This window comes from Alexandromys fortis, unplaced genomic scaffold, assembly GCF_014885135.2.
Source record: "Alexandromys fortis isolate MF-2015 unplaced genomic scaffold, M_Fortis_MF-2015_v1.1 scaffold_40, whole genome shotgun sequence".
NCBI classification, from domain to species: Eukaryota; Metazoa; Chordata; class Mammalia; order Rodentia; family Cricetidae; genus Alexandromys; species Alexandromys fortis.
This window is the reverse complement of record NW_026067966.1, coordinates 13093160-13165248: the sequence shown is the minus strand read 5'-3', so window position 1 is coordinate 13165248 and position 72089 is coordinate 13093160. Positions and strand designations below refer to the sequence as shown.

The following is a 72089-nucleotide window of genomic DNA, read 5'->3' as shown; positions in this document are numbered from 1 at the left end:
GAGAGACAGATTGGTGTGGGTTGCTACATCACCTCGGAATCTCTTTCTAATACAGAGGATAGTTTCAGGGTGAGTTGGAAATTCAGTGAATGAACAGTTTAATTCATTCAAGTTTTAAGTTAGCCAGACTTTGAATCCCCAGTCTGATAAAACCACAATGACCAGGAACACTTTGGGTTTCTCCTGGCATCCTTCTTATACCAAGCTCCTCAGCTGTCTTGTCATTATTATTTTTCTCTTTATGACAATGAAGCGGAAAGTGTACCTTGTTCTGTGTCACTTGCAGTGCCTTCCACACTGCACAGAGGATAGCAGGCAGTTGAACCATTCAAGGTTTTATATACTTTTTAGTTCATGCAAGTCAGATTATATTTCACTAATGGATTAGAATTTCTTGGGGATGGCACATTAATTTTTCTAAATTTATGTGCAAGTCTTTCCCATCTAGAATGACTAAAATTTACAACATGGAGAAATTATACTACCAAGATTTCAAGGGGAACAATGGACAGATGTATAGATGGATGGAAGAGTAGATGGATGGGTGGGTGGTTGTGTAGATAGATAGATAGATAGATAGATAGATAGATAGATAGATAGATAGATGGACAGAGAGACATATAGACATACAGATAGATACATTCTGAGTTTCGACCCCAGCACCACCAAAACAATTTTTTTCAGACTTGCTGACAACTGGCATCTTTGTTTTCTTTCTTTCCTTCTTTATTTTCTTTCTTTTTAAATATTTTTATTGATTTTATTGAGCTATACATTTTTCTCTGCTCTCATCCCTTCCTCTCCCCTCTCTTCCTCTCCCCTCCCCTTATAACCTCTCCCATGGTCCCCAGGCTTTCAATTTACTCAGGAGAGCTTGTCTTTTTCTACTTCCCATGTAGATTAGATCTATATATGTCTCTTAGAGTCGTTTTAGTTGTCTAGGTTCTCTGGGATTGTGGATTGTAGGCTGGTTTTTCTTTGCTTTATATCTAAAAGCCACATATGAGTAGTACATATAATAATTGTTTTTCTGGGTCTGGGTTACCACTCTCAATATGATGTTTTCTAACTCCATCCATTTGCCTACAAATTTCAAGATGTCATTATTCTTTTCTGCTGTGTAGTACTCCATTGTGTAAACGTGCCACATTTTTCTTATACATTCTTCAGTAGAGGGGCATTTAGTTTGATTCCAGGTTCTGGCTATGACAAACAATGCTGCTATGAACATAGTTGAACACATGTCCTTGTGGTAGGATTGAGCATCTTTGGGGATATACCCAAAAGTGGTATTGCTGGGTCTTGAGGTAGGGTGTTTCCTAATTTTTTGAGAAATTGCCATGATGATATCCAAAATGGCTGTACCAGTTTGTATCCCACCAGCAATTCAGGAGTATCCCTTTTACCCCACAACCTTTTCAGCATAAGTTGTCAACAGTGTTTTTGATCTTGACCATTCTTACAGGTATAAGATGGAATCTCAGAGTTGTTTTGATTTGTATTTCTCTGATGACTAAGGATGTTGAGCATTTCCTCAAGTGTCTTTCAACCATTTTAGATTCCTCTGTTGAGAGTTTTCTATTTAGGTCTGTACCCCATGATTTTTATTACTAGATCATTTCTTTTGATTATCAATTTCTTGAGCTCTTTGTATATTTTAGGGATCAGCCTTCTGTCTGATATGCAGTTGGTGAAGATCTCTTCCCATTCTGTAGGCTGTCATTTTGTCTTGTTGACCAAATCTTTTGCTTTACAGAAGCTTCTCAGTTTTAGGAGGTGCATGTATTAATTGTTTCTCTCAGTGTCTGTGCTACTGGGGTTATATTTAGGAAGTGGCTTCCTGTGCCAATGTGTTCAAGTGTACTTCCAACGTTTTCTTCTATGAGGTTCAATGTGGTTGGTTTTATGCTGAGGTCTTTGATCCATTTGGGACTTGAGTTTTGTGGATGGTGACAGATATGGGTCTATTTTCATTCTTCTACATGTTGATATCCAGTTATGTCAGCACCATTTGTAGAATATGCTTTCTTTCTTCCATTTTATATTTTTTGCTTCTTTGTTGGTGTGTGGATTGATATCTGCGTCTTGGTTCAGTTTCATTGATCCTCCTGGCCAATACCAGGCTATTTTCAGTACTGTTGCTCTATAGTAGAGTTTGAAGTCAGAGATTGGGGTGCCTCTAGAAGTTCCTTTATTGAACAGGATTGTTTTGGCTATCCTTCTTTTCTTTATGCTTTTCCATATGAAGTTGAGTATTGTTCTTTCGAGGTCTGTGGAGAATTTTGCTTGGATTTTGATGGGCATTGCATTTAATCTGTAGATTGCTGTTGGTAAGATTGCCATTTTTACTATGTTAATTCTACCTACCCAAGAGAATGGGGAGATCTTTCCATTTTCAGGTGTCTTTTTCAATTTCATTCTGAGTCATTTCCACAGTGTCTGTACATACATTTCTTTTTTAGTCTCTCTCTCTCTCTCTCTCTCTCTCTCTCTCTCTCTCTCTCTCTCTCTCTCCTTCCCTCTCTTTCTCCTTCCCTACCCCCCACACCATGGCCTATCTCATGGCCAAGAATCTATAAACACCATTTTCTTTAATTTCTAGGCTATGGAAGCAGACTTTTTACATATTCTTCTCAAATTCTCAAAACAAGATCAAAGTTTTCAGGAAGTTGAAAGCTGTAATAGTTCCCAGGCTTCCTAAATGGATCGAAGAGCCTTTAGATACATTCACTGATATCAGAACCACTTTCTGCTGTAGTCAGAGCTCTAGGGAATCAGAACCTATAGAGAGACTATATCCTGAGAACTTGCTAGATGGACTTCTACGATACAGTTGGAGTAATCCAACAATGGCTGCTTCATACTGAGAGAGGCTAAAAGCCCAGTATTTGCTGAATCTACTGTATTGACTGAAGGAGTCAGAAGCTCTGAACTGGTACTGAAGTCCATGTTGGAAGCCCACAGAAGGGAGCTGGTCTTCAGTCCATGTTGGAAACCCACAGAAGGGAGTTGGTCTTCAGTCCATGTTGGAAGCCCACAGAAGGGAGTTGGTCTTCAGTCCATGTTGGAAGCCCACAGAAGGGAGTTGGTCTTCAGGCCATGTTGGAAGCCCACATAAGGAGCCTATAGTATTTACAGTTTGATAAAACAGGTAATTCACAACGTAATCTCTGTCTTCTGCAGACAAATCTCTTGGGAATTCAATTGTAAGAAAATTTACCATGACCGAGTTCTGCCAAAAGAATTCAAATTTCTAGGCATGGGGCCCTCAGCAGTCTGAATTTTTAACAGTTTCTTTAGCAACCCACCATGCTGATGAATATTTTTTTAATTAATTAATTTATTTATTAAAGATTTCTGTCTCTTCCCCACCGCCGCCTCCCATATCCCTCCCCCCTCCCCCAATCAAGTCCCCCTCCCTCGTCAGCCCAAAGAGCAATCAGGGTTCCCTGCACTGTGGGAAGTCCAAGGACCACCCACCTCCATCCAGGTCTAGTAATCTGAGCATCCAAACTGCCTAGGTTCCCACAAAGCCAGTACGTGCAGTAGGATCAAAACCCATTGCCATTGTTCTTGAGGTCTCAGTAGTCCTCATTGTCCGCTATGTTCAGCAAGTCCGGTTTTATCCCGGGCTTTTTCAGACCCAGGCCAGCTGGCCTTGGTGAGTTCCCGATAGAACATCCCCATTGTCTCAGTGTGTGGGTGCACCCCTCGAGGTCCCGAGTTCCTTGCTCGCGCTCTCTCTCCTTCTGCTCCTGATTTGGACCTTGAGATTTCAGTCCGGTGCTCCAATGTGGGTCTCTGTCTCTGTCTCCTTTCATTGCCTGACAAGGACTTCTTGAAGTTTGCGGGCAAATGGATGGAAATAGAAAACACTATCCTGAGTGAGGTAAGCCAGACCCAAAAAGAGGAACATGGGATGTACTCACTCATATTTGGTTTCTAGACATAAATAAAGGGCATTGAGCCTATAACTCGTGATCTTAGAGAAGCTAAATAAGAAGGAGAACCCAAAGAAAAGCATATAGGCATCCTGCTGATGAACATTTGAGATATTTCTGCTAACATCCGAGGAAAAGGAAGGGCAAATGGATAGGTAATAGACCTGGTGGAGGACAAACATTGAGGAAAAGGCTCCAACCAAGGGATTCAGACAGAAAAAAATGGGTACATAAATTATGACACACCTATGACATAGAATAGAGCAACCAAGTACTGTAGAAAGAATATATACATGTAATATATGGATATGTATATAGCCTTTGATCTAAGTGAAGATGAAAAGTAATGTGTATGAAACGATTTCATTTTATATGTATATGTGCATAGAAATATCTAGAATTCATTCTTCCAAAGTTTATTTATTGGCTTAGTGGTAAACAAGATTGCTTAACAGTCTGATATTCACACACACACACACACACACACACACACACACACACATATCACATATCATTCATTATGTCAGCATTTAATGAATATAGGAATTCTCTCACATGAATTATATTAAGTGAATCTTTCTACAGGTAAGCATAAAAGTTTTACAACGAAATAATAAAATGACTACAGATGCTTTTTATTTACATTTGATTTTGTGAATCATTATCCTTACAGGAATATAACTTTATAACAGGCTGCATCTCTCCCTTCATCTGCCTTTACCCTGGTTTCTTATCTACAGTCACATCACCAGTCTTATGTCAACATCTTTCTATGAAGAGAATTAAGTTTATTGAATTAATTTCCTTTACCTCATGTCTGAGCCTACAAATATCTGTTTTCACTAACTCTGCACTCAAATCTCGTCTCCGATGTCTCATTTAAGCATTGGGTAATGTCTTCCATTACGGTGCTCCTCCACCCCCAGCCCAGACTGCATAGTACACACATGAATAATAATTTCTTATAAGAAATACTCAGAAGTAAGAATACCTCTCAGTGTCTCTGGCTAGGTCTACACTGTGTGAATACTCAGTGTGTAGTCTGTGTTTTTTTGTGAGCCCCTATCTGGTGATTCTTCTAAAGGTGGATAGGGACTAAAGAATCAGGGCTATCTCATGAAAAACCTGTGTTGAGCTCAGGTGTGTCTGCAGAAGAGACATGGTAGAGTCAGAGGAGAGAATGGAGTATTGCTGGCCAGTCTCTTTCTCTTTTCCCCAGATTATGCTTGGCTTTTAGGGTCCCTTCTATCAAATAGATGTATTCTAGTAACCCAGAAAACTTTATAAGCTGAAGGAAGAATATGCAGGTGCAACTTTTTAATTTTATTTTTAAATTCAACTTTATTAGAGCCAAGGCCCTAGAAAGCCTATTTGGACAAACCTACAGTTGCTCCGGATGATGCAAATCCAGAAATAAGAAACATGTTTTTTCCTTTACCTGCCTTCTTTCTGGCTTCGTAAAGCCACAGAAACTTCAACTTATTGCGTTTAAACATGTTTTCAACTTATTTTTGGTTCATAAATGTTTTGATTGGTTTTCTCCCAGCAGAATGAATTCCTCATGCTTTTCTATTGTGAAGTAATGACTCACCTTCTAGAGCATGGTTGCCCTCAGGCTTCTGCAGATAGCAGCATGGAAGGCTGGAACTTCTTTCACACATGTCATACTTTGTTAAGCTACCAGTGTTCTGGGAATGAGAGAGACTGTTGCTGGACATTGGTTGAGTGTGACCAGTATTATAAGAGAGTGTTTCTCAGAGTTACAACTTCATTTCAGGGTTATTCTCACCTAGTATGTGCGGTTGATAGGCAGATCGCAAGAATCCCTCCCATTCTACTGTTGTTCAATTCCTTCCTAAACAATTAAAAGTTTCTTTCTGTAGACATGTGAAGGCTGTGTAAGACTTTGCCTGTAAAATGGAGGGTCAGCAGTACATTGAATTGTAGTGCAGCCAGGTCTTCGCTATGTCCACAGAACAGCTGTGAATCTTCACATTCTCTCTAGCTTCCTCATGAAAGTAAGGCTGAGCTGAGAAGGAAATGGAAAGTTTGAATTTGACTTCTAAATGTTTTCTTTTTTATTGATTTTTATTGAGCTCTACATTTTTCTCTGCTCCCCTCCCTGCTTCTCCCTCAACTTCAACCCTCCCCCAAGGTCCCCATGCTCCCAATTTACTCAGGAGAGCTTGTCTTTTTCTACTTCCTATCTAGATTAGATCTATGCAAGTCTCTCTTGGTGTCCTCATTGTTGTCTAAGTTCTCTGGGATTGTGGTTTGTAGGCTGGTTTTCTTTCATTTATGTTTAAAAACCACCTATGAGTGAGGACATGTGATAATTGTCTTTCTGTGTCTGGGTTATCTCACTCAAAATAATGTTTTCTAGCTCCATCCATTTCCCTGCAAAATTCAAGCTATCATTATTTTTTCTGCTGTATAGTACCTCATTGTGTAAGTGTGCCACATTTTCCTTATCCATTCTCCAGTCAAGGGGCATTTTGATTGTTTCCAGGTTCTGGATATGACTTCTAAATGTTTTTCAACGTAGCATTCCACATCTGGACTCATAAAACATCTAGGTGCACAATTATTACAATTATCATTTTTTCTTAAAGATGGGGTCTCACTATGTAGCCCACTTGACCATTCTTTAAAGTGTCATTGACTGTTTTCCAGATATCAGAACTGTTGTTGCTTATAGTAAAACAGTCCCACATGAGCTCAGAATGGAGTATAATAAAGGTTTATTTATTATTTAGGGGTAGACTCACAGAAAAGGTGGTGATTAGCAGTCCTCTGTATGGGTGGGGAACTGTGACTGAATCCAGCAGCCAAAAGAGGGGCTACACAAGCTTTTTCATCTGCATATATATAGTACATGTGACCATGCACAAAATGGGCCAGTATCTTGAAGGCTATTGGCTGAAGGAGTTCTCACAGCATCCACCTCTTCTGTCTAAATAAAAGATTTTAAGCCTACTACAAAACTATATACAATAAGAACAATATCAAGTATGAAAACTAAAATTACAACCAGTATGAACAACATCAAGTAAGAAACATGTGCTAAATGTTTTAATAGTTATCCTATCCTAAGGTGTCTAAGTCTTACATTAGAAATGGCTTGGCTAAGTCATGAGAGGAAAGTAACTAAGACTATCTAGTCTTTAACCCCACCAAAGACCTGAGAAGAAAAATAATATTACTTGAGTAAACAGGAAGTGCAATCAAGCAACTTTCAAAAGGTGCAAGAAATGACAGAGACAATGGGCTACTTGGGCAGTTACCCAAAGTCTCATTTGTAACATTGGGGCAACCAACTTTGGCTAAGACCTAGAGTAACTGACAGACCATTTTCAGAGGCAGGAAAATTTTCAAAACTGTCTTACTCTGTCTTGGCAAAGTTTGACAATCTTTTTGTTTGTATCCTGCTTGTCCAATCTGGACACCATGTCTTTTGTCAGTGGCCAAGGGAAGAACAGTTCTTTGTCCAAAGACCAGTTTTGCAACGAAGAAAACAAGCTCCAAGTGGAGTGTCTTCAATGCCCAACATTCTGTTGGAAATACATCAGTGCTGCCAAGAGCAATAGTGTCTCACATCAACAGAATCTTAAGTTATTTAAGTGCCGTATCCTACAGTTTTTTGAAGTGGTTGAGAATTACCTCTCTATGTGGAATACAATCCCTATGCATCTAAAGAACCTAATTAGTTTAACTAAGTATGCCAAACATGGATGACTATTGACCTATAACTTTTAATACCTATGTAGCTTAAAGACTAAAGCTATATATTAAAATATTAAACAATCTTTAAACAACTGTGCAGCAAATGAGGACAATGATCTCCAAATATAAACAATGTATAAGTATCTTGATCAGAGGTAGAACTATATAGTGCAATATTATACTAAAATATCAATGAACCTCTTGTTTTTGTTGCTCTTCAATCAGTTAATGCTCTGTTTTATAACCAAAACTTTATAGATGAAAGTTGGGTAAAATAATGAGAAACTTTCATAATTATGAATTTAGCAGGTATTAAGTAGAACAGAACAAAACACAAGTATGTCAGCAAAGTTTCAGAATTATACACTACTGATAGAAGTGTAATTGATGCATTTTATCTTGTACTATATATATCTATATGCTCAAAACCATAATATTCTTTGAATTACAGTACTGCTTCTGAAAATTAATCTTAAAAACTAAAATGAATATAGACAAAACCTGAGACTAAGGTTCTTGCATAAATTTAAGTATCAGTCATGACTGTTCTAACTACTTATGTTACAGGGATTAGAAAACTTATGAGTGAGTGCATGGGGTCTGATTTAGAATTAACTGTATGAGTATTTAACCCAAACCAAGACCTTATAAGGACATTTCCACACCCAAAGGTCCTGAGTTGCTGATAGTGACCAAATCTGGAGCCCATAAACTCATAGTAAAATGTTATTTCACCTTTTGGGACTTCTAAATCCAAGAAGTGCTGACCAAGCCAGCAGGTACACACCCTGAGCCCTTCACCATGTGTGTATTGAAGTTACAACATCCACACTTAAATGTGCTATGACTCCCACTCACTAATTAATATAGGTAGGGGTACAGAGAAGCATCCTTCTGGGAGATTCCTTTGGCATGAAAATTCCCCGAAGGCATGAATCTTCCTAAGACTATACGGTCAATGGGATGCTTCCCCGAGATCTTTCTTCCCAGTCTCTTTCATTCGGGGTTAGACTTCCAAAATGGTCTGGGGGCTCCTTGAGCCTTCTCCAGCTCTTGCCTTCTTTTTGCCTTCCAGACATTTTCCTTAACAAGATCCTTTCATATTTTACCCCATTTTTGTCATTGTTTTCATTTTGGACTAGCTTTCCCACCAACCCGTATGTGAGAGGCACACATCCTTGGCTCCTGGATGGATACAAATTGCCTCTGCTATAACCCAGAGGCTCAGGTGCTTGACAGAGGTAGCCTGGAAAAGCATCAGGGTTAAGAGGAATTCTGACTACGGTATAATTACCCAAGTTATTAAAAACTATGGGCTGAATAATTGGCATACAGAGGTGTGGAATTGCCTGAGTATTTCTGAGTTGTAGTAACACCTTGAAGATGAATATTGAAAATAGAAGTGTTAGAAAACACACTGCCTTAGACAGGGTTACTACTGTTGTGATGAAACGCCATGACCAAAATTGATCTGTGGAGGAAAGGGTTCATTTGTACACTTTCACATCACTGTCTATTATTAATGGAAGTCAGGTCAGGAGCTCAAAGAGGGCTGGAACCTGGAGGCAGGATCTGATGCAGAGGCCATGGAGCAGTGCTGCTTACTGGCTTGCTTCTTATGGCTTGCTCAGTCTACTTTCTTATAGAACCCAGGACCACCAGCCCCAGTGGTAGCACCACTCACAATGTACTTGGCTATTCCCCATCAATCACTAGCTAAGAAAATGCCCCACAGGTTTGCCTACACCTGAATATTAAGGATGCATTTTCTCAACTGATGCTTTCTCCTCTGATGACTCTAACTTGTGTCAAGTTGACATAAATCCAGCCAGTACACACACCTTAGTCTGATATGGATGCCTGAGAACTGTGGCAGTTCTCAAAGAGGCAGATATCTTCTGTCTCAGGACGTGTATAGCTGAGGGTCATGTTAAAGACCTTATTAGAACTATAGAGCTATAGAGATTCATTGATTGGCATGGAACTATATGGATAATGTCCAAGGAAGCGATTATTCCCCCTTTCCAAACTCACTGAGCTTGCAGAAGTGACTGACCATAGGAGAGACTATCAGTTCTAAGGTTCTAGAAGATGGAACAGAACTCTCATCCTTGATGAGCATGGTGGTACTTACCCCTAATATCAGCAGTGGAGAGGCAAGCAGGTCTAGATAGAAAGTTCTAGGCCAGCCTTGTCTACATAGTGAGTGCCTGAGAACCTGTCTCAAAAATCAAACAAACAACAACAAAAGAAAATATTTATCTTTATAAGAGGTGCTACCTTCAAGATACTCTCCTATCTCCTTTTCTGCCTTCCAAGTTAATAGCTTGGATCAATTCTCAGTACTATGACTAAGGTCATGATAGACCTGTTAGTTAAAAAAGAGGTTCTATGGCTAACCCCTGAAATTATTAGCTTGACAGGAATTGGCATCAGATTTTGAGGTACTTGATCAAAGAGTCTGGCTGAACTGTAAGGTTGGATAACCAAGAATTCATTGACATAGGGGCTTTTCTTTAAGACATGAAGTTTGAGACCTTAGGAAAGTTGTTCATAGACTGGGTGAAATCACTGCTGGGTGGTGCTTAGAAGGCTGGGTAAAACAGTGGCAAATATCCTCAAAGTGGAAATGCTTGGGTTAAGATGTTAGAGGAAGAATTAAATGGGTTAAAGAGGTAGGCATGCTGGATGGGTGTAGTATGCAGGACTAGAAGATTCCCTAGAAGATGATGCTCCATGACAGGACCAGAGGATGAATCATTACAACTAAGGCTGTAAGGAATGCGCTTTTAAGAATGGCATCCACATCTCAAGGAGTTAGGAGCTATGGTAGGAAAGACAGTCACAGATCACGGTTTGTTAACATCCATGAGGATGATGGTACTCTTGGAAACTAGGTTATTACAAGAAAAAGTAATGGCAGGAGGCCAAGCACAATCCTGCTTAATTCTTGGACTTGAGTCAATTTTCAGACTTGAAAAGGTGGCCACATAGCTAGAAGGAGAGATCTGATACCACTGCATCAAGAATGCACTGTGCCAATCTTTGTATCCCATCTCTAAGGGACTTATGAGAGACGGAGATAACTAATCGCGTCTGGTATTAAAGAACATAAAGTCTGAGGTGATACCAACACTTAGAGACCCAAATGTCATAATGATACCCCTGTTAGAGGGAGTCTATACAGTCAAGTCATACATAAGATCCTGGGTAGCTGAGCATTTTCATATTTCCCCAAATGTACAACTGTAATCTATATGTCTGTCTGTCTGTCTGTCTGTCTATCTATCTATCTATCTATCTATCTATCTATCTATCTATCTATCTATCTATCTATCTATCTAATCTATCTAATATATGCATATGGAAAGTATAGTGACATCCGTAAAAGTTTCCTGATCTATGGAAAAGAAACTATTAAGGAAGGGAAGACCAAATGGAAAATTTTGCTACTATCTAGGTCTCTTTTCTCTCATTCAACATAATAAATCCCAAATTAACTGCCATTAGTGGACAGTAGAGATTTATGCCATTATTAAAGACCCAAAAGATGCAAGGGTTACAACTCCCTTTATCTCTCCATTTAAGACACATTTCTGTTAAAAAAAAAACTGAATCGATTCTGGAAGCCTTGTAGACTGGCCAACAAAATGGCTAACAAAACTGACTAGCACAGTCAGGCTATTTTATCAAAGCTACACCAGAATAGGAAAGGGACAGGGATACACACACACACACACACACACACACACACACACACACACTTACGTGAATGCACACATGCGCATGCATAGAGGGGTAGAAAGAGAGAGTAAAATACACATGCATAAAAATAAAATTAAAAAGTAAAGAAGAGGTGGCATATTACTTCTAAAAGAATGAACTTTTTTTGTTTTTTGCTTCTTTTTTTTTTTTTTTTGACATGGTTTCTCTGTGTAACAACCCTGGCTACCCTGGAACTCACTCTGTAGAACAGTCTGGCCTTGAACTCAGAGATCCATCTGCCTCTGCCTTCTGAGTGCCAGGATTAAAATCTCAAAAATAGGGTCACCTAAAGAAGCATGCAAAGGCTTGATCTATTATGAATGCCAGATTTTCAGGAATACAGAATATCTCATCTGGCACACTCTTGACAGCTACTGTCCTGTGTTTACTCTGTTTAGGCTGCTGCAAGAGGATGGGTGTATATACTAGGTGGCTCATAAGCAGGAAACAATTCTTTTGGAATCCCAAGGCTGACGATTTCAAGATCACGGCATTGACCATTGTGTTCTCCTGAAGGCACCAATTTCATTCATGAGCTTTTCTCCCTGCGAACTGATTACTTCCAAAAGCCCAATCTCCAAATACCATCATATGCTAGTTTTCAGTGTAGGAATTTGGGGAGGATGGCACAAGCATCCAATCTATGGCACCTGAAGTCTTGTCTTCTCTGTGCTGCTCCCAGTCACGGTGACTAAAGTAAGCCTACTTTAGTCGGTCCACTGGAGCTCAAGGATTCTGCATAGTTTCCCCAAACCTTTCAGATGGTCCACAAATCAAAATGCTGCCATTCACTCTCCCTTCTTCCATCCCTTGCTTGGGGGTTAAGTTCACATTATCACCTGATGGGGTACCCTGACTTTCTCCATTTTTCTTCTCCGCATCTTCGCTAAACATTTCCTTTATCAAAATTCTTTATGCTGAATTCAATTTTGACCCAGAATATCAAATGGTTGTGCCATTTGATGAACTCTTTTTTGGTCAGTTGCCAATACTGACCCAATTACTTTGTAAATCCTTGGTAATAGAGATTTTTCTGAGTTTGATTCAGATAGTAGACAATAGATCAAAAAATAAATTTTAGGAACATTCAGAATAAGATGAATAGTATCTTGTTCCTTTATCAAAACTAGCTTTTTGACTGCATGAATTTAATTAATTCCTTCCTTCTTTACTTCCTCCCTCCTTCTTTCCTTCCCTCCTTCTCTCCTTCATCTGCTCTCTCTCCTCCCCTCTCTTCTTTCTTCTCTCCCTCACTCCTCTTTTTGGCCCCTCAAGGTTTTCCTTTCATGATCGTAGTAACTGGCAGAGGTTGCTTTACAATTGCACTGTGAAAACACGGATCTCATGCAAATAGTTTATAGTGACTTTTAGTTTGAAATTCCTCATGGTTCAATTTCAGATAAAGGGTGAATGTTCTTGGAAAGTTTGAACTTAATCAGAAAAGTTATTTTAGAATTATTATCTTAGAGTAGTATCTGGGGTTTTAGACCTGGAAATATTTTCTAACTGGCTATGTCCATTCTTTGCTCAGAGGTTTGGGCTAATCCATTAATCACTTAACAATAAGTTTTTCCTGGGTCCTGCCTACCACGTCATAGTGTTTTCCTCCACTTCTTACCCACTTGCACACATTTAGTTTCACTTCTACTGCTTGCAATGCACCATGGATTAAAACAGAATATACCCCAGCTTTAGATTATAACTGGGTCAAGTTTAGAAGGACTCAAGCCCAGTTTATGAACTTTTCCACAAAATTGACTTGGGTTTCAAGAGTGTAGTGAAATGAGAACATGGGGGCGTTTAGAATATAGTCTGTTCTCAATTTATCTATTCTTTGAAAACCACGGTCTGGTTTCAACCGTACTAATCTTGGACAGTTGAATTAGAACAACAGAGGCAAGTCCTATCCATCCATGGAGCACAACAGCTCCCTTCTAAGAACAATAAACTGCAGGGGAAGGAGGTTCAGGGTTTTCCCTGTGGGGCTTGCCAGCAGAGGACTGCGAAAGATAATGTAAAACAGACGCAGCAGATCTTGTGTGTGTGTTGATCTCTCTAGAGAGGTCCTGGGTTTCAAGAAGACCCTATTTGTGTCTCACCTCTCTTTTCTTCAGTTTCTTTAACCTGTGTTCTCAAATGTCTTTATTTCCCTAATCCCCTCCTACAGGTTGTGGTTGTTGTCTGAAGTTCTTCTGTCAATGAGGCTTAGAACTGATAATTGTTCAAGACTTGGATCCAAGGAGTTTTGGACCATGGGACTGACTGATAGCTTGGGAATTGGTGACTGGACCACCTCTAAGCTCAGGTAAGACCCTTCTTTCTTGAAATCCCTGTCACTTGGTACTCAAGAGTACTGAGTTTCTGCTTTAACCTAGCTTTCTCTGATCAATCATTTTCCCCAAGGGCAGAAGTTCTGATGACTCGAGCTCCATGTCTATCGTGGGGCCTTTCTCATCACCTCTGTTGCCAGATCTTCTGAACTGCCTGCCTAGATTTCTTTTTGTGTTTACCCCACCTCCTTGTATGCAATCTCTTTGCTATAGGTTTCCAGACTGTGATGTGGATGACTCACACTTTGTTTAGTATAACCTTTAGCTCACCCCCTTGGGTCCTGGTGCTCTGTTGTGGTCCTACAGAAGTAAGTGATGAAATGATCTCCGTTGTCTCCATCTTCTCGAGGTTACAATTAGAGTATCTTCCGTTCTAGTGAAGCTGCTTTCACTGAAAACATTCTTGGTAGTGAAAAGCCTATAAGACAGTATTCCCATCTTCTTCAAAGTCTTTATTTATTTGCAGTTTGCAAGCAAATTTGACATCTTCCTTTATAATTTCTTCTTAACTGCTGACCAGCGGGTGGTTTTGAGTTTCGTATCAAAACCAAGGCAGGATTTTAAGGTAATAAAATGTCACGTTTATTTTTCTAGTCTGTAACAGCAACAATGTATTTTAAAAGAGACATCACTGACCAGTGAGTGTGTCTCTAGAAAATACAGTCTTTCGTGATGTTGCATTTTGATTTTGAGTTCTGTGCACATGTTCTTAAGAGGATGATGAGGCAATTGAACTTTTCATTACAGAAAGTCTTTTTGAGCTATCATGAGCTGTGGAAGCTATCTCTCTGGACATTTCCTAGATTTCCCCTTCTTATATCCTAGAGGTGTCTCGCTGCATGTTGCAGTGGTGTGCAGAGGTCTGTGCAATTCTGAAAGTTGGACCTTTTCTTCTCTTGTCTGCTTCCTGAGAGGAGGCCAGGAGGGCAGAATTTTAACTATACAGGTATGGATTCCTGTAGCAGAGTGGGAGGGAGGGAAAGAGAGAAAAGGGAAGGGAGGGAAGGGGAGAGAGAGTGTGAGAGATTTGTCTTTTTCTTCTCTTCTTCTTCTTCTTCTTCTTCTTCTTCTTCTTCTTCTTCTTCTTCTTCTTCTTCTTCTTCTTCTTCTTCTTCTTCATTGTCGTCGTCGACAGAAGTCTCACTCTGTAGCTTAGGCTGACTTAGACCCTGTATGTAGCCCAGGTTGGCTTCAAACTTGCGGCTCCTACCTCTACCTCATTCTTCAGAGTTCTGGGGCCACAGATGTAAACCTGTATGCCCAATTGGAAAAAGGTATCTAATTCAAAACATTAGCCTGACAGAGAGAAATTAGTTTAAAAAATTATTCTAAAATTGTTTAATTTTTTTTCAGTTTTCTATCAGCAATATGTTCAGGGTTGCACAACTGAACACAGAAATTTCTAGGAATTCCCTGATATCCCTGACACTTCAAGGTTTACCTTAAACTAAAGGCAATCTGTTTGCTCATCCTGATTAGTAAGTTTTGTCTGATTTCTGTGAAGTTAGACACTAAAGACACATGTTAAGAAAATGCAAAGACTGAAGCTGGTGTGAAACCAAACTAATCTACCTGCTGGTGAGCTCTAGCCACATTGTCATGAACAGTAAGAGGTCTGCTTGAAAGGTCCAGTTCTCATGTTCTAAGTTTCAACAAATTAGGGCCCAGAACTCAGATTGCATTAAATACATTTTTTATTTTTCTAATAAAATTTCCCTTATGATATATGTTTAATACCTTGGTTGTAGTTACAGTATGCATATGTCCAAACTCACCAAGCTGTGTGCATCAAATGTGTATATACATTACATCCGAATAAAGTCTTTTAAACTTGCATTAAAGCCTTATTTATTTATCAGTCATACAAACCATATGCTTGTGTATTGAATTAATTGCATCTATAATGTTTGTTATCTTCACAGAAAGGGTATTTCTTTCTGTACATAGCACTTTTATAGTAGTCTTTACACATGAAGCACTTTCAGATGGTTGTGCTGCTGACAAGGTGGCCAGAGTGGAAGAGCTGATGGTCAAGGGCATGCTGAGAAATTGGGGTGATGGTGGAAGATGTGCCTGAGAAGTTGGGGCTCAGATGTGGACTCATTTAGATGTTGAATCTCTGAAATAAGAAAAGAATCTATATCCATATTTCTGTCTTTTTAAATTTTCTCCTTCATATCAGGTTCTTGAAGTTCTGACAAACCTGGAATACATTTTGTGTTCTATAACCTTGGAATGACTCAGTTTTTATTTTAGTTGTTTTCCTATTTTTATTACTACACAATAGTAATATTCCTAAAGATGGAAACCACATATAAATAAAATAAGAACATAAAAATTTTATGTAATGTCACACATAGCTGTGTATAATCCTGCATGCATGTTCTAGTTTAAGTTTATAAAATAGATCACATCTTAAATTTTCTAACCTGTTTTTCCATATAAAATCATGAAGGGAGATACATATTTTATCATCACTGTGTCCAAGATTAAAAGTACATTTCCAATTAAAAATTATTTAGTCTGAAAGTTGGCTCTTCCTAATTGAGCCTTCTATTTCTCAGGCAGGCAGATTAAAATCTGGTGATATTATACAGTTTGATTCATGTTGAGGCAAAGCCAGGCGAATAACAAAAGCCTACAGGGCCCTTCCTCCATTTTTTCTATTACTAAGTCCCACATGGAAAACTAGGGTTTTTGAGCAAAAAACTTCTAGTCTTGGAGTTTAGTTGCCTACTTCTGGGGAAGATCAATTGACTTAACATTTATGGAAAGTATTTTCTGAAAAAGAATTTGTGAATCTTAATGATTGGTTTTCAAACTTTAAGACTTCAGTTGAGCTCTCTACAGCGATGCTGAAGCATCTTGGTCCCTTCTCAGGCTGCTATAAATCTCTGTCAAGTCTATCAGAATCCACTATCAGCAGAAATATGGTTAGAACTAGTAAAAATTTCCTGACTTTTGGGTTTATGACTTAAAAAAATCTTTATGTTGCAGTAATTTGACTTAAAGAGTCTGAAAAAGGTTCTGTGAGTCTTATCAATCACAATAAATTTTACTTGCTAAATTTAGTACTGGAGAGATGTTATTTATGTGCTCTTTGTGTAGAAATATCTCACAGAGCACATATTTGGAGGTGTTGTGCTATCAGGTGACTTTTGGAATTTCATAAAAATTTCACCCACTCACAACCAATGCTTTCCCACTGATTAACTTTGTCAGATGGGTCATAACTGATACTTGAGTGAATATATATGTATGTATATGTATATATATATATATCAAATTCTCTTTCATTTAAAGTTTCTCTTTTGTCTTTCTTCCCTGGTTCAATTTGTTTCTCATTTTTTTCCTTCCCTTTCACTCAAATTAAAAATCTTGAGGCTTTAGTGATTTCTGGCTTGTGTTTGCTGTAAAAGACAAGTAAAATCAGACAAATAAATGTCAGTGCCTCACGTTTTACCACGACTGTTAAAAGCAGTGCTGTCTGTAGAGTCAGAGAACTGAGGAAGTGGCTCATGTACTCAGGGGAAACGGTGGCTCCAAAAGATGAGAAGAAAAGGTGTATTTACTCCACAGTATTACCATAAACTTGGTTCTAGAGACATATTTAATAAATCAAGGTCCTATGTTCTAGCAGAATATTTCATTTTAAAATATGACTTTTGTGTCTCTTTTTCTTTTTACAATATGAGTTTATTCCTAATACATTCATTTGTTCTAAGTTTATATTTTCTTTCTAATACAAAGGGTGACACACGAGGGATATGGCTGACTCAGGGGTATTGACCTGCTCATATTTTGAGAGGGCAGGAAACAAGTGTCTCTGGCTTATACTACCTGTCAGCATTTCTTAACCAAGGGAACAGAAATGGCCAGAACCACAGAGTTCAAAGTTTACGTGTAACGAGAAATTGATTAGTCAAATTGAATAATGTTGGGAAATAATAGCACCATGAGTGACAGATGGGCTCTAAATAGTGTCCGTGTATGGAATTCCACAAAGAAATGCAGAAATTGTGCTTTGAAAGTGTTGGGTTTCAGCTGCATTCATGACTAAAACCCTCAGTAGGTCCTATGACTATGGCTGTGGGATGACCTACCTTCCTGCTCATGGATAAACAACTGGCCAGAGTGTTTCATCTGAACACTCCAGTTTAAGAAAGTTGCTAAATGCAATCAGCTGCTTCTAACTCATCCTCCATAGCACACTTCAATAATGCGATCCTTGGGCTAAACTTTCCTACCATGACTGTAGGAGGAGGGCCTGCTTGATTTTCCTGGCTGCCCAGCAAGCTCAGACCTGAAATAATCACACAAAGCTGTATTATTTAAAACATTGCTTGGCCCATTAGCTCTAGCTTCTTATTGGCTAAGTCTTACATTAATTTAGTCCATTTCTATTAATCTGTATATTGTCATATGGTAGTGGCTTACTGGCAAAGATTTGACATGTCTAACTCTGGCGGCTCCATGGCATCTCTCTGACTCCACCCTTCTTTCTCCCAGCATTCAGCCCAGTCCTCCCTGCCTAGCTCTGCTCTATCTTGCCCTGTACTGCTATAGGCTCAAAGCAGTTCTTTATTCATTAACCAATAAAAGCAACAGATAGACAGAATGGCCTCCCACACCACATGGTCTTCCTCCATCTCATTTAGCTACTCTACAATTGAGTAACCTTTAGGAAACTGTGTCCTGGGAGGGCAGAGCAGAATGATCATAGGTCAGACCTTGACGCTGGCTAGCGATGGCTCAGTGTGATGTGTGGTCAGTGTTGTGGAAGATGACAAATACCAGAATCTTTTCCCTTGCCACAGCCTGTAAAGGATTTGTCTATCTCTCTGTGTGTGTGCGTGTGTACAAGCACACGTGCTCATGAGAACATGTGCTTGTGGCATATTCTTCACCATCTAGTCATGTGCTAGTCCCCATTTTACTTTTGATTTTGAGACAGGGTCTCACTAAAATTTATAGGCTAGCCCTAACAGTGATCCTCTTCCCTCAGCCTCTCAAGAAACTTAGATTACAGGCTTGGGTCACGTTTCCTGGCTAAGTTTCTGACCACAATCTATGCTGGTTCAAGCTCTTGGGAAGATGGTGAATGGCGATGAAGGAAGAGAAGAGAATTAAATTAGAGCCATGGGATTTGGGATCTTAACTTGGTCCTGTCATCAGCAGCCTATGTGTAATTTAGGACAGACTATTTTGTCTGTTTTGGTGTTTGAATCTCCTGCCAAGTTAGGAAGCGTTTGTTTGGATTCTAGGATGAAATTTCTGCACATGGCAGGTGTGACCAGCTAATTCAAGCTCCTGCCATCTTGACGAACTGTGCCTTTGAACTGGGAGCCAAAAGAAACCCCTTCTCACTTGAGTTGCTTTTGCCAGGGCTGTTGCTGTTTTTTTTTTTTTTAATGACAATAGGAAAGGTCATGAAAATATGTATCTCTGATAAAGCCTCTTACAAGAACTTATTCATAACTTTGTTATAACAAGAGTGAAGGATTAAGGGAAAAAGTCATAAAACTTACATTTCACTTGTAGGTGTATGAAGATAAGGAGACTTGGAAATAATAAAGCTTAACCCAGAGCATTGCATTTAGCTAGAGATAGGAGAGTTTTAAAATACTTAATCACATAAAGTAAAGAGCTTGGGAAATCAAAACATAGGTATTTTTATTGTGTCTACAGGTTGACTTCTTGTTCTTTAAAAAAAAAATCTCATTTTCATCTCCATGTGCATGAAGGTCTGGCAGGCAGGGATTGGCCTTCAGTTGAAGCAGCCTCTGCATCTCACACAGTCATTTAGAGCAGCAAAACTCTTCCTCGCTGACAAAGCCAGGGAATAATGTCAGCTGAAAAGGTAGCAAGAACTACTTGCATAGCCCCATGAAAGAGCGTACAGAAAGCCCACCTCTGAGAAACATCCATTTTTGCTTAATTTATGGTGTGGATTCTAGTTGCCTAGGGACTGAAATTAATCTGCCACATCTATTTAAATAAATCTAGCTCTGCCCATATTTTCCACCCTCTCGTGGTAGTGAAGTTTAACATTTCTTTCCAGTCACTTTGCATAGCGTTTCCTTTTTCTGTGTCTCTTTCGAAGTGTGACTGATCGATTCTTCTTCAGCAATCTCTTCGGTAGATGATAGCCTTTTTCCTTTGCAGCTGATGCTGAAAGGAGCTGTATCGTGATGAGCTAATTAACACTAAAATAGAGTCTCTAACCTTAATTAGGCAAGAGTATAGGCTCCACGTAATGGGATGTCTTGACTGCACGCTATGCAAATATTAGGCTCTTCATTCTTCCCGTTGCCTCTGAAACCATCACACAAAGGATGTTTTGCAGTATGAAGCACACTCAGTGCCAGGTGCAAACCCCTCACCCAAAGGCTCGTAGTTTGGTTGTATTAGCTGGGGAAAGAAAACAGAAGGAAAAAAGTTGAATGATATTAAAAATTGAAGTAGACTCAGAAAGAGCTTTTGAAAATTGGAGGAATTTCACGATTCAACTAAGTGGTTCAGTCACCCCACTTGACTATGTACCTCATTTGGAATTCTAATACACTTCATGCAGACACCACTGAGAATTATGCAAATCTTAAGGGAGCTTTCAAGTCCAGCAACCACTAAGAGTACTATAATAAGGCCAATCTGGGGTTTACTTAGGCAATTTGGATATAGGAAGACAGTGACGAGATGAAGTCACAGTGAACCCCCGGGTCCTAATTTTAGCCAGTGATTTTCATTTCCTTCACCACCAACTTTTAAAAAATACTGGAGTGGTAAAAGTAAACATAAAGTTGACTTTCCCCTTTCAAACCTGATGACAACATCCTGGAGAGCAATACCCTCAGACATTTGAATAACCAGCCCTAGTATGACATCATGAAAGCTGCTATAAACAATGCTTAAGTTCTGTGTAGAGTGGTGAGGCTTTTAATTTGGTCAGACAGAAAAACAAAACAAAACAAAACAATTGTTTGCTCTCAGGAAACTACCAAGGAAGACACGAGAGGGACAGAAATCCAGCAAACATACATGTCAGCCTAGAACCTGGTTTTATTCTAAGATGCCATTTGTCAAAAAGAGGGAACAATAAAAAGGGTGTGTTGTGTAATAACTGAATTTGGCCATTGGTAACTTTGTGTTCAACAGATAAACTAATATTTTAGTCCTAGGCCCAAAACTCCCATTTACCGTGGCTGGTGTCAGGGTGCATTCCCGTTGCCCCTCATAGTAAGTCTCAAACTAGTCTTTTCATTATTTTAGATCTAGTTGGTTGATTTGTTTGCACGGGCTCCTTGAACAATTACAGCAAACATAAGAACCTTAGAATGAGGAACTTTTTATGGATGGAGAAGATGAAGAACAGAGAATTTGAAGGTCTTCTATGGGGACAGGTTTAGCAAGGAAAGATGTTGACTACCAAGCCTGACAACCTGAGGAGGAAGGAGAGAACTGACTCCCTCAAGGCGCCCTTTGATCTCTACTAGTGCACGAAGGAAACAGTACAACCAGGATTTGAACTTCTGTCTGTGTGACTCCAACCATACTATTAGCCAACCCGCTAGGCTCTTCAGTGCTCATCTAGTGTAAAAGTTCTTCTGTTCATGTGTTGCTTTCACTGGTTCATGAATAAAGAAACTGCTTTGGACCTGATAGGGCAGAACTTACGTAGGCGGTGAAGACAGAACTGAATGCTGGGAAGAAAGGCAGAGTGAGAGATGCCATGGATTCTCCACAGGAAATAGACATACTGGACCTTTGCTGGTAGGCCACGACCTTGTGGTGATATACAGATTAATAGAAATGGGTTAAACTAATATGTAAGAGTTAGCCAATAAGAACCTAGAGCTAATGGCCAAGCAGTGTTTTAATTAATACAGTTTCTGTGTGATTATTTTGGGTGTAAGCTAGCTGGGCGGCCGGGACAAACAAAGGCCCCACTTCCTTGCAACACCCATCAAGCTTCCAATTGTCCCGTTAATTATTATTACTTTCTCAGTGCTGAATGAGATTAAGAGAAGTAATGAGGCTGGCAGCCCAAGTTGAACTACAGAAATTCTCTACCGTGTTCTACATACAAAAGGGCTCTGGTGGGCTACTATGTGCGAGGTTTGTCTGCAAGCATCCCGAAAATAGAATATGATGTAGGGGAGGCAGAATTCTACAGGGGTGATTAGCATAAATACAAGGCATATGATGTAATATGTTAATGTTGTATATAACCTAAAAGGAGAAAATATGTACTGGATGGAGATCAGGGGCAAATATTTAAATCCAGTGTCTTCTGCTTGATAGGTACAGCCAGACTGATCAAGGTTTTAACAAGAAGCAGGTGGTTCAATGAAAATCAATCAACGGAAGAATCCTTTGAGAGATACTAAGGAATGCAGTGACAATGAACCCTGACTGTCCACAGTGGAAAGGGTTATCAGTCTTAAGACTAAAGGGACCCAGTTGGTGGGGGCTAGAATACAACTAGGTTTCAGGGAGAAATGATGTCTTAAAATGGAACTCACTTGAACTCATGGGGAGGCACTGTTACGACTGTACTCAGGGCCTGAATCTCAGAACCAGAAGAGACGGAATCCCTTCGTTTCATTTTGGTCTAAATCCTCCAGATGCCAATGTAACAGGGAATGGGGGCAATAGACACAAGGGTCCTGCTTTCCAGGGGTAACAGAGGTCTGAGGAAAGAGGATGGGAGTAATCGGGAGCAGGAGACTTGTCCTTTCTATGTTCTGTTTTTGAGCTGGTATGTTGCTGACCACATCACACACACACACACACACACACACACACACACACACATTTGTGCTCTGCCAACCGTGAGCTACTTGCTGACACCCTAAGACAATAGTATAATAGAGTTACTGCCATGTACACTTCCTTTTTGTATTTCATTTTGTTTCTTAATGGTGCTCATGATCAAGGCTCACATCCAGTCCTCAGCATATTTTCATCTTCCTCTTTAATCTAGAATTGTCCTCTAAGTTTTTTATGTTTATCCTTGCCCAAGATACTAACTTTTAAAGAAAGCACAATGCCAGACCAAGAGTTTTGTGAGGCACAGGTTTGACTGATAATTTCTTCGACATTAGACTCAATGTGAACATCTTGGAAATCTTGCTGCAGAGGTTTAGCATCCTCAATTCCCTGTATCTGGAGACACATAATTTCAGAATGTTCCATCACAAGTGGACTGCACTATCTACTAAACTCAGGTCCAATCATCTAGTGACTGATATATGTGAATCCCTTTTTATCCACACTTTTTCCACCCATACTTCTTTACAGTCAGTGAACTTGATTGCAGGGACAAGAGATAGTTTTATAGAAGTAAAACCTGGCAGATGTTCTTTGAAAGTTACTATAATTACCTTCATCTTTTCCAGTGTTAAACTGTTTTTAATACACTCATCAAACATTTCTAGAGTGTTCATGTCAAGCCTTCCTCTATGGGATTTTCACCAGTGTTTTCACAGTTGTCATGACAATGTCTTTGGATCATACCTCTTCCCTGAGGATTCCTGTTGGAAATAGTTTGGATCTTTCTATAGATGCCTTGATATGACAGCATTACCCTTGAAAGAGCTTTGGTAAGTAGAAGCCATTGTCCGGGGAACAGTAGACTCTCAAGGCAACAACTGGCAAGTCTTCATGGCAGGATTCAAGTTTAGTTCTCTTAGACTTCTGTGTCTCCTTTTATGGGAGATATGATGAGTCAGTTAACTATCAAGCCTTTCTTTATTCCTTTATTAAATGGGAAAAGTAATGCTCCTTTTTTTTTTTTTGATTTTTCAAGACAGGGTTTCTCCTGGAACTAGCTCTTGTAGACCAGGCTGGCCTTGAACTCACAGAGATCCGCCTGCCTCTGCCTCCCAAGTGCTGGGATTAAAGGCGTGTGCCACCACTGCCCGGCTGCTCCTTCTTTTGTATGGTTATTATGTGGCCTGAGTGAGATAAAATGACAAATATTTGGACAATTTTTGATCACTGCCCTTGTGATGGTTAGTGTTAACTATCCACTTGATGGAATCTGGAATCATCTAGAAGGCAAACACTTGGGCACATCTGTGAGAGATGCGTTAGTCGCATGGCATACCTATGAAGGATTGTGTTGAAAAGGTTAACTGTGATCAGCAGCCACTTCAAGGTCCTGCTGCCTTGACTACCCTTCTATAATGGGCTGTGAGCCCTGAATTGTGCGCCCAAGAAAGCCTCTTTTCCCTTAAGTTGCTTTTGTTCGGGTGTTTTATCACAGCAACTGGAGAAGAAACTGTGAACCATCATTTTTTCCAAGCCATACATCTTGTGTCCCTGAAGTCACTCCGTTGATTCAATGACTATAGATAAGTCCCATAGGAACCTTGTCTCCAAAGCTGTCATTACCTTTGTTAATGGGGGGTTATAAAGCTATGACCCATAGGCCAAGTCCAATCTCATTTGTGTTTATAAATAAAGCTTTATTAGAAAGCAGTCACACACACATTTGTTTAAGCATGGTCTATGGATGTCCCCACCCTAAACTTGAAGAACTGAGTAGTGGCCATAAGCCACATGGTCTGCAAATCAGAATATATTTACTATATGTTTTTTACATGAAAACTTTGAGAATTCTTGCTGCTTAGGGTTATTGCAGGAAACTCCTGTCTGGTTATATCTCACTCTTTCTCGAACCCATCTTCCCTTTCTTTCTGGGCCAGAAGAAAGTTTTATGAAGTTTGATCTTAGTTGTGCAGATGACTTTTTGTGTTTCATTGACTCTTGCAGAAGTATCAGCTCTTATCAGGTTCTTAGGCAAATACTGTTCTTTTTGTCTGAATACACTCACCTCTTACTTTTGTCCTTAATAATGAACTCAGCGTTTTCCTCATCCAAGAAAACTTTCCTTGTGCCCACAGTTGAATCAATAGCTTCTGTTTCTCTGTAGCTTGTGCAATGCTTCAACTTTGTCATATATCTCATTCTGCCATCATTATAATAAGCCAACTGCCATTGCCACTGCTGTGAACTCACCTAGAGGACAGGAACATGTGTGTGTGTGTGTGTGTGTGTGTGTGTGTGTGTGTGTGTGTATTCACTTTTAAAGTCTTTAGTGTCCAGCCTGGGACCTGGCCCAAAATAAGTGCAATTAGGTTGTCATGGCTTCTTGGGTTATGAATTGGGAGCTTCTCTATTGTGCTGGGGAATATAGAAGAGAGACACATCTCAGGAGGTTTCTTAGAGTGTTGGCAACTTAGCTAAATTCTAGAGGATGTGGAGAAGATAAAATGAGGCATAGGAAGCTTGTGGAAATGTGATAAGACCTGAAAGAAGCATGTTGGGAAATGACATGCTGAGAGAAAGGTGTGTGCGAGAGAATGCTAGCAGACAGGCTTTAAAGGAAGCACTCTACTAACCTCTTCTGATAGGGTGCAGAGATGGCAGGAAGCCACAGAAACACTGGAAACACCTACCTCTACCTCCCCGCTGCTGAGGTAAAAGGTGTGCTCCGCCTTTAACTGTCAAGCAATCAACTGTGCTATATTGTCATCCTAATCCAAACCTAAGTGCACATATTTCCTAGCATGTTATAGATTCTCAATAAACATCCCTTTCATCCTTGAACTATATGAAAACTGCCAAAATATAAGGAGAGTATTCAATTTAGTATTCTAAACAATGTGATATATATAGTGTGTACTAATCATCCTAAATGTTTAATATGCACTAATGTATAATACTTAAATATTCTAATATTAAAAATTCTAGAAAATTTAATGTTATAAAATTATCATAGTATTTATGGATGAATATTTGTACTCTCTACAGCTTTCATGAGCTTAAGAACTCTGGTCATATTTATTCTTAGTGTTGAATTTTTTTTTCTGGTGTTGGGAAATGAGCCTAAGGCCTCCTGTATACTATGCTGGTACACTACCACTGAGCTGCGTCTCCACCACTGAGCTGTGTCTCCATTATCACTGAGCTGTGTCTCCATTATCACTGAGCTGTGTCTCCATCACTGAGCTGTGTCTCCACCACTGAGCTGCGTCTCCATCACTGAGCTGCATCTCCGTCCTTGTTTTTAGGTTTTACCCTTTAAAAGACAGGGGTACACAGAAAAACAGCAACAAAACAAAAATAAAACAAAAGAAAGAAAACAGAAGTCTTATTATTAAAAAAGACTCATTCTCCTGTGGAGGTTTTGAATGCCTTTTCATTTGGATTGACTTTTCCCGAGCTCTCTATAACTCTGTTTTGCCTTTGTGAAGGCTTTAAGAATATCCAAATTCTTTCCCAATTGTCAAAATCAGAGGCAGTTTCCCCTGCTTTGTGTGTATATGTCATTCATTTATGTGGTTTTGGCATTCTCTCTCAATAAAATGGAGTTAGGTAAAATAAACCCTTTTCACATCTCTGGGGCTTATAGAAGGTCAGAACTTCACAGCTAGAACACATATTTTTAATAAATGCTTTCCATAGCCAAATTCTACCATCAGTCCTAGGACTAAGGGCTGGTTACGGGGATGTCAAAAAATACTGGGTGATTAAAGATGACCAGACAGGTGGATAAAACTGGGATTGGGTTTAGGGGTACCTTGTACTACAGGAAATTCTACTCTCCAAGGCTCTACCTATCCAGATCCTCGGTTGACTTGAAGCTTCAGTTTCAAGTTGAGTACATTTTCCATCCATGGATTTGCTTGTTTTGTTCAGTTTTACTTTGAGTAGTTGAGGTCGTCTTTACGACGTAACTGCTTAACCCACGGCTTCCTTTCTCGTAAAACCAAAACAAAAAGGCTCTCTATTCATGTGCCATGTGTGTGTGGTACACACATGTAGCACGTACCTGGGATCAAAGCTGTCTATATAAAGTCCTTGAACCTGTGTGGGTTCAAACACATTTCAAAGCCTCAGGATCCTGAAAGGTTTCACTCTGCTTCCTGAAGACCTGAGCGCAGCTCCCATAAAGCCATGGCTCGTCTTGGAGTCCAGAGGAGCAAGGTCCAACTGCAGCTGGCTTCTAGGACTTGGCCCTTTGTAGTCCTGTTTGCTTTTCTCTTCATCCCAACTTTATCCAAAGGTGAGTGGAGACTTCTGGAGCATGGAGGTGGAGGAGGTGATTTTCCTACATGGGTTTCATTTCTTTCAGCACCTAAGGACAGTGATTTAAAGAAGAGCCATAAGTGAAAGGCAAATCTCTACCTTTCGGCTTAGCAGCTCTGTGTTCCAAAACAGGTGAAGGGGAGTTAACAGCAGCAAACAAGCAGAGACCACTAATAGCAGACTGGGGATTCCAGACAGCTGAGAATTCCAGAATCCATGAAAGCTGAGAATTAATCCACGAGAGCTGCTTTGGGAGAGAACAAGTTCAGATACTTTTGTAACATTAGGAGGACCTACAACTGCAAAACTAAGAAATTTAAGGGCTTCTGAAATCCTGAGTATATTTGATCTTGGTATCAGAGGGGCCTTAAGATTTTCCTCCTTTAAAAAAAAACCAACCAAACAAAAACAAAGCAAAACAACAACAACAACAAAAACTCACCTGGATTTAAATAAATATGACTTCTTTCTTGGTTTACTTTAAGCTTTTGAGACACTCTTAGTTTTTAAAGTTACCACACCTAAGGCTCAGGGGATATTGCAGAAGAAGGGGTGGAAAGACAGTGATAGCCAATAAATATTCCAAAGCGTATGGAGAAAGAGACCTCAATTCCATACAAATAACTACAGGTAACTAAGTAATATGGAGAGCAGGAGGCTTCCCCAGGGAAAAACACAAAACTAGCTATCCAATACCAAATGGGCACTCCTGAAGACATAATGAAAACAATATACACAGACTGAGTAGGTTGCATTTAAGAATACATACCTTTATGAGTGTGCATGTAACAACAAGTAATGAAAAAGAAAGACCATGAATTTGAAATAAGATAAGGAGGGGTGACATGCAAGGGTGGCGAAATAATGTAATTATATTAAAATCTCAAAAACTAAAAGTAATAATAAAAACAAATGAGGAAAATAAATTAGCTAATTATTTTAAAGATGATAATAGCTTGAAATTGAAAGAAGAAAGGAATGGAAGATGGCAGAAAGGGGAAAAGGAGGAGAGGAAGGAAAAAAGGGAAGAGGGAAGCAAAGGAGAAAGAAGAAAGGGAGAAGCAAGGAAGGGAGGAAGGGAGGGAAGCAAACACCAGTCTGGTTGTCCTAAGATTCATTTTATTTTTTTCTTCATAAAATCCCTAATTGTTACATTACCTACACATGTATTTTTAAGTGCAACTCCCTGATTTTCAGATGAAATAAAAGCTCTTGAGAGGCTGATACCAGGCTGGTTATGTTCCTTGAAATGCATATGTGTACCAGACCCTCACCCTTCCTCTTTCTAGACCCTTTAAATGAAGGAATTATGTAGTCTGTGTGAAACTGATGCATAAAAGATATTTGATGATTTAATTTCTACCAAAGAAGCAATAGTCGTGTACAGTTTCTTGTCTGAATGGGTTGCAAATCTTTAATGTGGGAGAAAGCTTCCTAAAACTCTCTAGTGGGGTTTCCATGGGACAGATGTGTAGAGACTGTGATAGCAGAGATGCAGGCCAGGCAGACACCTGATGTCACCAGCCAGGCTGTAGGAATAACCATGGCAACAGCGGCTGCAATATTGCTCTTTTTTTCTGAAGACAAATGTTCTGCAGTACAGGTGCTTGCAAGAGAAACTAGTATATCTACTACAGACTGTGAGCAGGAATGGAAACTAAGTTTTGGAAACTAAGCTTGGAGTAGTATTCAAGATTGTAATACGGAAGACACTGGATGCTAATTATTGTCTTGTTTTTGCAGTTGATGCTGGTGAACTGCCAATGACACTGTTCAGTTTAGGTTCTGGGTGTAATTTGTGATATTGACCAAATAGCAGCCAGGTTAGTTATGAAAAAATAATATGATACAAAACCACTTTTAAATTGAGTGCCAAGGGTAGAACCCAAAACCTTGTGTACTCTGACACCAAGCTATATCTCCACCCTTCTGCTTGTTGTAATTTGATTTTTAAAACAATGTCTTATTGTTTAGCTGAGGTTGGCCTTCATCTCCTGTATGCTGGGATTACAGATATGTATTACCAATACCAAGCTGCAAACCCACTAATTTCAAATGACGAATGACGAATGCATGTTTGTGTAGAGAGATGGTGTCGTCTGAGGACTTCCTTCTTTTGTAATATACAGAGAGGAAAGGGAAAAAAACAAAAACCCAAAGGACCAGGAAAGTGTTAAGTGAAGGAGGGAAGGAAGGCGGAAGAAGTGGCGGGGAGGCAGGGGAAGCCCACAGAAGTTAACAGCAGGGTTGCCTCAGCCCTGAGAGGAAATGACCTGGTGCTCTAGGCTCTGTGGCTTCCTCGTCTAATATCATAGGCCATGCTACCACTGTAAGACCAGGGACAGGGAAACCAGTGTACTGAGCTGAGGTCCAACTGTTCTTGTTGACAAAGGTATACTTATATAAGTGGGCAGACCATTTTGAGGTTCCTCCCTGCATGGAATAGTTCTATTATCACTGCAGGATGCTGGTCTGGAAGACCCTGCACTGTCAGGCACTCTAACTCCCTTTCTTACTGCATGTGAGAGAAAATGAGAGGAAGAACGATTTGCCAAAATGACACATTTCATGAGAGCCAGGTCTTCTATTTGCTGCATCAGGGCTCTCCTTGCCATAGCCAACTGTCTTCAAGAAACTATTTATCGTAAGGAAGTCTCGGAAAGTGACTGAAGACATCTAAAAGATGGGAGGTGGGTTGTTGGGTGGATGAATGGAGAGGCAAAAGGTAAGGGGGGTGATGAGTTTGTTGAGAGGCGATCTTATAGGTCATCCAAGATAAACCTTCCCTGTTATAAAGTGTGGCTTAGTATTCCCAACCATGGATGACCATGAATCCTTTGACTTTTCCATGCCAGCCATACAAGTGAGCCAACCTTCAGTGGTATTGGCCAGCAGCCATGGTGTCGCCAGCTTTCCATGTGAATATACATCATCACACAAGACTAATGAGGTCCGGGTGACAGTGCTGCGGCACACAAATGGCCAGATGACCGAGGTCTGTGCCACGACATTCACAGTGAATAATACGTTGGGCTTCCTAGACGACCCCTTCTGTAGTGGTACCTTCAACGAAAGCAAAGTGAACCTCACCATCCAAGGACTGAGAGCTGCTGACACTGGACTGTACTTCTGCAAGGTGGAACTCATGTACCCACCACCATACTGTGTGGGCATGGGCAACGGGACCCAGATTTACGTCATTGGTAAGCAAAGTCACTTCACTGCGAACATGAATGTTGCATTGCTGCTGTGTTTACACCAGAATAGTTCTGCTTCTTGGCTTGAGGTTCTTCATAGTGTGGGCTATGATTCGTAGCTGGAATTCCCTAGTTAGATGTTTTGCTTACAATGAGCAATTACATAAACACACTGACTGTGTTAAAATGTGTTTGGGGAGATGTTTTATGCTGCTGATAGGCTTGGTCCCTTGTTCTTTTATAACTATGAAATGTCCTTATCTTTATAATGGCACTGTGGGGAAGTCACACATCAGTCAGACTTACCTGTGGGTTACTGTACAAGTTAGGGTTGGCTAGCAAAACTTGGATGCTCTAGCTGTTTCCCTCCCTCCCTCTGTCCCTCCTTCTGTCCCTCCCTCCCTCCCTCCCTTCCTCCCTCCCTTCCTCCTTTCTTTTTTCTTTCTTCTCCATCCTTCTCTTCTTCCTTCTTCTTTTCTTCACTCATGAGGAAGTAGGGCCCTAGAAGTGAAAACTGTTTCAAGAGGTTTGTTCTTTGCTTTCTGTTTGCAGATCCAGAACCATGTCCAGATTCCGACATCCTCCTTTGGATCCTTGCTGCGATTAGTTCAGGATTGTTTTTCTACAGTTTCCTGATCACTGCTGTTTCTTTGAGCAAAATGGTGAGTGTAGTACTGATGTTGCTCTGGAGTTAATGGGGACACCTTTTGCTGTACCCTACTGACCAAGTGATGGAGGTGTGGGGTTGAAGTAATAAACAAAGAGCAGGAAGAACACACTAGAACCCCATGCACTGGCCTTTGAGGTTTCAAGATGACTAATACTGTACATGAACATGTTTGACAGTGAATGTTGTGTGCTTCTGAGCAGGGTTTCAGTTTGAGTAACTGTTTGAACAACAAGGGGCAACTGTTTTGGTCCTCACCATCTTGGCTATGGTCCTACCCTAAAACATAGAATTATTCTGGGCAGCTGCTGCTAGTTAAAACCACCTGAATAGCCTTTTATCCTTCTCCTGAGTATTTCTTCCCTGAAAACCATCTCTTGGTACCACTCTTGTGCCGTCTTTGTTCAAACCATAGCTGCTCGTATAATACCTATCCTAATATCTCCTTACAAAGGTGCCTTGATCACTCCCTAGTTTAGTGAATGAAAATCCTGATTTTATTTACTATATTAGTAATGAAAATAGAGATGTGTGGAATCAAGTCTCCAGTCCAGGTTTCTAGCAGTCCTTCTCAACCACTGCCGTGTGGGGCTGGTTTCCTTATCACAAACAACTCTTTGTTCTCACTCCTCACTTCCTCTTCTTGCTACCCCTCCATTTTTCCTTATTCCTCTACCTTTGTCTCTTTCTGGCTCTCCTTCCAGGTCTCTTTTTAACACACACACACACACACACACACAGACACACACACACACACACACACACACCTTTTCATTGAGCCTCTGTTCTGTTGCTGTCTTCCTTTTTTCATTTGCTATAAAATTACCACCCAGGCTAGCTAACTAGAATTCAGTTGTTGAAGTTGAGATGATGGAAACTGGAAACTAATACAGACAAAGAAAAAGCATAAAAGTAGTGGAGATGAGAAATAAAGTTTCAAAACAGGATATCAAAGCTACCTTTAAACATTTGCAGTACATTGATTATGACAGACAAGATCTAGTCAGTTATCTTGGGCATTTTGAGTGTTCTTGGTGAAGTTGTCTCAAAGCCTTTTTTCCCCCCTACTTTCTATTCTGGATTTGAATTGCAGATTCTGTTTTGGATTTGAATTGCAGAATTATTTCTCTAAGGTGAATTGAATAGCTGTATCGAGAAAATCTCCAAGAGTTTATAATTCTGCATGTTGTTGTGGATGTTTATTTTTGCTGGCGAGGGACCCAATATTTACTGAGCCCTATTATGGTTGAAAGTGGTTTCTGTATGCTTTGCTAATAATTGCTCTTTCTTTCTTTTTTTTTTTGGCAGCTAAGGAAAAGAAGTCCACTTACAACAGGGGTCTATGTGAAAATGCCCCCAACAGAGCCAGAATGTGAAAAGCAATTTCAGCCTTATTTTATTCCCATCCACTAGCAGACCATTTATGAAGAAGAAAGGCCGTACTTCAGCCTCTAAAACCTGAGGCAGTTTCAACTTTCTTTTGCTGTCCAGCTATTTTTACTCACTTGTGTATTTTAAGGAGAGTATGCCTCTCTTTAATATGAAGCTGGATGCAAAGTTCAAATTAAGCATACTACAATTTAAAGCTAAGGGCCAAGAACAGAGAATTGGATATTTCTGGAAGTATCACTTGGAAGCAACTTAAGGATGTAGCATTATGATGTGGGGTCAAGGAAATGTTAAGGAAAGGCACAGTCCAAAGAAAGGAAGGGGGCAGAGGATGGGGTTATATTGTCCATACTTTGTATTTACCTGTGAGGTGTTTATGACTTAAACAATTTTTAAATTTTTCATGTTGTTATTTTTTGATGAATGTATAGTTACGTGAAGATTTAAAAGTTTATCCACAGAGCTATGTGATAGTCAGTGATTCTAATGGTTACTTTGTTCCAACATGTATTTTAACTGCTATTGAACATGGATGTTTCATGTGCTGTTATGTATTTGCTGGTGGTTTGAATATAAACACTATATATTAGTGTCTTCCCACAGTGGGTTCTGGGGAAGTTATGTCGGGAAGTTCAGGACACTAATACATTAGGTAGGACACAAGGTCCTTTGTTAACTGGCTTGGAAATTGGACAAGGCTAAAGATCAGTGCTCAGATGTACTAAACTGGTGTTGACTTCAGCACTGGGTTTTTACACTCATTGTTTTGTTTTTTTTCTCTTTTTTTTTGATTTAGTTTTGTTTCTGTTTTTGTTTTCTTCAATGATTTGCAAGGGAAACCAAAGCTGGTGGTGTCTGTGTGAACCTGACAGAACACTGTTTTCAAGGACCTGCCTTACTCAGGAGTCCTGTAGGTCTGATCGTCTAGGAAGCTCCGGTATTGTGGCCCCTACTCCTCACAGACACAAAGTTAATATCACAGAAAGAAGAAATCAGCAGGAGGTAGAATTGGGTCCATGACAGTTTATGAAAATTAACACTGTTGGTGTTTTTTAACTCAATATTTTCCATGAAAATGCAACAACATGTATAATATTTTTAATTAAATAAAACTTTTGGTGATTGTTTTATGCCTTTATCATCCTTGTGTTTAAGTGTTATATTTGAGTCTGGATTTGAAAAATGTTTTAATTATGTGTTTGTGTGGAGGTGTGCACATATGTGTGCGGGGCCCTCTGGAGGCCAGGGGTGTGGGATCCCTCCAGAGCTGGAGTTTCAAGAGGCTGTCAACTACCTGATATGGGTCCTAAGAGCCAAAGTCTGGGCTGCTGCAGTATGCTGAGCCAGTTCTCCAGCTGCAGGGCTTGGTTTGATGGATTCATTCAACAGCTGAGTCTCTGATGCTGAAAATCCCTGAAACAAACCAGGAAAGTGAAAAGGGGTAAATAATGTTTCATGAGTTAGCCACATACTTGCCCATTACCTGAAACCCATTCTTAGAAAGAATCTATCGTTTTCTTTCTAATTCTCTTCCTTGGATATAATATAGACATAGCCATCTTTACCCAGATTCATTTCCTCTTCCTTACCCACAGTTTTCTCAACTCAGATTCATGTTGCCATGACAACTTCCAGTGCTCTTAGACATTCCTCTTCCAGCCTTTTTGATTAGTCTTAATTGTAAATGGCCCATCCTCCTGTGTCGTACAAATGGATTATTTTGCAAATGTAAAGGAAATAAATCTTCTGTTCTGTGTTGTTTTATTTATTTATTTATTCATTTGTTTAGACAGGATTTCTCTGTAGCTTTGGAGCCTGAACTGGAATTCGCTCTGTAGACCAAGCTGGCCTTGAATTCACAGAGATCCACCTGCCTATGCCTCCTAAGTGCTGGGAATAAAAGCGTGTTCCATCATGGCCCGGCATGTTGTAATTGGCACTTGAGACTTGGACCCACAGAAGACTCTCTGGTTCTTGGTTAACCAAAGTGTATCACTAGCCTGGTTGGTTTCAATTCAAGTTTGTCATTCTTGACCTCTACATCCTGTTATTGTCATGTGCATTGATCTCTGTGTGGTCTTGGACCACCTGTCACCGGAACATTGCATCCCTCACCGAAAACCCTGACTCAGGTGCACAACCTTCGTCTGTCTGACTCAGGATCTTCGGATCGCAAGTTTGGAAATTTCCCAGAAGCTCAGTGGTGTTTCCTGTTCTTACCAGCACTTAGCTAGTATCCCTGGCCCTCGCATCTCCTCTCCCTCTCCCTCCTTTGCTCACTGTTGTCCTTTCACACAAAGTCCTGACAAATGAGACAGTGCCACTGCCAGCATTTCAAAAAGAGTTTGCCAAGTAAAACTGACAGGTGCTTCCATGCAGGGTTGTGGTTATTGCTTAGGTACTGCTCTAACACAGGAGGACCTGCTCCCTGCTCTCCTTCTGTTCAGTTGGCATCCATCACAAAATATGCAAATGTCTTTCTGTTCCAAATATCTCTAGACAAATTTCTCTTCTCAACAGTTAATAATACGGCTGGGCAGTATTATTAACTTTAATTCCAGCACTTGGAAGACAGAGACAGGTGGATCTCTGTGAGTTCAAGGCCAGTGTGATCTACAGAGTGAGTTCCAGGACAGCCAGGGTTGTTACACAGAGAAACACTGTCTGGAAAAGAAACAAAAAACAAAACAAAACGACAGTCTCAAAGACCAAATACCCATGGACAAATGGAAGCTTTTCTCAAACCTATTTTATGTATGAGGATAAACCCTTCACCTACAGTAATCAGAGAGGGACCTTGTCCCCAAACCAGAGGACCAACACTGTCATTGCATTTCTAGCTACAGAGCTCTGGGAACAGGCACTAAAGAAGCCTACATAGTTCCGCCTCTAAGTGAAAGTCTGTCATACACAGGAAGGCCAGACACTCAGACATCAACGTGGATGGTAGGGGAGCAGGGCAGAACTCCAGGGATGGAAAGCTGGTTTCATCTTCTTTCTGGAGCACACCCCTCTGCTTATTTCTTCCATTATAACAACCTCATTTCAGCTATTTCTAGTTTCTTATTTTCATCTCTAAAGATATTTTTAAATCTGTGTGTATGTGTGTACACGGTATGTGAGTGCCAGAAGGGTGCGTGTAGAGTGTAACAATGTCTGTGTTGAGGTCAGAGGACAGCCTCAGGTATTGTCTCTTGCTTTCTATCTTATTTGAGACAGGATCTTTGCTGGTGACACTGTGGGCCAAGCTCACTGACTCCTCTCATAGGAGCATCGAGAATCCAGACGTGAGCTACCACATTTGGCTTCCCGTTGTTTTCAGCGGTCCAAACTCAGGCCCCTGTACTTACACGGCAAGGCTGTATGCACTGAGTCATCTTCCTAGTTCTCTTGGAATATCTTAATCCCCCCCCCCTTCCCACATCTGGTGAAGATCAACCTCAGATTTTGCTCCCATCATCAGATAACTGACACTTTAAGCCCACACAAATTCCCCTTTCTGTTTTACAGGTATCTTTGATTTCATCTCTAATCATTTCAAGTGTGCCTGAATTTTATGCCTTTGTTTGATTTGGAAACTCTCTGTGATAGGCATCATCATCACAGCTCTTGGCTTACTAGAGATGCTCAAACAAGTGGTGCTGGGTAGCTGGGGACTGTGGGGAGGACAGCTAACTGTCTTCTACTAAAAAGCTGTCTGTGTTTTCTTAGGTAGCCCCAGTCAAATCTCTTCCCCTGTGATAAGCAAAACCCTGTGTAGGTGAATTCATTTTGTCTTTAACTCTTAAGATTCTGGAGTGTGAGTTCCAGCTGGTTACCCTGCCCACTATATTCTACATTGTGCCAAACTTCCAATCGTTTTATGGGGAGAACACTCTCAGTTTTATTATCTTTCTCCAACCGTGGGTGACTGCAAAAGTCAACTAAATTTTCATACTTAAGCAGAGCCTTCTTCCATATTCATGTTAGAGACATACTTAATTTAAGCTTTACTGAGATTGGACTTGCAAAATGTTGAAATCATTATGCTGTTAACTTACAAATCCAAGGTATCATGTTGGAAGAATAAACACAAAAACAAGAGAAAATGATTGTTGGAGAGTTTTTGCCATGGCCATGCTTCTCTTTTGTACTTAGTGGCCATGACTCTTTAGAAACCATGCTTTGTTGTATTATACTTTTCCCCCCAGAGCTCAAATCAGCTTCCCTGTATCCAGCCCAGAGGTATGACAGTGTACTGATGAAAGGGGGAAAAGTTCCCTTTTTCTTTTGTGCTTTCTTGGGTATAGACTATGGTAGACATTAGTAGCTAGTTGTCACATTCTGTCATGAAACTACACAAACACAAAAATTTAAACCATCATTACAGTGGCAACAACAATACCCCGTTGTGATCCATATTTCATTTTGAGGATGCTGTTATTAGGACAGTTTATACTTTTAGTGGCAGTAGTAATAAAAGGAATGCTGGAGAGCCCCCACTTGAAGATTTTGGGCAAGCACAAACTGAAATCCGTGATCACTGCCGTAATTCTAACATGATTCTTGCTCCCACTCCTGGGCACACACACAGAAACTGTGTCACTGGTCAGGTAACCAGTCCCGAAGCAGAGGCAACAGATTATCTTTCAATCATTTTCTTAGAAGTCAACTCATTCTGGTGTACACTGCACCAAGCCTTACACTAGCCCTTCCTGGAAACCTGCCGTCTCTGGGGTTCATCTGTCACAGATATGCTTACATTCACTGTGTGGTTGTCATCTGCAGCACTTGGGGAAAATGTAGATGGGGTGCTTCAGACCCCGAGCTTCACATGTACCAGAGACCAAGCCCAGGGCGTTCAAACACTCCCCTGAGTCTCTAAGTCACACCACCTGAAACTCTCACTCAGCATCCTCCTATCATAAGCAACTAGAGTTAGAAGCAGTGTTGTAAGTCACCTTCACCCTGTAGAGGAAAATAAGACGAGAAACCAGGGAAGTTCTCCACAGTCACAGTGTGAGGCAGCTTTGAACCAGGCTGGAAAGTTGGCTCTCTAGGCTTACACATCAAGGATGTGCGCTGAATTCTGCTCTGAGCCTTTCTTCCTAAGGGCTGCCCTTGTCAGCTGCTTCTGGAGAGCCAACTCTGGCACAAAGGCTGCTCTGGGCAATCTGCTTCCCCATTCTCCCAAGTGCTAGGCAGAAACCTCTGGATAAATGAAACGTTGGTTGGTTGTCACTGACTGCACTGGCTGGTTCTGTGTGTCAGTTTCACACAGTCATCAGAGGAAGAAGCCTCAGCTGAGGAAATGCCTCCATTTAAGGCAATTTCTCATTTAGTGATCAATTGTGGGGAGGCATCTGTGGTAAGTGGTGCCATCCTTGGGTATTGGTCCTGGGTTCTATAAGAAGGTTGGCTGAGCAAACCGTGGGGAGCAAGCCAGTAAACATCTCCTCTCCATGGACTCTGCATCAGCTCCTGCCTCCAGGATCCTGCCCTGTTTGACATACTGTCCTGAATTCCTTCAGTGGTAAGCAGCAAAGCTGAAGTATAAGCCAAATAAGCCCTTTCCTCCCCAACTTGCTTTTTGGTCATGGTGTCTTACCACATTAAGCTATAAAAGCCTTAATTAAGTCACCATCATTGGGTTGTTTCCATCTTTCCCATCTCTCTCCCCCACTTCTAGCAAAAGAGATCAGCCCATCCTTAGCAGTTTTACAGAGGACTGCTTCTGGGAAAACATAAAACATACCATTGGGATACACCCTGTCAGCAAAGCCTGTGGAAGTCTGAGAGAGCCTCTATAGCCTGCTGGCAGTCACCGAGTGATTTAGTGCACGCGTGCGCGCGCGCACACACACACACACACACACTCAAGTTACTATGGCAACCAACAGTGTTTCAAAAACGTAATATGATTTTGAATTCACACAAAGTGAAATCATGTATCTGAACAAAAAAGAGGAAGTTCTCTCTGAGAAGAACTGTATGAAATGTATTTTAGGATTTAAAGTTCTAGAGAGCCTCTTAAGTTGTTGCTTATGGACACCCCCTTTCCTTTCCCTTTTTCTTCTTGTTTCACCTTGAAACTGTTTGGATCCACACCACCTTCAAAATTTGTTTATTTTCACTGTGTCAAAATGCTGACAACTGAAACTTAGTCTATGTCCTGGGAGCATCCTTTTTGCCCCTGGCATTTTGAAGTCATTTTAACCACTGGTAGACATTAATGATGGGAAGCTTTTGTAAATTAAGACTAGTGGGCCAGTAAGACGGCTCACCGGATGAAGGCACTTGCCACTAAATCTGATGACCTGAGTTCAATCTCTGTGACCTACAATGTGGGAGGAACCAGTTCCCACAAGCCATCCTCTGTCCTAAATACACATGCAGTCTGTAGTCCGTGCACATAGGTCTGTTTACTAGGGGACTCTAGAGCCTGTCAAATAGACAATATTAACACCACTGAGTTATGTATGCAGTGCTACATAAAGAGTCACACACTAGCTTGACTAATTCCCACAATATCCCATAAATGAGTTGCTGCCCTCAGTTTGTTTTCAGATGAGGAAACAGGTTGATGGAGGTTTTAGGTTTTGCTTACAGTCAAACAGACATTCAGTGCCTATGGCAGGAAGACTATTGGTGTTCAACTCTGGGGGCAGCATGACTACATCTGAGTTCTGGTGGTCCCTGCAAACAGGGAAAAGAACGTGGGGAAAGGTTGATGTGCTGGAGAAGCTATGCATGTGTCAAGGGTGTTACAAGCTGTTATTGGAGCAACTCCTAGAGTACAAACACTTTAAAAGTTTTCTGAAGGAGTTTGTGGTGAGGCTACCCCAGACTGTGACTAGTGGCAGAGGAAAACAGAAGATTGAGGGCATTCAAACATGAGTGAGTGTCCGGCTGCAGCCCTCAGCCTTGGCACCAGCATTCCCAATTCCCTGGCGGATGAAGAGAAGAGCTTCTCACACTGGGACTCGCAGGTGAGGAAGTAGTTATTAGTTCAAAATGTGAGAGCTCATTCTTCTATGACCTGTAGCATGTTTCCTGAAAATGAGATGATAATCTACCCCAAACAGGCTTGAGATAATAGGAATAGAGCCAATGGAAGTCAGTGGTTGTGACCCCACATGCAAGGCTGTGAACCTTGGAATAGGGCTATAAAAGAACAATAATCAGTCAGGAGCAGAAAATGAGAGTGTGGGGCATGAAGAGGAGGAGTGGAAAGCTGGGAAATCCCGGAAAACAGTCACAAAGCTTCCAGAGACAAAAAAGTAAAAGACTGAAGTTTGACCCCAAATAGTAAACAAGGTACCCTATTAATCTGTGAATAAAACTACATAGCAGAGCTCAACACTGTAGGCCTTCAGGGAGACAGAGAGATGCCAATATCAGAGTCTAGGTCTGTGGGTCAGGGGTTTGTTGGATGAGGCTGTCCCTGCTTTCCTGGCTGCTCAGACCTGAAATAATCACACAGAAACTATATTATTTGCAGTACTGTTTGGCCAATAGCTTAAGCATATTTTTAGCTTGCTCTTATATGCTAAACTAACCCATTTCTATTAATCTGTGCATCACCACGAGGTCATGGACTACCAGCAAAGTTTTGATGGGCTCCAGTGGAAGCTTCTGTTCCCAGCAGCAGCTACATGGCTTCTCATTGATTCTGCCTTGTTCCTCCCAGCATTCAGTTTAGTTTTCCTGCCTAGTCTACTCTGCCCTATCACAGGCCAAAAAAGCAACTTATTTATTAATTAACCAATAAAAGCAACACATATACAGAAGGACCTCCCACATCAGGGGTTGTTCCAGATGCAGTCATAATTCCTGTCAGGATTTGTGGAAGTAACTAAGGACAAATTAGGAAACCTTTCTTGTGTGGAATGGACATGGATGGCAATGGTTTCACCCTGGAGTGAAGGAGGCATCGATTCCACTCTAGATTTGAGAAGATGGAGACTGGGGTGTATGTGATATGTGTGGGCACTGAACAGGGGTGAGAGCTGACCATGGGGAGCAGAGTGAGGGATACATCACAAAGGAGTTATAGAGTGAAAACCCACAAAAGTCTAATAACCAATTTATTAAGTGGTGCAATAAAAAGGCAAGCTCACAGATAGAGAACAGATCAGGTGCTGCCTGCCACTGATCCAGCTGCCTTCATCCAGCTGTTCTGCCCATGGGAGAAGAGTACCAATTGCAAGCCTTCACTCCGCCATCTGCTCCACTCTGACCACCCAAGGGAGCATGGGAGCAAGAGAGAGCTCGTGACCCTCTCCCTCAGCTTTTAAGCTGTGGCTTAGGCAGACAAGACCACACCCTAAGGCTTCCTTTCCCCAAAAGTAATCTGTTAAGTGGATTGAAATCCAACCACGCCTCCCCTTTTTTATCAATCAGAATATTCTGATCCTAACATAAAATTGTATACAATAAGAACAACTATCAAGTATTGTGCAGAAGAAAGGAGAGGTAATAACATAAACAAAAATGAAGCTACAACCAACAGAGCTGCTGAATACTTTTACCTGGACCAAGCTGAGTGGCAGGTACCACATATGTGCCAACTTGAGTGTTCACAACTCATGCTTGAGAAGACATGGTTTAAACATGGCATGATGGCTATGTTGAGGGGATGTCACATGACAGCGTGGATTTCCTGGAGTCCTCAACCCGAGTGCCACACAGAGCATGTGATGGAAGGGAAGTTTGGCATAGTATTTCTATAAATGTCAGACTTGAATTCAGAGTCATGCAGAAGGTCCTAGATTCTGCCATGTTAGAGACTAGCTTGGGGCAGGCCCTCTGGATCCTCACTAACTGATGGGTAAGAGAAGGGATGGGGTGGAGTTTGCACAGGGGAAAGTGATTTGGAAGTGTATTTGGTTGAAATTCTTGTTTTTAATGAGAAACAATGCTCACCTGAAATGCATCTGAGACTTGAGGTTTAGCCTTCCTTCGGCCTACAACTCTTAGTACAGCATGAACTCAGTGGGTAGCTGTCATAGCAGGAATTGGTGAAAAATACCCCCAAATCAGAGATTATTGATTCTTGATGACACATAGAGACTCAGAAAGCAGGATCTGAGCTGAGCTCCATAAACTGGGGAACTATAGTCTTCTGGGAATTTAGCATAGAAGTACTTGATTGAGACTGGATTTAGCATAGATCACTGGGCCATTAATCTTAGCCATGCCCCAAAAATGTCTCCATACACAACTGTGGGGAACCATGGATAACAATCTCAGTTGGCACTCAAAACAACAATGATACCTGCTGGGATTTTCATGCTTCCTGTCTTACTAAAGACCCTGCACAAATGTCTGTTACTCCCTTTGTAATTGCTACTGAGTCTTATTAACTTTTGGGTGCTCCCTTGCAGCTAGCACTTCTTCCAGCTCTGTCTTTGTATCTAGATTATTCTCACTGTGGGCAACAAGAGAGTCTCCATTCCTGCTTATGAAAATCTATAAGTCAGTAAGAGAGTGTTTCTATTTTTGCCAAATAATTTGCCCAACATTTCAAAGTTAGATTTGGATTCAAGTCAGTCTGGGCTCTTTTTTTTTTAATTAAAATTCTGTGCTTGGTAGTGCACACCCACATAAGCTTAGATATCAGGAGACCAAGGCTGCTGCTGAGTGAACATTGAACACGTGAAGATATAGCATGTCTGCACTACTCTCAGAAATGTCCATCGTCTGTAGTTCATCACATACACTCACCTCAGACTAGTCATGATCACTCTGATGTTTGATAACTTTTCCCAACATTACCTTTGTTCAGTAGCAACTGAATTACTTCTGTCTAACTTGGCTGCTCAGCTTGCGAACTGTTTTAAATTAGATGTTTGCTTTGCGCAGTGAAACTGAGAGAATTATTTTATAATCATGCTCTCTGGAAACAAAATAGTCATTGGAAAAATTTAATAAAAACATATGTGGTAGTAACAGAATTTTAAGTCATGAATTGGAAAATATGTGGCAAACTTTTATCTACTAATCTATATAGTATTTCGCTTGTGGAAATTTTTTGATATTAAATTAGACCAAGACTGATTTTTCTGTTTGAAGAAATAACAGGAACCGAACTTTAAACCATACAACCAAATGTACTGTCTAGTTTCTTCTATATAATATATAAGGTATATATCATCTATCTATCTATCTATCTATCTATCTATCTATCTATCATCTATCTATCATCTATCTATCTATCTATCTATCTATCTATCTATCTATCTATGATGTAAACATCATTACTTGCCTTGGATTTGCAATAAAAAGAAATCTGTTAGTCCTGTTATTAAGTGCTGCACATTTGTAAGCTATATCAACCCTGGATTCTAAATTATATCAAGAGTGAAATAATAAGCATAAAGGTACAATGGATAAAGCTAACGTTCCATGTACATACTCTATCATTTGGATGTTTTCCGGTCATGGATTTCCAAGTCTGTGCTTAGTTCCTTGAGAATTACTGGTCACTGATCTTCCCATAGAATCTAGAAAGTAGCCAGAGAACCATTGCTTTATTTGTCAAGGAGTTTATAATGTGTCCAGAGCTGAAGGAAGGGGGCTGACTAAGATGATTCTGCCATATATGGTTAGGTGAAGTAGCTGGGATCATACCTGTGAAGCTTCAAAGAGAGTTAGTTGTGAAAGGCAAGGGGACTAGTTATCCTTGTTTGGAGAACCAGGGTCCCAAGTTTCCACTCTTGGCTCTCTTCTCGCAGCTTGGCAGAAGGGTGAGCCATTCTTGGATTAGGTACTGTTTAATAGTCATGGCTGGTCTCTTGCCCAGTTGCTCCAGCAACAGTGAACTCCCCACCCTTGGACACAGTCTTAAGTTGTCCTATAATAACATAATTTGTTGTTGCTTCACTACCGCACTTTATGTGCATTTATATTATTTCCCCAATCCATAGTGAGCTCCTTCCACTCTGCAGAGGCCGTGAGGAGTTTGGTTCGAGCTGGTCTCTACAGTGAGTGTGGGATTGTCTTGCTCAGTGTTCCATGCCTCAGTTTTTCATGTATAAAATGAGTCTGTGTATTAAATATTAGGCTACTTAAAAAGCTTAGGATGAGTGGGCATGGGTTAACTACTATAAGTTCAGTGTTATAGTCTACTTTATTTCTTTATGACCATCTCATGGTACATTAGCTATGGAAGGAGACCGAGATGGTTCTACTACTCTTCTTCTTGTCTTCCTTTTCTTCACCTTCACCTCATTTCTTTCAATAGAGAGTTGTTAGGCAAACAAGTTCCATGCTGGTTAAAATGGAGATGCCTGTTAAACTTGGGCAACTGAGTTGCCTGAGATTTCTGATTGTCCTCCTTTTGCTCTTCCAGTCTCCCCAGGTTCTGTTCTGTTCCTGGAAAACTGATTGAAATGAACGGTGTTACCTGTCTGTCCTCTGTCAGCTGACCCTGGAAGCCCCAGCAGGAGATGGAAGAGTGAGAAGACAGAGTGATGGGGCCCTTTCCCTGTTTTTATCTGCTTGGATTCAGCATCTGGGGAAGCACTATGCCCTTTCTTGGCCATGAATCTGGTCTAGGTTAATTTCCCCCTTGCTGTCATTGGCTCTAATTTTTCCTTCTCCAGCTTCAATAAAAGTAAGGAATTCTGCTACTGCTTGTTGCTGAGGGTCTCAGAATCCACTGATTCCCTTTGTTAGAAATTATTTTATTCAAGTGTCTTTGGGTGAGTCACAAGAGATTGTATTTGACAGCGATCACCTATCTGGTATATCACATTAATTTGGGCATATCCTTTTATGCCTCTGAACTCTCTCTAGTTTTAAGGAGTTTGTCAGCTGGCTATTATTAGCATTTGGAGAGACCTTGTGAATCTATGGAGGTTTTCAGTTATAAACACTGCAAATTTACACTAAGAACAAGGGCAGAGAAGTGCACTTTGAAAGGGAAAACAAAGCACAGAGATTGTGGGTGATAATTATTGAACAATATGTAAGTGCACCGATCTAAGACCCAGGGACGAATATGATGCTTAACATTGCTCCCTTTGAGCAAATCTGTAGGGGCAGGGGACATAAGCAGGGTGTAAACTGTAGGCGGAGGAAGGCAATTCCCTGGCAAGTCTTGTCATCATTCACACCAGATTTGCACACTGGACTTTTTTTGTCCCAGTAACTTAAAAGGTGTGAGCTCAAGAGACAGAAATCTGAAGTTTGAGTTGAGTTCGAAGATGGTGTACAAAAAAGTCTATTTCTTACATTCTCCTCTCCTCTTTAAGAGATGAGGTGAGATTAAAGAGCATTCATCGTGCGTATGAACAGAGATTCTAAGTTCCCATGTCTTGGAAATAACTTTGTTAAATGTCTAAGTTCTTTTTTTTTTTTTTTTTTTTTTTTTTTTTTTTTTTTTTTNAGTTTTTCGAGACAGGGTTTCTCTGTAGCTTTGGAGCCTGTCCTGGAACTAGCTCTTGTAGACCAGGCTGGCCTCAAACTCCCAGAGATCCGCCTGCCTCTGCCTCCCAAGTGCTGGGATTAAAGGCGTGCGCCACCACCACCCGGCCTAAGTTCTTTAAGTAATTTATTCATTCACAATATTGGAGTCTAAAATGTCCAAGCACGGGATGCCATGGTAAGGGCCTCATGCTGTTTTATAATACAGTATACGGCATTACATGGAAAGGGAACATGCTGCAACAGGCATTATACTTGGAATGATTTCAATTTGCCCCTGTGGTGTTGAACCAATCATGAAAGATGGCCACTGACTCCTTCAGGAGAGTGATGTCTTCAGTGATCTGCTCACTTTCTTCTTAGAACTTCCATTGCCTTTCAGTACTCTTAAGCTGAGGACCCAACACCAGCACATTAAGCTTGGAACAAATCACACTTAGGTTAATCATCCATGTAATCCTAGACAAGAATTATAACCGGCAGGAATTTACATGTTGCTAATGGGTCTGTAACTGGTACTGCTGAAGTGTCTTGAAAACATTTTCTCTTCAATATGCTCATTTTAATTTTAATTTTTCTTTAACAATTTTATTTATTAATATACCAATTTTGGCAGTTTTCACATGCCATTCTGTCAGTATTTATCCACTTCTTTCTCCTGATTGAACCCTTCTTCTTAATAAGCTCCTTCCTACTCTTTCTTCTATTTCTCCTTCTTCTTATCCCTCTCTCTTCTCCCTCATCTTCCACTTTTTAACTTACTGTGCCTACATTTGGTTGCTTATATGAGTATGAGCTATGGATTATTTATGGTAATATGAATAATTTATCATTGGCATTGAAGAAATGATGCCCGTTAGTACCATCAATTCCCCATAATCTTCCCATAGGCCTTGTAAAGGTCCTCTCTTCTGCCCCATGAGTAGTGGAATGGAGAAGTACATCTTGTACAGATGGTGAGCAGATAATCATAGCACAACGAGGTCATGAATCTATTAGCTGTCATGTTTAGGAAACACTATTTCATAGCACTCATTCCCAACCTCTGTCTTTTACAATCTTTTTCTTCAGGATGTTATTTGAGGCTTTGGGGTGGTGGTGACCTGAATGTCCTATCTGGAGCAGGGCACTCCACAGTCATCTGCTGTCTTTCTCTGACCCCAGTGAGTCTCCACTGATATTTTCATTCTTTTTAGTCCACTAAGATAGCTTGGCCCCTGGATGGCAACAGAGGGACTAGCACAGAGTAGGTTTTTAGTGACTTTTTGAGGGAGGAAAAGCCTGCCTGACTGAATATGAAATGTGGCTATGATGAGCAGTGAATGGATTTGAGAGAAGCATGAGAAGCAACTCTGAAAAGAGGGAAGGGCATTTATATCAGAGGTCCGATCTGCTTCTGCCTCCTAGCAAATCCATTCGGTCAACAGTTTGGAAAGGAAGCCTGTGCCATTCAGTAGGACAATCTATGTCTGTACCTAAGCACATGTTTCCCAGAGTTGAGTCCAGAGAAGAATAGTCAGTAATTTTAGCTAGAGGATGACCATATGAACATGTTAAGCCACTTTCAGTTGCTACCAGGTGATAATGCTTGGGTGCATGAACTTATTTCTGGAGCGGAGCATGCCTTCTGAAATGCCCATTTTGGTGTCATAGTGGATTCACAGAAGAAATTTAGACAGGGAACAACAAGATCCTGGAATCTAGAGTCCGAGTCTTAGTCATCATTAGCTAGCTGAACTTTGTACAAGACAGTTGATATATTTGGGATAGAGTGTTCTTACGACCTTTTATTTGAAGGGCACGTTTGTGCTTTCAAAATATTTCCGTGAACATTGCTGAAATGCAATGGCCAAATTTCTTTAAATATCAAAACTGCCCAAAGAAGTGCATAGAGCTAGACTGACATGACATATAGAAAGTCAAGGTTTAAAATGCCAATTAACTTAGAAAACAGAGTTATATTTGACCCTTTAACTTACATGATATTTTTTCTAACAACCTGTTTTCAGCTTCATTTTGCTGTGATATTATCTTTGTGATATATTTCATAAGGAACACAAATGTTAATATCATCATTTTTTGCAAGTTTTGAAATGAGAGTTTTATTTAACCCAGTCTGTATTTAGAATTCTTTCTTGTAGAAAAGTAACCTTTGTCGTTAAATAAAAGGCAAGTCACCTGATGCAGTAGATACTCTTTTCTCCTTGTTCCCCCCAGACCTCAGATATTTGGTCTCTGGAAAGAACTGAGTATATAAACTCCACAACAAACAAGACTAGCGACCACACATTTGGAACAGTCAGAATAGGTCTGCGTGAGGTTTGCTAATCGAGAGAGGAAAGGAACACAATTCATTTCTGAATTGGTTATCGTTTTCTTCTTGTAAGTGACACGACTGAAACTACCAATTGGCTTCGCAAACTGCTGAGTCCAGATTTCTACATCTGTGAAAACCCGACAAATGGGACCTTCTCAGCAAAACGAGAGGGTTTCACCAGCGAGAGCTGTCAGGAGGTGCTGCGCCCATGACCAGCCATTTCTCAAGAGCTCTCTTTCTGTTTCATCTGCTGAATTCTAATGTGACTGGCAGACAGCTCCACTCCTTGCTCAGATTTGCTTCATGTTACTTCTTTAGCAAACTTGGTCATCATGGTATTTTTTTAGAGGCACAGATATTATGAGTGTGGGATCATTCAACACAAACGTTTGAAGGGACAAGAAAAAATAGAGTTGAGATCCTTTTACCCAGGATTATCCTTTTAGGGTCCAGGTGTTGGAGCTTAATAAATTCATCTGAGAATTCTGTCTTCATCTTTGATAAAACATTTCACAGAAATTCTTTCCAGTTGTTTGTACACAGCTCTTTAAATCTCAGATTCTCCATACAATAGTTAAATCAGAAGGCCTTCTACCAAAATCATATTTGAAAATTATAAAGAAAATTTTATTTTTCAAGTGGGAAGATGTTACCCATTTTTAGCATTGTAAATAAGCAAAGCCTTAGGTCGACCTTTGCTGTCAGAAAATAAGTATCTACTGGAGGCCTAGTAATGACTGAACAATGTGGATTGAGTCAACTTCACAACACTCCTGAATCTTGAAGTCTTCTGTATTCTGAGGAGTATGGTGTGTTTATTTGTGTAGAGGCCAAAAAGCGTTAGGAAAAAGTTTACTTTATTATGGGTGTTTTCTTTCTTTCTAGACATTATGTCTATCTCAAAAACAAACTTCAGAGAACAGCTATAACTGCATGAATAAGCATGTTGTCTAGCGGAGAGAGAGCCATTCAGGTTGCTAAATATACAGACAACTCTAGCAATAGTACCCAGACGGAAGAATAGCATGTTGCCATTTAATGAGGTACAGATGCAGACGTTCATTTAAAAAGAAAGAAATGTGGTCGTAGTTTGTTCCACTCATCACAAATACACAAAGGGGTTTAGACGGAAAACGTGGAGAAATGCCGCCCATTCGACAGCGCATACGGAGTTTGATGACTCCTCATGATTGGTGATTTTCCTCATTTAAACATCTACCTACAATCAGAGATACTTAATGCTTTTTTTCTGGGCCATGGTTGATTAAATAGGAATTTAGTCATATCTACTTATTGCTACCATCTTTCTTGGAGTATGGTAGAGTACATTAGTACATTAGAGAGACCCGGTAATCATTATAGGCTCCACAAGGTCAATTGTGTGCTTTGTATTTCTGCCTTAGCCTCATATTACCTGGGACAGAGCTATTGCAGAAATTCTTTCATCATGCTTAACTAGAACATGCTGCCCAAATATTTTCGATAGTCTCTCTCCCTGAAGTTAACAAAGTTAGCTAGAAAATTCTTGTCATTTGTTTACAAAACGCTTTCAAGTAATAAGAGGTTTGGAACTGAAAATGATGGAGACAAAACGTGACATAGAATTTTACAAGGAGGAAGAGAACTGAAACTGGGCTGGTGAGATGGGTAGGGTCTCTACAACCTTGACCTTTAGCCTCAGGAGACAAGGCAGTTGGTGCACAAGTCAGTAGACAGTGTTGGTTCAGACTTCGGGGTCTGACCCTGAGTTGTTTAGGCATGTTTAAATGCAGTGCAATCTGATGAATATTATTCTTGGAATAATGAACTGATTCCATGTGTACCACAAAGCACACTTAAGTCTCTTCGGGAACAAAGCAAACTAAATACAGATCAGATGCGAATACATTGAAACTCTTCATAAAGCACAAATAACACCTTCCATAAAGATAGGTTCTCTAGTTGACTCAGAAAAACATGTTTGCATGAATGGGTCTGGAGGAGGGTGTGGGGCCGGAAAGTCTTTGGCCACACAGATTGTGCAAAAGTTACCAGCTAGAATGCATATCCACTCCAGCCTTCTGGGCGGAAAACAGATTTTGAATTCCTTTCCTCGAGGGAACAACCCTGTGTGCTTAATGCTCCGGGTTCCTGTAGTGCAAGTCTGTGAGCCAAGAAACTTCCCTGCCTCCTCCTAAAGTTTGAACCGTCACTGGCTAATGGGTCATGTTGCATGAAATTGCTTTCTTGTCTCCCATGGTCCATCTCTCTGCTGCTCAGGGCCACAGGATTCCTTCAGAGGAGAGAGTGAGCAAGGGAATTCTCAGTTAGTATCTACAATCCCATAGGACTCTGTGTATTCCAAGTTCCAAGCTCAGGAGTGAGTTGCTCTGGTTCCAGGATCATGAATAGCGGAGGTAGAGGCGGCACTAAAACTATACTATCTAGCATTTCTCAGCAATGAATGGTCTATGGGGACCTGTGGGAAGCACCTGTTTGGAACTTATGGGAGCCCCATTCAACATGGTGAAAGAAACTTGATTCTATAGTTAGTTGCTGAAATATCTCCCACTATTTCATAAAAATTTTACTAGTATTAATAACCACTCTTAGGTGGTATGGATAGCCTTCTTGCCACAAAGCTACAGCTATTATAACTCTTGCAGTCTTTCTGATTTCAAATACTAGTCTGGGAGAGTAGAGGGGAAGAAGGAGAAAGGCACGTGGTTAATTCTTTTAATTTAATCACGTACTGAAGCCCTCTGGGGGCAGCTTCCCTTAGGAAAGTCACATCATTATTAGTTGTGAATCATTGGAAAAGCCCCAGTAATTCTTGGGCCCACTGCAGAGTCAACATTTTCTCAGGCTGTTGGGAGTCTGGTAGGAAGGACTGGGAACAGAGGACTAACTTCCTGGTTCATAGTGTTATGTTTATATTCAGTTATGGTGTTTCACATTGCTTAGTTGTTTTTTTTTTTTTTTGATAAAGATACTATAATTGAGGAGAGGTGGATGACTCCCAAAGGTTGCCCTCTTCAAAGAACTTCAGGTGAAATGATGGTGGTGGGATTATTGCTACACCAGGAAAGAACACACATAAGAATGTGTAATTAATTTATGATTCTAGAACAATTATGATAAGAATATGTAACTTACAGTTCTAAAACTAGCACGACGTATCTGCTCAAAATGATATTTGCTTTGGCAAATGGTTCCCCCCAACAATGTGTGTGTGTATGTGTATAGGAAAAACCCTTTAGTAAGCTGCTATTGATGAAGACACAATGCACTTTGGTCACAGGATCTTCCCTGGATCTGATCTAAAAGCCTCTTCCCCAAGGACTAGTGTTTACAGTACTGTGAGGTGCCATGCAAGCTTCCAAGGGAGGGAAGCAACCAGTGGTCCTACCCAGCTGTGATGCCTATGAGCCACAACAATGCTCAGCATGGCAAGATATCTTTATGGGTAACTTAATAGTAACCAACAGCTATCTAATGGGACATAAGGCCCATTCAACAGGAGGGAAATCATTCCTGGCACTGGAAATCTACCCAGTTTTGCAGGGAGATCATGGATCTTTAAGGAGAACTTTATCTTGCCACTTACTAAACCAGCATAATTTTTTTAACTACATTCTAAACGCTTTTTCTTGTATTCACAGATAAGTCCAGCTCTCTTCATCTGAAGAAACTTGTCTTGGTAACAGGCAGGTACAATTACAGAAAACCACAACTTGTCAAGATACAAAGAAGAACTGACTATGGGGGGTCCAGTACCAGCGGATATATCTACAGTGCATTCTGGCATCAGGGGCTCAGGGAACAACAAGGGGAGAAAGGCAGAAAGATAGAAGAAGAACTAGAGAACCAGGAAACCTGTTGGTGCATCATGTCTCTTAGAAATGACAGGGAAGCTGTATCCATGAAATCCCAACATTATGGCTGCCTAAACAGACCCGAACAAGTTCAACAATAGACTTGCTAACATGGGGATGGAACTCTAATATTACAGAACCCCACAGCTAGAAAAAAAGAAAAAGAAAAAAAAAAAACTACGGATACCTTAGAAATGCTGAAAGCAAGAGAAATAGTTTTCTCTAGGGATGGGTTTCCTAATTGGTTATCCAATACCAAGTGATCAACCCTGAAATTATACACAACTAGTAATACTAAATGGACTCAGAAGGTAGTGTTTATATATTTACACACACACACACACACACACATACACTAATTAAAGAAAAAGAGGCCATGAATTTAAAAGGGTGTGGGGGGATGGCACAAGAGGAGTTATAACAAAGAAAGAGAAAGGGAGAGATGATGCAACAATATTTTAATTTCAGGAAATTAAAAAATAACCCTCCAGAGTCTTCAGAAATAATAGAATAATAATTATAAACATTTAATTCTTTGTATGCATCAAAGCTATTTTAAACATTTAAAATTGAATTATCTTATTGTCGTAAGGCCATTGTGAGGTAGAAATGTTATTACATTCACTTATAAGATGAAAGAATTGAGACACAGTGTGGGTAATTTATCCATTGTCAACTCAATAAGAAGAGGGAAGGAGGATGGCTTCACACTACAGGTGATTCTGAAGATGATGGGGTGAGCAGGTTGGACAAGATACCAAGATGTGGAAAGATTTCCTTCTCAGGGGAGTTGAGAAATAGGGCTGGACATTCCACAGACAGATAGAAACCTCTGTTAGTCTGTCCTGCTCAGGGGGCCAGGAGCACTTCAGAGACAAGACAGCTTAATACCAAGTGAGCTATCTAAGCGTCACAGTTGTGTCTCTGGGTACTTTCATCCTCACCCTGTAGGGCATCTTTATGCTTCTCACTTAGAAAATCTTGGAATTGAGGTTCTTCTTTCTTTAATTGCTTCCTTTGAAAAGTAGAGGCGAAAATTTCCTGTTAGTCAGTTAGTGTCAGCCCATCCCTTTTTATTCTGCTAAGAGTAGGTAGGAAAAACGGGGCGAGGGGACTGTTTGTGCTTCCATTATTTATTCTTTGTGTTTAGCAAGTACAGTAACCAACAAAAAGCCTGCCTAGTACAGATAGGATTTGAAACAGCAAGGGAGCCTTCCTAAGAGGCATCGAGACTGATAATGCGATCAACTCCGGCATCTCAACTCTGCCTATAAAACCATATACGTTCCCTACATTCTTGCTTTACACCCCAAATTACAAACTGTATTTATTTATTTATTTAGTTTTTTGAGACAGGGTTTCTCTGTAGCTTTGGAGCCTGTCCTGGAACTAGCTCTTGTAGACCAGGCTGGTCTCGAACTCACAGAGATCCACCTGCCTCTGCCTCCCAAGTGCTGAGATTAAAGGCATGCACCACCACCGCCCGGCTCAAACTGTATTTATTATTTAAGAAAAAAAATGAAAGAAGTAGCTTTGGAGGTGTGTGGTGAGTTAACACCTTGAAGCAGCGACTACCTGTGATCAGAAATGTGAAACCATGTTGCTCTCTGACAAGCAGAAATGTAGAAGCCATTGTCTGGAGTGTGGGGTCAGAGAGCTTGCTCTGAGCAGGTGGGGTGCCTTTTCTGCATTTATCCCAAGCGACCATCATGAGGTGATGATTTAGCTGTTTCTCACTATGATAACTCCTAAATTATCAACAGGGAGAGGTTTAAGGATATTTTTAGCAGTGTGAAGTGTAGTGTGAAAAATAATGAGGGCCCAAGGCTGCTGAGAGGCTGTTTTCATTTTTTGGCTAACACCCGAGCCTGTCTGGTTATAGCTGGATACCCAGGGCCAACGTCTCACTTGGAAACACAACATTCCAGATTTCACAGTGGTCCCAGGGCTCCCAAGCTAATAATGCCTTCACAGTCATTGTAAAACCACACATAGCAGCTGTCTGCCTTTCAGGGTTAGCTCTCTGGTGAGAAGGATTGCGGTCCTCTATGCTAGATCTTTGGAGTCATACAAGGGAATGGAGCTGGGAAAACAATTACGAAAGGTCCGCTTTCAGTTCACAGTCTCCTATTCCAGTGGTTTTCTGAATACAAGCTAGCATAACAAAAATAGAGGGGAGTTGTTCCAGTATTTTATTAAGTGTGCTGGTCATTCATTCAGCCAGCCAGCTTTACCAAAAGAGGCTACTTTTGTGTGATGCATTGTTCTGGGAGCTTCAAGGACAAGGAGCTTGCGCAGAATAACACTTAATGAACAATCATTGGAGTCCCACATGATGTGAAGTGGATTCCAACTCGAATTGTTCAGTCGGTCACAAGGGACCGTGATGTGGCACTGGAGTTTATGTATGTCTCAGTCCTGATGTCTGGTAGGAATGCCTTTTCAGTGCTTGAAATCCAGCTCTATTTTGCAGATGATTTTTTTTCTAGCTACTATATATGTGATGCAATACTACAGAGTAGATATGATTGTGAGACGGGTTATATATTTAGCAGTAGTCTTCATTTCAGTAACCAGGTTCAGATTTTAATTTCTGACTGCAAGCTTTATTCTGCTAGGCTAGTGGAAAGAAACCTTAATCTCAGTCCTTTCGGGGCTTCCCCAAGTCTCCAGGATTGTGTCATACTTCTGGGTCTTGTGCAATATTAAGACACTGGGGTCAGGGTCTGCCATGTACTCCCACACCTGTCCACTTGCACGTTTTTGTCTCCTTCATTCTCAAAAATAGTGACTCTTATCCCCTACCACCACACTTGACTTGGGGTAGGGTGCATTTCAGGAGAGGCATCTCTGCTCTCATTTGCCTGTGTGTACCCCTTAGCCAACTCCTGTCTTGCTTTGGGTCCTTCAGGCCTTCTAGGCAGAGATACTAGAGATTGGAGGGTAGGCCCTTTCTTTCCCTCTACTCCTCTCTCTCTCTCTCTCTCTCTCTCTCTCTCTCTCTCTCTCTCTCTCTCTCTATTCCTGGAAGGAACCCTGGAGGAAGCTGTCTAGAAGAAGAGGAAGTCTCTTTCATTTTAGGCCCTGCAGAGAGCTTCCCTAATCTCAAAGACTTTGGTAAACAAATGACAAAAAGACTAAGGTAATGATTCTACCCTTTGCTTTGACAACACTTTCTTCCTCCCAGGCAATGAAGGGCAGGGAAATTGTGAGATCACTGGGAAGTGGTAGAGAGAAATAGAAAGGGATAATGGTAGGAAGAAAAAACCTAAATGATTATATCAAAATATCATCTCCCTCAAACCATGTGGATGGCTCATCAAAATGCCAACAAGGGGTGGGAGCAAAGAGGACAGCAGAAACAGAGAGCACAGGGATCGAGAATGTTCTTAGTGTGTCTGGACATGGCTATGGGTTCTCAAAGGGACCTCTGTATAACTAGTGAGTTTGCCAGCGAGTAGCTCGTAGGAACGATTGGCCAGGGTGGAACAGCCCCCATCTGTGGGAACTGATGAACACTGTGGAAGACTTGAAATACAGTGTAACTTTTGTGTGTGTGTGTGTGTGTGTGTGTGTGTGTGCGCGCGCGCACATGGGGAAGCAGAGGGAAAGGCAAAACTTTCTCTGAAGTAATTCTGTTCTCTCAAATCTTTCAAAATTTTGGCCAAACCATGTAGTTCTTGGTTAGAACGGAGGTTACCTCTGTCTTTGGGGTCCCATCTTTGGTACATTCTGGAACATTTAACAATTTGGTTATTTTTTAAAGGACAGATTGAAAAAGAACATCTTGTTAGTGTCAATGCAACAGTGCTTCGGTGGGTTCAAAGACCATACTCTTTGTTAATATAATTCCTCCCTGTATCCAAACGCTGAAGATGTCATCTAAGGACTTCGATTACATCAAATGAATTATCACTATGTTCCCAGACTCAGAAGCCCAGGCCAGCTGCAGGGCCAGATGGCCTCAGTTTTCTCGTGAGTCCTATCCTGCTGGTGTGAGAGAAGAGACACGGCATAAGAGGGAGTGTGGGGGCAGTAATAGCCAGTAGCTCTTGCAACCACGGCTATTGACCTGCTTCCAGATATGAGAAGGATTATGGTCTGCCTGCCAAAGCCAGAACACATTCTCTAGCCAGAGGGAACAGCTGAAGATCCGATGGCGTGCCTCAAGACATGTGTGCTGTCTCAGAAGTGTCCAGAAGCTAGTGAAGTTCAATGCATCTGTTTTCCTCACTGTGATTTGGAGGGAAGCTTTGTGATTTGTTATGACTTTCCCCCCAGTGGCATGATTCAGAAGCTCTGCTGTCACAAACAGCAGGTCAGGAATGCAGGCTCTCAGGTCCTAGTCCAAACTCAGCTACTCAGGCTGTGCATTTTAAAACAGGATTCCAAGGTATTTTGCTGCATTTTCAGACAGAAAAGCAAATAATGTGAGCTCACAGTGTTGGGTAAACAGGCCTGGCTAGAGAACCAGCAGTTACCAGCACTGGTCCTGCTAAGTAGTTCAGACTCAGATAGGAATGACTTCTGGACCTGGTTCTTCATCTTTGTGTGTTCTTTGGAAACAATTTCTCTTTAGGTCTTGCTTTTCTTGTCTTTAAAATGAGAAGGCTGATATCTGACTTTGCCTCGGGATTGTAGTAAGGGTCAAATGAGATATTGTACCAGGAAAATGATCTCTAAAGGTTATATACTTTCCAAATATGGAGAGACAAAAATTGTAGTTACTCACATCTACTTAAAATGGATTTGGGCTTTTTTGACTTGTGAAATGAGTCACTGAGCCATTTTAAGACAATCACGAAGAAGAGATACGTGACAGGCAAGAGACACATGGGTGTGTTCAGAAACCAGCATCGAATTTAGGTTATAGGAGGGAGTTAGCAGTGATTATTAAGCTGAATTATTCATCACCATAGTAACAACACAACAGATCAACTGCATAGGGCCCCCGAGGCTCTCAGAGTATTGTTTGCACAGAGCTCCCCTGAGCTCTGCTGTATGGTTGAGAACCATGGTTGAGGATCATGGGAAAAGAGCAGGTTACTGTGTGCAACTGAATGTTCTTGCCACCGTGATCTAAAATGAGGACAAGGAACTTCTTTTGCTTTCTTTCCCCATGTTTCAAAGATTTCCCTAGAGTAGCTCACTTTAGAATTTGAACTTGACCAGCCTTACAAGGAGTCAGGGATCTCAGGTTATGGCACCATGAGCTTAAGGCATGAATAAGTTTCCGTTCAAGTGGTGTGACATAGGACTGTGACTGCTTGTCAGAGCTTTATAAACGGGACCTAGAAAAAAGAGGGATGTGGGAATGCATGGTGTAAACACTGGGATTCAAGGGAAATGTTTAGAAAGTCTCACAAACATTGAGGACTGCGGTTCAGGAAATCATGGGAGCTTTAAGATTCTTCAAGCAATCATCTTTGCTGTCAGGTAAAGCTCAAGTTCTGGGTCATTGAAGAAAGACATCGGGGAGTCATGTCTTCCATTAGTCCATTCCTGAGTATCTTTGGAGGGGAAGGAAATTTCTTACAATGAGAATGGTTTCAGAAAAGGGGACCAAAGTGTGGCTCTTATAGGTGACATGTTATCTAAACCACTCCACTGGGTCTTGAGATATGGCTTGGTGGTTGAGAGCATGTCCTGTTTTTTTTTTTTTTAATATTTTTTTTTGTTTTTTTCTTGTTGTTTTATTTATGTGTGTTGGTGTTTTGCCTGCATAAGGGTGTTAGGTACCCCGGAAATTGAGTTATAGACATCTGTGAGCTGCCATGTGAGTGTTGGGAACTGAACCCCGTTCTTCTGGAAGAACAGCCAGTGTCCTTAACCACTCAGCTATCACTCCAGCCCCTATATGTGCTCTTTAGTTCCCAGAAACTCCAGGTTGATGACTTGCAGCCATAACTCTGGTTTTGGTATCTTCTAACATGCTCTTCCGACCTCCTGCACTGACACGTGCACATCCCTACACAGACAGACAAGCACACAGATAACTTTAAAACAACAAAGTAAATCTAAAACACCTATGCCATGAAGCTCTGGATGTGTGCTGAGCTGTGTAATGTGCCATCCCCATCACACAAGCATGCATGAATTCTTAACTCATTCCTTCCCCGTCCTGACCTTGTGATTTAACCTGAATGCCCAGTTGACCCTTGTTTTGTCACCTTGAGTAGCTCTTACTGTTGGCAGAGGTCCCTATCTCCTCTCATCACTTGGTCTTGCTTGGCAAATACCAGCTCCCCCTTTTTGTCCTTTTTCAGACTTGGTTCTGGCTTAAGGCACAGAATGTACCGGTGTCGCCTGCCCAGAGAGTCCAGAGAGATGTGGCCTGTGCTCTCCTGCTCACAAGTTATTAACTTGGGCTCCCCACTGTGTCTTTTCTCCTGGGAATCCCTCTCACCTGTTTTGATAAACCAATGGGGTTTGAGAAACTTCCTTTAGAAATTTCCTTTAGAGTAACATATTTATTATAAAAGCGAAAAGTAAGCTGCCGTTTGAAACTTCCCTGTAACTTGTGTTTGCAAAGGGGAAGTGAGGGGCAGGCAGGCACAGGGCATTTTCCCTTTGGTCTTTTTCATTTACTTTATCACCCTGGTCCAGGTCTTTTACTTCTCATTTTCTCTACCATTTGCCATAGTTCTAAAAGAGGTCAGGAAACAAGGTACCATATCCGCAAACTAAGATACTGGTTATTCTCTTCCTGATGTGGTCCAAGGCAAAGAGCTACATTCTCAGGTAGGGTAGGAGTTGGGGTACACATCCCCTTTGGAAGGTTTCCAGGATCTTAATCAGGTTGAAAGATGGTTTTCAGCCTAGAAGATGGTAAGTTGATTTGATCTCCAAGCAGTGACAATTCTTCTCTTTAATGTCTTCAAAACAGGATATCGATAGTCAGGTGTGTTGCTCTTGTGGTATCTATGAGGGTCCTCCCTATCTCAGTGCTGGCATGAGCTACAGACTCACGTCAAACAATAGCCAAGTCTTCTTCCTGCTTCTTATCAGATTTCCAATGCTGTGTTGTCCATATAATGAACTGAAAATTTATGTAACCTTGTCAATGGACTACAGACTTTGTTGATCATTAAACAAATTCCAGAGAATTTTACCCAGATCCACAAATGGCACTGTCTTTCACACAGAGTTTCTCTTGATTTCTTGAAATATTCAGTTCCTCAGCTCTCTTTCACTTCCCATTACAAAGTGCTGACCTAGCTGCAGACTTTCTTCTGGTAATCTTTTTACCCTGCCTGACTTCTATAGAGATTTTTCTTTTTTTCTTCCTGTTATTGTCATTTTTGAACATTAATGAGGCATTGGATGTAAGTGTCAACAAGCACTAACCATATAGGTCTCTACTCTTTATGGTGGGGCTCTTGAAGAATGCCAGCGGAGAACTCTGTGGTTTGTAAAATTCCAGCTTACGAGAGAGAGAGAGAGAGAGAGAGAGAGAGAGAGAGAGAGAGAGAGAGAGAGAATCTTCTCCATCACTCCATTTCTATTATGGCCTTTCTTTGCCTCAATCTTCTACGCCTGTAAGTGTAAGACTTGGGGGGATGAAAAGTGTCTCATTATTGCCAAACCCTGTGGCCCCCTGCTTTCTAGAAAAACCACAGAACTGTAGTACCATTCTCATGAACCTCTCCTCCCTTTGCAAAAATCCTCCCCTTGACATAAAAGTCTCCAAGTCCGTGAGTTACCTTTTAACTTTTCTCTATTTCACTTGTAAATGTCAAGATTTATGCTTTGAGTTTCACGGTAAAGGAGGTTATCATCTTTGACGCTCATGCATCTGCCTTCTTCCCCAATTCAAAGAACGCATTCAGCAAAAAGGCCTCGCTGCTTCCTCTCTTACTGTGCGATCACCTCCACCAGTGCCCGGGCCATGAGGACCTGCCAAGGATGGAAGCATTGGTGACTTTGTGGGGTGTGCAGCTCTGCCTTTTGTTGGCCTACATCCAGAAGTCAATTGATGGAAAAGCATGATGGTTAATTTTATGTGTTAACAGGATGCCCAGATTCTTGATAATGATACCATTTGCTTACCTCATTTTCAGGCTTTTGAATGTAAACTAGAACTATACCATGACTGTCCTGGGGCTCCATTTGTTATCTGAAGACCTTTAGACTTTGCCAGCCTCTGTAATTGAATGAGCCAATTTTTCTCTCTTTCTACACCTTAACTCTGCTTTTCTGGAAAACTAATATGACAGGTGTCTTTTAGGTTGGAGAGATGGCTCCATAAGTAAGGGCTTGCCATACAGGCCTGAGGATCAGAGTTAAGATCCCCAGGGTGTGGCAGCCATCTTTAATCTCATCACAAGGGAGGCAAAGACAGGAACTACCTGGAACAAGTTGTCTAATTAGACTGTCTGAAACAGCAAGCTCTGAGTTTAGTGACCCTGCCTCAACATAGAAGATGGAGGTGATCAAAGAAATCTGGGTTACCTCCACAAGCACGTGCACACCTATGCACACCCACACATGTGAACATTCATATACACCACATGCATGTGCATACAATCCCATACTCTACTCCCTTAGAAAGTAACTACAACCCTCAACTTGTACATTAGATTCCTATCATACATTCAATTGTTCTACTTTAGACTTCTTTTTAAAACTTACACATCTACAACTTTGAACCCTACAGAGTCCAGGAGAGAGGGTTGGGGAAGAGAAGGGAGGACAGGGCCTCTGGAAATCCTAAGAAACATTGTCATTTGATGACATGTTTTGTAGGAAGAAGGTGCCACTTGTCTGTCCCAGCTGCACAGAACCAAAATAACCACACAGAATCTGTATTAATTAAATCATTGCTTGTCCCGTTAGCTCTAGCTTCTTATTGGCTGACTCTTACATCTCAATTTAACCCATTTCTATTAATCTGTGTATCAACACGAGGTCGTGACCTACCAGCAGAGTTTCAGCACATCTACCTCTGGCCACAGATCCATGGTGTCTCACTGACTCTGCCTCCTTTCTCCCAGCATGCCATTTAGTTTTCCTGCACCTAGTTCTGTTCCCCTAGAGCTCTTCTGTAGACCCAAAGCAGTTCCTTTATTAACCAATAAAAGCAACACATAGACAGAAGGGCTTCCTATAATATTTTGGCCTTTTTCTTATAAGTCCTGGATTCCTTACTTTCTGGACCAGTTGCAATGCTTTTGGCAGAGGGCCAGAAGGGCAGCCTGGCAGTGGGACTCTCAGGGCAGTTGGGCAGCAGGGCAGCAGGGCTCGCAGGACTCACAGGACTCAAGGACCCCAGTTTGCTGGCTGCAGGTTAGGAGACTTGTCAGCCTAATTCCAGTCCACTTAATGAAAAAGTTATCTGGATATGGTTGCTTATACCTATAAGTCCATCAACTTGATTGGCTGAGGCAGGAGGACTTCTTGAGTCCAGGGAGGTTGAAGCTAGTCTGGACAACATAGTGAGCGCTCAACTCAAAATATATTTATGTGCATATGCACTTGTATACACACATATATGTTTGTGCATGTGCAAAACTGTGTGTACACATATGTGTTCTTGCATATGTATGTATGTGCATGGATGTGATTGCTTGGACAGGCTAAAGGCTATTAAATTTCTGGCTTCATTTCTCCCTGAACTATCTCTTTTGTCTTCCTATGTCTGCTCATGTCCTAAGGAACTGTCATAGCTTCTAGGGGATGGGAGAGGTGAGGCAAATTTTCCCGAGGGCCCTCAACAGATCTTCCCTCATCTAATTAGTTAGAACTGGACCCTGTGCCCTCTTCCAAACAATTACTGACAAAAAATAAAAACCCACAGATGTTATGATTTGCTAGACAAAGGATTGGCAAACTATCACCAAATACAGTACTTGGTTTTGGTCTGGTTTTGAGTGGCCAAGAAGTCAAAATGTTTTTACATTCTTAACACACCATAGAAAGTAAGCAATAAAAATCCACAAAGAAAACAAGGGCTTATGTTGCTGTAAACCTTGGAACATTTGCCACCCCAGAGACCAACAGGCCAAGACAACAAGGGCCAAACATTAGCTCTTTAGGCACAAGTCCTAAAACTCCGGGCTTCCAGAGAGGGAAGTATTTTCTTTTTGGATATTCTATTTTACCTGCCAACAGACTTTTCAAGTTATGACCAGGCCTCTTTTCCTCTGGAGGTCTCAATAGAGCAGGAGATAGACACACATTGTCAGGCCAATAAGAAGAAAACTTATCTCTGTCTTAGTTATTCAAGTGAAATCACTCTGAAGGGACATGCATGGTGCCGCCCTGGATTTCGTCCTTCTCTGTCTTGCTCAACTCTTGGCTTTCATCTCAATGTCTAAGATGGAGGCTTTACCAGTCACTGTTTTACCAGGAACATACAGAAACAGGAAAGAAAGGAATCTAGCCCATGTTTTGGAGGTGTGAATAGTAAGGTTCGCATCTGTGTCCTGTATCTATCTCTTCCTTCTTGTTGGCCAGAATCTAATCATATAACTTCACCTAGCTTTAAGGGTGACCAAAAAACATGGCTTAGTGCTACACAGATAAGTGTCTAGCTAAATATTTTTTATTTCTAAAATGGAAACAAGAGGAATAGATAATGTAGTGACAATTAACAGTTTCTTCCACCAGGACCCTTAGAAAATAACTAACTGAATTGTGACTAAGGAGAAAAAAATATTCCTTATAGTTACCTTGAACATAATTATAAACAGTGGATATAACTATGGGGTTTTATTAGTAAACTTCAGTTTTATCTGATTAGGAATTCAGCATGGTTATTTTCTGAGAGGTGGGGTGAGGTGAGGATAGTACCTATGGAGTGAGGGTGGAGCCTTAGGATGATGGACACACCTTAAGGTGTTGGGAAAGCAAGATCCAAACAAAGCTATCTGTAAAAGAAGAAAATAGTTACCATCAGTGCAGACACCTGTGATATAGAAATACAGAAAAAACACAATGAAAAAAAACAATGGAACAAATCATTTATTCTTTGAAAAGTTAAGTAAAATAAAAATGATATTCCAAATTAACCAAAAGAAACAAGAAGAAGATACAAATTAATAATATCAGAAATGAAGAGAGGGTACTACAGCAGATAATATGTAGAAAGTTGTAAGAGCAAAGCTTGGAAATTTGCGTTAAAGGAAAAGGATGAACGTTTTTGGTGCACGTGATCTTCCCATGTTAAACCAAGAGGAGATAAACAATTTAAATAGACTTATAACAAGAAATAAGATTGAATCAATAACAAAAATTCTCTCAGTGAAGAAAAGTGCTGGTGGATGCAGATGGATTTACCACGGGATTCTACTGGATCTCCAAGGAACTGAAACCACCGCTTCTGGCTTTCTCTCCCTTTCTCTCTCTCTGTCTTTCTCCCTCCCTCCCCTTCTCTCTGTCCTCCCTCCTTTCCTTCTTTTTTCTTTTGTTCTTTCTGTTTTTTGAGACAGGGTTTCTCTGTGTAGCCCTGGCTGTCCTGGAACTTGCTTTGTAAACCAGGCAGGTCTTGAACTCACAGAGATCTGCCTGCCTCTGCCTCCTGAGTCCTGGAATTAAAGGCGTGTGCCCCCATCACCCAGCTACCCAAGGCTTCTCTAATTACTTCACAATGTGGAGAAGGAAAGAATGTTTCTAAACTCTATTAACTAGGCATCACTAAAGCAAACAACCCAATTAAAAACATAGGCTGTAGATCTGAACAGAATTTTTAAAAATAAGAAATGCAAATGGAAAATTAACATTTCAAAAAGTTATCCAATAGAGGTAAATGTAAAGTAAAACTACTTTGAAATTCCAGCTCACTCCTGTCAGATGAGTTTCATTAAGAACTCACATGATAACAATTGCTGGTAGGAATGAAGGAAAAGAAGAGCTTTTATTCACTGTTGGTGAGAGTGGGAACTGGTGAGTGTGAACGGTTGGTGTGAGTGTGAACTGTGGGTGAGAGTGTGAACTGTTAATGAGAGTGTGAACGGTTGGTATGAGTGTGAACTGTGGGTGAGAGTGTGAACTGTTAATGAGAGTGTGAACTGGTGCAGGCACTGTGAAAATTAGATCTTTCTTTCTTTCTTTTTTTTTTTTTTAAGTTTTTTGAGACAGGGTTTCTCTGTAGCTTTGGAGCCTGTCCTGGAACTAGCTCTTGTAGACCAGGCTGGCCTCGAACTCACAGAGATCCGCCTGCCTCTGCCTCCGGAGTGGTGGGATTAAAGGCATGCACCACCACTGCCCGGCGAAAATTAGATTTCTCAGGACTACAACAGAACTACCATATGACCCAGTCATTCACTCCCAGGCAAAGGAATCTATGTCCACTTCAGAGACACCTGTTCAACCATATTCACTTCTTCTCTGCTCACAATAGCTAGGAAATGACTTCGCCTAGATGTCCATGAACTGATGAAAAGATAACAACAATGTGTAATATACACAACAGGATTTTTAATTTTGCCGGTAAATAGCTGGAATTGGAAACCATTACACCTAGTGAGGTAACCTAGGCCCTGTTAAACAAACATCATATGTTCTCTCTCATTAGCTCCTAGCTTCAAAATTTTGCATTTGCATGCTTAACTTGGAATATGTACAGAGGCTATGGAGCAAGAAGTGTTCTCTTAGGGGAACGCCTAAAGGACAGGTGAGAGTAGAGCCGAGATGATGTGAAAGCACCCGGGAAATAGGTGACGGTGCAGGGTTGTTAAGTGGGGTGGGGGAGGGGGCATGGGTGGTGGAGTGGAGAGGATTAACCTAAATGAAGGGTGTGTGAAGTATCCACACAGAAATTTATTATTTAGTAACCCACTTAAAAATACATTTAAAAAGATTTTAAAGTGAGATACCTTGTGTGACTGGATAACACTGCTTTTATGGCCACGAGTTACTAAACAAAACTCCCAGAGCTGGGTTTGCTTCTTCTGAGCTGTTTGGTTTAGGAGACCCGGGAGGAAGGCACCTTTCCACTCCTTTTGATTGACTGCCAGAATTAAATGACAACTCCCTCTTCCTGGAGTTACCATGCCAGACTTTGGTTGCAAGAACCAGAGAAATAAAACTGACAGGGCTGGAAGCTGCCTTCCTGTTGGGCTGAAACTGCTCTGCAGGTTACTGGAGGAGAAAAGTCAACAGTTTTCTTATGCAACTGTGAACTCTGCTATCTACAGTCTCAACCTGCCAAGAAAGATGTACCCATTGGTTCAAAAGCAGAATGACTTTTATGGGGTTAGCCAGCTACTATCTGGTTGGATTTGAGGTCAGTACTACAGTGGAAATTCCATGCCTGGTGCTGAAAACTTGTCCAAAAATCCATGGCTAAGGAATTTAAAAAAGAAAATCTGAAAACTTGTATTCTATAATATCAACTGTGTAGCTAAGATTTAATTCTTTATGTAAAATTAAGTATGCACACCCAAAACATTTGCATAAGTATTTTTTATTTCATCTTTAATAGATAATAAATATATATGCATACAAAAGAACTGTTAAAATATCTTTATGATTTATTAGTAATAGTTTGATTTGTAAACCTGTTTGATTTACCTATATAATTATGATTGCATACAAATTACTCAGGGGTTGCAAATAGAAGAAGATTAAGAAGCCAGGTGTAGTATACAAAATGTCTGAAGCTGGATGTCCCAAAGATCTAGGATAGAACCAAACATGACTGGGAAAAAAGTCAGCAATTCCTAGCAATATCCTGCTATGCTTATAGATTGGTTCCTAGCCCAATTGTCACCAAAGAGGCTTCATCCAGCAACTGATGGAAAGAGATGCATAGACCCATAGCCAAACATTAGGCAGAGCTTGGGGGAATCCTGATGAAGAAGGGGATAAAAGATTGTAGGAGCCAGAGAGGAGGGCATCACAAGAAACCCTACAGACTCAACTAACCTGGGCTCCTAGGGGCTCATAGAGACTGAACTGACAACTGGGCAGCCTGTATAAGACTGACCTAGGCCCTCTTCATATCTGGGGCAGTTGTGTAGTTCGGTCTTCTTGTGGGACTCCTAAGAGTGGGATCAGGGACTATCTCTGACTCTTTTGTTGGCTTTTGGGACCATGTTTGTCATACTGGATTGCCTTGTACACCTTTAATATAAGGTGTGTGTGTGTGGGGGGGGTGCTGCTTACTGCTTAGTCTTACTAAGGATTGATACATTATATTTTGCTGATATCCATGGGAGACCTGCCCTTTTCTGATTAGAAATGGAGGAGTGGATGGCTGGGGAGTACGCAGAGGGGAGGGATTGGGAGGAGAGGAGAGAGGGGAAATTTAGGTAAAGATGTAAAAAATAAAAAAAAAAAGAAAGAGAAAAAGAAAAAAATTCTAATGCCTTTGCCAAGTGAGCTGGAAGCTTCCTCTTGCCGGCCATCTTTTATGGTGCTGAAAGGTGCTGGACAGGCTTGTAGGAGAATTGTCACCAACAGTCATAACAATAGTAATATGACTGTTGTGGGGATAACCCGTCACCATTTGTTTGGATTTGAAGCCTGCGATGCAGGAGGACTTTGCAGCTGACACTGTGACCTTGGCCAGGGAGATCACAGTTCCCAGTGGAGACAAGTCCAGTTTCTGTTTTACTGAATGAACATGGTGGTACCTATCAAATTGCATTCCAGATATGCTGGTTTGCACCAGTGGATGCATACTGTTTTCAGTACTGGTCAGAGAAGATTCCCCTAGTGGTGGGTACTGCAGAGATACAGGCCGGAGGAATGAGAATAAGCGACTATTGAGTGTTCATTCCTAAATGGAACATCTATAACCCAACCTCCAAGGTTCAAGGAAGACCCCAGGAAGAGATGTAGAAAGGATGTAAGAGCTGGGGGAAGAGTAGAGTGCTGTGGCATGCTGCTTTCCGACAGAGTCAGCTATTGCACGGCTGTGGTTACTAAAGAAAACCCGCAAGAGATAGGGTCCATCCAAGTTCTACTGTGGAGTCGGGAGGGGCTCAGGAAGCCCTATGCCTTCTGAGTATTTACTCAAAGTTAATGGTTCCTGGGAGAGAGGGAAGCATTTTCTTATGCAGTGTGCAGATTCCAGTAAGACTTTCACGTTCCTACAACTCATTCCCCATTGATTCTCCTATGCTGTGGGAGCTACTTTTGCTCCTTTAGCCAATAGCCTTTGATACCAGCCCACTGGTGTGTGGTATATCTTTCGCTTTAAAAAAAAAAAAAAGTGGAGGCAGCCCTCTGCTCGCTCTTGCTTCGAATTTTGCTTCTGGCTATCAGACGCTTTTCCTGGTCGCGTAGGAGGCTGTTGTCTAGGACGGTGATCTATAAGTATTTTCCCTTTAAATTGTCCTTGGGTTTAGGGACATTATTTAGGGGTTGATTATAATTAGTATACAGTTGAGGGTTGGGGGAGGAATTTTATAAGCTCAGGGATCTTTTTATAAAAAAAAGAAAATATTGGATGATGGGATAATAGATTGGTATTTGTGAGTTATTGTTTATAAATAATTACATTGGCATATATTTTTGTATATGATACAAAGTTAAATTATATTGAATATTGTATGCATGCATGCTTCTACCTCTGTTTAAAACATTTTATGTATTTATATATATATTTACCATATTGCAGTGTACATTTCTCCCTCTGATTAAGATACTTATATTTTGTTTATGTATTTATACATTTCTACCTCTGATTAAGATACTTATATATTGTTTATATAATGATATACATTGTTTACATTTGGAGGTCATTGTCCTCATTTATTGAACAGTTGTTTATTCTCTTAGTCTTTAAGTTAGATAGGTATTAAAAATTGTAGATCAATAGTCATCTATGTCTGTCATATTTATAGTTAGACTAATCAGGTTCTTTAGATACATAGAGATTTTATTCTGTATAAATAATCTTCAACTTCTTCAAAGAGCTGTAGAAAATGGCATTTAAGCTAATTTAGGGTTCTGTGGTAGTGAGACACAATCGCTCCAGGCAACACCGATCTATTCCCGAGAGATTGTTGAGTACCAAAGAACTCCACTTGGAGCTTGTCTTCTTGGCAAAACCAGTCTCTGGGCAAGCAACTGCCCATATCTTAACTACTAACAGAATACATAGTATCTGAAAATGGATAAACAAAACCATCAAATCTTGCTAAGACAGGGTAAGAGGGTTTTAAAATATTTCTTGCCTTTAAAAAGTCAGTTATTGTAGGCCTTAGCCAAAGTTGGTTGCTTCAACGCTGCAAACGTGACTTTTGGTGATTGCCCAGGTAGCTAGTTGTCTCTGTGATTTGTTGCATATTTTGGAAGTTGTTTGATTGCACTTCCTAATTACTCAGGTAACATTATTTCCCTTCTCAGATCTTTGATGGGGTTGAAGACTAGATAAATGTAGCTACTTTCCTTTCATGACTTGGCCAAGTTATTTATTATACAAGACTTAAGATAGTTGGAATAGGATATTTGTTCTTATTGTATATAATTTGGTAGTAGGTTTAGAACTCTCTTACTTAATCAAAAGGGGGAGGTGCTGCGGGAGCTACTTTTGCTCGTTCAGCCAATAGCCTTTGAGATACCAGCCCACTGGAGTGTGGTATCTTTCGCATTAAAAAAAGTGGGCAGCAGCCCTCTGCTCTCTTGCTTTGATTCCGCTTCTGGCTATCAGACGCTTTTCCTGGTCGTGCAGGAGGCTGTTGTCTAGGATGGTGATCTGTAAGTTTTTTCCCTTTAAATAAATAACCCTTTTATTAGTCATAATTCCAAATTGGTGTGGGATTGTTTTGTGACTTACTTCTCTCCTGTAAGGAAACCTAAGTAAACTCGCTTGTTCACTCTTAAAAAAGAAGACATGACAGTTCGAAGTGTGCTAATGGGAAGAGAAAAGGTATTGGGAAATGGCTGGTGAACCAGAAAGGTAATGGGGAATGAAAAGAATCAAAATATATTATTATATGTATAAATGAAAAGTCATAATGAAGCCCATTGTTATGCACAATTAATATATGCTAACAAATTCCTTTAAATCAATATAATGTGTGCCTCACCTAAAAGACCCTGGTTTACAAGTCTAGTCTATGATATTGACTGTTTTTATTAGCATATATTAATTATGTAATAAAGGAATTAATTACATATGTATATATATGAATTATCACTTGTTTCACTGACCAGTTGTTTCTATTCAAAGCATGGTGAAATAAGCAGCTTTCAATTGTTGGCCAAAGGATAACTGTCTTGCTAGGGTTCAAGTGCCTGTGGTGGAGGTTATTGTGCCAGGATATGTTCTGGGCAGCATTCTGAAACTATCTCTTGGCAATTCCTTGTTTTTTTTCCTGACTAATTTCATATCATCATTAGTAGTCTACTGGCCTTCAAATACAGGTCCTGGAGGAGAAACAATTTCCTTTAACAAAATCTCATTTGCCTGTAGTAAAATTTAAAATGAGTCAGTCATCCAACAACATAGGCTGATGTCGTACACTCTAAACGAAATATGGCTCTAGTGTTTTAAGACTACTCTTCTTAAAAAAAAAAAAAAAAAAAAAAAAAAAAAAAAAAAGACTACTCTTCTTATTACTTTGCTAGGATATATATCTTTTCTATGGCGTTTTCATCGTCATGAATACCAGAATCCTTCTGGTTTTTACATTTTTATTTCTTCAATTGCATCACTTGGTAAGGTAAAATGTTAATAAGGAAGGTTAATTAATTTAGTTTAGTTTAGAGGTCTGCTTTGTGAAATTCAAGCTGGGCACTATAAGAAGTAAGTTAGTGGAAGAAAAAGAAAGACTAGCCTCAGTTTGACCTCAAAATGGCCATGGCAAATCTTTACTGGCATCTCCAAGCCCTGAGTCTCAGTGTCTGAGAACAGGAGAACCCACAATACAGGGGCTGAGAACGGTTTAGTGCTGGAGAGTAGAGACAGGGAGAGCATGGCTTCACCAGACCCAGACTTTGTTTTTCTGGATAAAATGATTTTTGAAACTATAGGGTGAATAATAAACCAGATTGCCCATTTAGTTTTCCAAACTCAGGACTCCAGGGTATGTAATGGGGGTCTGTGTTTTCTGCAGCTTCATAGGTTTGCCTCGGCTGTAGTCTCCACTCCTCCACTCCACCTTACCGTATAACTATCCCTTTCCTCCCCAGTTTTTCTGACGTCTTGTCCCTTCAGTTCTCTTGTTATCAAGTACAACTGTGTTGTGGAAAAGAACCAGAAGGCAGTTCCAAAGATTTGGAGTTGTATGCAGTCTTGATGTCATGCCTCAAAAACAGAAAGGTTGTGATGTGGAAGGCAGGAACCCTCAATGTTTTTAGTGATCAAAAGAGGCAGATTTAGGTTAAATGGGCTGATTCTTTGGTTAAGCAAGCAGAAGCAACCTGTACTTTGGGGCAGCGGCTATCCTTGAGCATTTGGAGATTCAGCCTGATGCTCCGGCCCCTGTGGAAGCTAAGTCAACTGAGCAGCGGCTATCCTTGAGCATTTGGAGATTGAGTCTGATCCTCCAGCCCCTGTGGAAGCTATGTCAGCTCACATGTGTCCACACTTCAGACACTGAGAGGGCCCGTGGACCTCTGCAGCCCTCCCAGCCTTCCAATTACACTGTGTTTTCAAGACCTCTTCAAAATCTGTCCGTGTTTTTCATTAAAGTGTGTTTTCTTATAATCTACAAGTTCCTTAAGGAAAGTCTGCAAACAGCAATGACCTATGACTTCAAAGTGCTCTTGTGCCAATAAAAAAGTGACAGAAAAGAACAACACAATTTAAACTGTTTTATTCCAAAATGCTATAAATTAAAATTCCTTCTGTCTGCCAAATATTTTACGTATTATTAATAAACTCCCTTTTAGGGTAGTTTTAGGTTCATAGCAAAACTGAGTTGAATGTATATGGTGTTCCTACATTACTCAAGTCCCCACAGACACACACCCTTTCCAGCAATCCACATCTTGCTCTGGAGTGCTGCATTGTTATAGCTGAGGGGTTATGTGCACAAGCTGCTGTTTTCTAAAGCCCACAGTTAACACTAGAGGGAGCCGGCTCTTGGTCTCTTTTTAAAGGCAAATAGATCATTTATTTTTAAAATACAGTTTACGTAAGATATAATCCTCATATATATGAACTGTCTTTTGAGCACATGCTCTCTATAGGTTAGTTCAAATCTACCATCCACAATGTATGCATATGATAAACATATACATCATATATATGCCATGTTTTATTTTTAAGATAATTTTATCCTCCAGCAAAGCATCCATTACTTATTCATTTGATGCTGGACTTTGCAAATGCTAACCATTCTACCAACGAGCTAAGCATCCATCCCAGATTTTACTTTGATATGCACAATCTTTTCATGTTGTACTTTCTGTAAATGTACATCATACAGCAGAGATGCCTATGGTTTTCTGAGGACTACCACCATCATTGCACTGGGCATACATAGCAAAATGATTTCAGCCATGCTAACTAACAGTCTTATCATTTCCACCATAACTTTTTGGAGCAAGAACACCTAAAGTTTACACTTTTGACAAATTTTTCATATGGAATATTAACTATAGCCTTCATACTGTGTAAGTAGGTGTCTAAATTTGGTTATCTTGCTCATCTGAATATTTGTTCTGACTTACTCCCCTCCATGTCCTCTTTTCTTTTTTATTGATTTTTATTGAGCTCTACATTTTTTCTCTGCTCCCCCCTTCTCTCCCCTCCCACCTTCAACCCTCCCCCAAGGTCCCCATGTTCCCAATTTACTCAGGAGATCTTGTCTTTTACTACTTCCCATGAAGATTAGATCTATGTAAGTCTCTCTTAGTGTCCTAATTGTTGTCTAAGTTCTCTGGGATTGTGACTTGTAGGCTGTTTTTTTTTTTTTTTTGATTTATGTTTAAAAACCACCTATGAGTGAGTACATGTGATAATTGTCTTTCTGGGTCTCGATTACCTCACTCAAAATAATGTTTTCTAGCTCATCCATTTCCCTACAAAATTGAAGATGTTGTTATATTTTTTTCTGCTGTGTAGTACTCCATTGTGTGAATGTACCACATTTTCCTTATCCATTCTCCGGTCGAGGGGCATTTAGGTTGTTTCCAGGTTCTGGCTATGACAAACAACGCTGCTATGGACATAGTTGAGCACATGTCCTTGTGGCATGATTGAGCATCCTTTGGATATATAACCCAAAGTGGTATTACTGAGTCTTGAGGTAGGTTGTTTCCTAATTTTTTGTTAAATCGCCACACTGATATCCAAAGGGATTTTACCAGTTTGCATTCCCACCAGCAATGCAAAAGTGTTCCCCTTTCCCCACAACCTCTCCAGCATAAGTTGGCATCAGTGTTTTTGATCTTCTAACAGGTGTAAGATGGAATCTCAGAGCCGGGCGGTGGTGGCGCACGCCTTTAATCCCAGCACTCGGGAGGCAGAGGCAGGCGGATCTCTGTGAGTTCAAGACCAGCCTGGTCTACAGAGCTAGTTCCAGGACAGGCTCCAAAGCCACAGCGAAACCCTGTCTCGAAAAACCAAAAAAAAAAAAAAAAAAGATGGAATCTCAGAGTTGTTTTGATTTGCATTTCTCTGATGACTAAGGATGTTGAACATTTCCTTGGATGTCTTTCAGACATTTTAGATTCCTCTGTTGAGAGTTCTCTGTTTAGGTCTGTACTCCATTTTTTATTGGATTATGTGTTATTTTGGTGACCAATTTATTGATTTCTTTGTATATTTTGAAGATAAGACCTCTGTCTTATGTGGGGTTAGTGAAGATCTTTTCCCATTCTGTAGGCTGTCATTTTGTCTTGTTGACTGTGTCCTTTGCTTTACAGAAGCTTTTCAGTTTCAAGAGGTCCCATTTATTAATTGTTTTTTTCAGTGTCTGTGTTGCTGGGGTTATATTTAGGAAGTGGTCTCCTGTGCCAATGTATTCAAATGTATTTCCCACTTTCTCTTCTATAAGGCTCAGAATGGTTGGCTTTATGTTGAGGTCTTGATCCATTTGGGCTTGAGTTTTGTGCAGGATGATAGATATGGGTCTGTTTCATCCTTCTAACATGTTGATATCGAGTTATGCCAGAACCACTTTTTAAATATGCTTTTGCTTTTCCATTTGATATTTTTTGCTTTTTTGTCAAAAATCAGGTGTTTGAAGATGTGTGGATTGATATCCAGGTCTTCTATTCGGTTCCATTTGTCCTCCTGTCTGTTCTTATGCCAATATCAGGTTGTTTACAGCATTGTAGCTCTGTAGCAGAGTTTGAAGTCAGGAATTGTGATGCCTCCAAAAGTTTTTTTTTTTATTGTATAGGATTGCTTTGGCTATCCTGGGTTTTTTGCTTTTCCATATGAATTTGAGTACCATTCTTTCTCGGTCTGTGAAGAATTTTGCTGGGATTTTCTCTTGGTCTCTTAATGGCACACATCTTTGGGTTTGGACATGTGGGTCCACTACTCGACCTACTTGGT

General features: G+C 40.6%; 1 protein-coding gene across 2 annotated transcripts; it reads left to right on the top strand.

The window, feature by feature from the left end:
- Positions 1 to 26670: 26670 nt before the first annotated feature.
- Positions 26671 to 33198, top strand: Ctla4 (cytotoxic T-lymphocyte associated protein 4). 2 transcript variants are annotated; one of them, XM_050154243.1, is made up of 4 exons: positions 26671 to 26831; positions 29710 to 30057; positions 30604 to 30713; positions 32027 to 33198. In XM_050154243.1, the coding sequence occupies exons 1-4, from the start codon at positions 26723 to 26725 to the stop codon at positions 32129 to 32131; spliced, it is 672 nt and encodes a 223-aa protein (XP_050010200.1). In that variant the 5' UTR covers positions 26671 to 26722; the 3' UTR covers positions 32132 to 33198. The 2 variants fall into 2 exon arrangements, with proteins under 2 accessions (XP_050010200.1, XP_050010201.1); XM_050154244.1 differs by lacking the exon at positions 30604 to 30713.
- Positions 33199 to 72089: the final 38891 nt, after the last annotated feature.

Coding starts and splice junctions, on each gene's coding strand:
- Ctla4 (XM_050154243.1), top strand. CDS start 26,723: ATGGCTCGTCTTGGAGTCCAGAGGAGCAAGGTCCAACTGCAGCTGGCT. Junction 30,058..30,603: donor GACCCAGATTTACGTCATTG/GTAAGCAAAGTC, acceptor TTCTGTTTGCAG/ATCCAGAACCATGTCCAGAT. Junction 30,714..32,026: donor CTGTTTCTTTGAGCAAAATG/GTGAGTGTAGTA, acceptor TTTTTTTGGCAG/CTAAGGAAAAGAAGTCCACT.